The 71411-nt window shown below is 36.2% G+C and overlaps 7 protein-coding genes and 1 non-coding gene across 8 annotated transcripts in view; 5 read left to right on the top strand and 3 right to left on the bottom strand.

Moving 5' to 3' along the window:
* Positions 1 to 4999: 4999 nt before the first annotated feature.
* LOC116209181 (guanine nucleotide-binding protein subunit gamma 2-like) lies at positions 5000 to 7732 on the bottom strand. Its single transcript, XM_031542746.1, has 4 exons — positions 7306 to 7732; positions 5563 to 5615; positions 5426 to 5470; positions 5000 to 5328 (listed from the first exon to the last, which is right to left on the bottom strand). Exons 1-4 carry the CDS (start codon positions 7438 to 7440, stop codon positions 5229 to 5231), a joined length of 333 nt encoding a protein of 110 aa, XP_031398606.1. The 5' UTR covers positions 7441 to 7732; the 3' UTR covers positions 5000 to 5228.
* Positions 7733 to 14970: 7238 nt separating this feature from the next.
* On the top strand, positions 14971 to 16990 carry LOC116207462. The gene is made up of 6 exons (XM_031540414.1): positions 14971 to 15266; positions 15376 to 15584; positions 15711 to 15818; positions 15916 to 16289; positions 16423 to 16501; positions 16615 to 16990. The coding sequence occupies exons 1-6, from the start codon at positions 15158 to 15160 to the stop codon at positions 16768 to 16770; spliced, it is 1035 nt and encodes a 344-aa protein (XP_031396274.1). The 5' UTR covers positions 14971 to 15157; the 3' UTR covers positions 16771 to 16990.
* Positions 16991 to 18086: 1096 nt separating this feature from the next.
* On the top strand, positions 18087 to 18686 carry LOC116208998 (basic proline-rich protein-like). Its single transcript, XM_031542574.1, has one exon. The coding sequence runs from the start codon at positions 18087 to 18089 to the stop codon at positions 18684 to 18686; it is 600 nt and encodes a 199-aa protein (XP_031398434.1).
* Positions 18687 to 18824: 138 nt separating this feature from the next.
* On the top strand, positions 18825 to 18898 carry TRNAN-GUU. The gene has a single exon. It is a non-coding gene; the product is annotated as a tRNA-Asn (tRNA).
* A 3340-nt stretch (positions 18899 to 22238) lies between these two features.
* Positions 22239 to 26407, top strand: LOC116207461. Its single transcript, XM_031540413.1, has 4 exons — positions 22239 to 23021; positions 23795 to 24432; positions 24990 to 25180; positions 25857 to 26407. Exons 1-4 carry the CDS (start codon positions 22577 to 22579, stop codon positions 26242 to 26244), a joined length of 1662 nt encoding a protein of 553 aa, XP_031396273.1. The 5' UTR covers positions 22239 to 22576; the 3' UTR covers positions 26245 to 26407.
* A 17294-nt stretch (positions 26408 to 43701) lies between these two features.
* LOC116206967 (calmodulin-like protein 11) lies at positions 43702 to 45532 on the top strand. Its single transcript, XM_031539810.1, has 4 exons — positions 43702 to 43901; positions 44003 to 44160; positions 44316 to 44396; positions 45104 to 45532. Exons 1-4 carry the CDS (start codon positions 43826 to 43828, stop codon positions 45236 to 45238), a joined length of 450 nt encoding a protein of 149 aa, XP_031395670.1. The 5' UTR covers positions 43702 to 43825; the 3' UTR covers positions 45239 to 45532.
* A 12939-nt stretch (positions 45533 to 58471) lies between these two features.
* On the bottom strand, positions 58472 to 64964 carry LOC116209630 (probable phosphoribosylformylglycinamidine synthase, chloroplastic/mitochondrial). The gene is made up of 5 exons (XM_031543329.1): positions 64825 to 64964; positions 64119 to 64170; positions 59634 to 63841; positions 59444 to 59494; positions 58472 to 58820 (listed from the first exon to the last, which is right to left on the bottom strand). The coding sequence occupies exons 2-3, from the start codon at positions 64158 to 64160 to the stop codon at positions 59645 to 59647; spliced, it is 4239 nt and encodes a 1412-aa protein (XP_031399189.1). The 5' UTR covers positions 64161 to 64170; positions 64825 to 64964; the 3' UTR covers positions 58472 to 58820; positions 59444 to 59494; positions 59634 to 59644.
* Positions 64965 to 70859: 5895 nt separating this feature from the next.
* The window catches only part of LOC116207643, a 3737-nt gene continuing 3185 nt past the window's right edge, over positions 70860 to 71411 (bottom strand). Inside the window, exon 5 of the mRNA XM_031540682.1 lies at positions 70860 to 71318. The gene's annotated coding sequence lies outside the window, so the exon portion shown is untranslated. The remainder of the gene's footprint in view (positions 71319 to 71411) is intronic.

The following is a 71411-nucleotide window of genomic DNA, read 5'->3' as shown; positions in this document are numbered from 1 at the left end:
GATTTAGCGCTCCAATTGTTCCCAACTATCAATTGACCCAGGTTAGAGATCAGTATAGCAATCAAAAGCATTTCCCTGTAATGAACAAACAAACTGTTTTACCGGTAAATCCCCTTCAGTCCTAGCATTATTGTAAGTTTCGACAAAATAGGCCACATGTTGTTATGGGTTGTCGTTTCCGTCGAACTGTTGAAACTTCGATAGTTGGTAATTGAAAGGCATCCTTAAGACCTCAATCCTTTGTGTGTAGAGCTTCTCATACATCACCAGAGAAGAGCTACCTGCTTCCACTTAACCTCTAAGGGTTTCCTTAATGATTTCCTGCAATTGGTATGCAAGGATGGACCCGTCAATAGTGACTTGGATGGTCCTAGTTGGAGTTGTCACTCTTGGAGCAACAAGAACAGTTCCCTACTCCTGTCCTTCGCTAGAAGGCACTTGTAATGCTAGTGCTTCTATGTCAATTGCAACATCCTTCGACGGCTTCACTTGTCTTGGAGTGTTGTTGACCTGGCTTGATTCTTCCAAATTCTCAAGTTTGTTTACTAGGGGTATGCACGGATACTAAGTATATCCGGAACCAGTCAGAATCTATCCATTAGGGTAGGGTTCGGGTATTAAAATACGAAATTGATAAAGACCGATTCCGGTTCCTCTCTTGCATATAGGGTACCCAGAATCGGAATCAGAACTAATACCTGGACCTAGTTAATTATTTCCCCCCATCATATATATATATATATATATATATATATATAGTTATATTCAAATATTCCTATATTTAAAAAATGTAGTCGCTAATTTAAAAAAAAAAACTAAATCTATGTCGACATTCTGTTTAGTGTGATTACTAATTATGGATGAGATATTTTTAGTTTTATTTAACAAAACAAAACAATTTACAGGTTCCAACAGGGTACTCAGAACCTGTGGTATAATACAAGTTCTGGGTAAGTTTCGATTCCAGAACTCAACAGAGTAAGGTTCGATTCCAAAATCTTGAAATATGTCCCTTACAGGGTAGAGTCCGGGTATCGTAAAAAAAAAGGTACCTGGACCCGCACATCCCTATTGTTTACCATGTAAGCTATCTTGGCATCCCCGTCTTGTACAATTTTCATGGGCACTTTGAGAGTACTGGCCATATTTGGGACTTGTTCCTCTAGTGATGATGTGTTTTCCACCATAACAGCCACAGCTCCAAGACTAAAGTTATTACTCCCATCAGCATTAGGAGTTTCCTTAATGGATACCTTGGCTTGTTTAGCTATAGCATTGGCTTCATTACATGCGATAGCCCCTTTTGATTGCGCGGTGAGAGTTTTATTTGCAGTGTCTTGCTTTATTGCCATGGTAATATTTTTTTTTTGTCCTTTCGCAAAGAGAGATGAGAGATAGAGATTGTCCCATCGTGAAAGTCAAAAATTTGTACGCAACAAATTTCGAATCTAATGTAAGACAGGAAATTTATGCAATCAATTTTTTAAATTGATTTAATTTGTGAGTTACAATCTCCAATTGCACTCTTGTAAGCACAAAGAAAAATCCTCTGATTCGATTTAATGTCTTCGCGTAAACGGAACTCCGGGTTTTATGCTGGTTCGTAGACTTTCTTTTAAACACAACCAATTTTATGGTTTTGATTTAATGAGTCTCCAGGTTTGGTGCTTGTTCGAATACTTTCATTTAAATACGAACACCTTTAAAAAAAAACCGTCGGGGTGTGTGTGCTGGATCATATCGATTGTGAAGCTCGCCGAAGTCTTTGTGACTTTTCCATCGTTCTTCGTGTTCTTCGCGTATATGAAGTGTTGTTGAGGTCTCGAGGCCTCTTCATCTTCTCGTACTCCGTTTAATTTGCAGAGCGCTTGTTCTTCTCCTTATAGCTCTCTGAAGTTTTGGCTCCCCAAAAGTCCCCCCCCCCCCCCCCCCCCCCCCCCCTCCCTGAAGATTGACGACTCCTATTTATAGGTGTGGAGGAGGGAGCCATGAATCTTCATGCTTGTACCTGATTGGTCGGTTCAAGATAATAGTCTAATTTTCTCTTTTTAAAATAGGTTATTATTCATTTAAAAGATATTTTGTAACCTTTTGATTCTGTCGATTACTAATTATCTAAAATTAATTTATTTAATTAAGACAATAATATTTAAATTGGATAACACCATACATATTTTTATGGTGAAATATAGTGTTTGCCCTTGAATGCGCATCTGGTATAAGATCTCGAATATTAATACCATACTTAATTAGCTACTAAAATATTCGAAGTAATAGAGGGTAATTTGTAAAAAAAAAATTTGCATTCTATATATACATCATTTGGAGGGATAGGAATGTCCGTATCATCCAAGGAAAGGCAAAATCTACAGAGGTCTTAGCTTGCCAGATTGTAGAGATGGTTCGTGGTCGAGTGGCAACTTTGCCTAGAGTTGCTTTGAAGATTTTGTGTTGTTCCTTTGTTGATTCATTTCTTTAAGAGAGTTGTCGTAATTGGGTGTTTGAGCGAGGTGCTGTAATTGGGTGTTTGGGATAGTTGCTCTACTTGGATTGACAGTGTACATATTTTGGTTTTGAATAGAAGGGGGGTTTTTATCTAAAATATCTCATGATTTACGCGTTTTATTAAATCTATCCTATGTTTTTTTTATCAGTTATATTCCATGATTTACATTTTGCTTTAAATCTATCCCATCGTTATCTTTTTCATCGACATCTAACGGTCGTACTGACGTGGTGCTGACGTGGCAAGTGAGTCTCACTATCGCTCCACGTGCCACGTCAGCATGGCCGTTAAATGTTGACGGAAAAGATAATGCCCGGATAAATTTGATGCAAAAAGTAAACCATGGGATATATCTGACAAAAAAAACATAGGATAAATTTGACAAAACGGGTAAATCATCAGTCATTTGGGGTAAAAACTCCAATAGAAAGTGCATACATTGAAAAAAAATTGCGGCAATATATAATGAATATATAACACATTTTTTAGTTGTCATAAATATGAATTTTCTTTTAACATAAATTTTACAATTTTAATTATAAAAGGACTTAATTTTGTTCATTAACATAGAATTAGTCCTCCTGGTTATGAAACCTAACTCTTTGAAGTTCGAAAAGAAATAATGGAAGGATTTGTAATGCTTCCATTTCCCTCCCTGTTCAAGAATAAAATGTCAAAATAAGGTATATTATTATGGTCCTATTTACTTTCACACATGCAGTTTTTCGTAAATTTTTTAACAAAATCGTAAAATATATTGCTATCCAATCTAATACTATTATTTAGAGGAAAAGTTGAAATTGTAACCGACATTTCCCGTTTGATTTCGTAATATAATTTTAAAATTTTAACTCTAACTTTAACTCTACTCACTACACAACAAAAGTCGACAACATAATTATTACTCTTTCATTTTTCTTCAAATTTTTTAACCATTCAATAATAAATTCTCTCAACTATTCATTACTTTTTCTATAATTCAACAATACAATAATTATTTTTTTTATTTTTTACACACTTTTTCTCATAATTCAACATCGCAATTATTACAAACAAATTAAAATTAAAACTCAACCCAACTCAACTTAAAAACCAAACACACTAAAGTTTGTCTATTCTTCTATTCTATTATCTTCTTTTCTTATAAATGTAGCTAAGGAACAAAAAATAAAAATGCCCACGTTGCCACTAAATCCAACGAAAAGACTGCCCCTCATTTCCTCGATGTCCTCTTGAAAAGAGATTGCTGTTGGTCACTAATTTCTTCTTCTTCTTCTTTTAGTTTCAATTTCTGTCAATTTTAAGTCATTAAATTTTGCGTGTAAAATTATGATCTATAATTAATTATTAAGCGTAATAAAAATTAGGATTTATAAGTAATGACTAATGTAACAGAAAACCTTGACTCTATAGCAATTGTAAAGTACACATGCGTGCGGTGCAGTAATTATTGATTCGCGGACTATAATTTGGGTCGATATTTGAAATGATAAAATTATTAGCACTCAAACCAACAAAATTTGCACTATTAAATCAATATTCGAGTATGCAATCAAGCATCTCGTGCGTGAGAGCTAGTCTACTTAAGTTGAAGAACATTTCGAGAAATGAGTGAAGTGAGATTCTCCATTTCCTCACCTGCAGAAGGACCAACTTGGCGAGCAAATTGGGAAGAGTTCTTCCTAATGCAATTGAAATTATATATATTATTTCTATTCCATTTGAAAAAAATATATCATTTTTTTCTTTTCTTAATATAAATTATTTCCCTTGTTTTACTTTTATTTAGAAATAGATAATTTAACCCCGTTAAACTATCCATACTCCTCCTTTCAAAAACCCAAATACGAGTTAATATTATTAGGTGGATCAAGGTTTGTGTACTCTCTTTATTTGTGAAACGTTAGATATCAACTATAATCGCATTTTTTGTAGGAAGGGAATAATTCTAATAGTTTAAGTTAAATCGTTTTTAATAATAACCGGTCTTATCTTTCCACCGATTAAGTCTATCCCTTTCTTTGATTTAGGTTACTGTTTGATAAAAAATAAATTTAGAAAAGGAGTAGAAATTATAAGAAATTCTATAAATTCAAATTAGGAATTTGAGTTTAAACTATGACAGGAATCAAAGTACTTGCAATCAATGGTCTTCTGATTAGTGGATTCATAGGCACTTAATTCCTCAAATCGACTTCTCCTCTCTTCTTTGCGTACACAAAAGATGCGCAATGTTAGGATGTACCGTTTCCAAATCGACTTGACGTCTCTTCTGACCAAAGCAGAACGGAGAAAATCATGTTTTCTGGCCATGGGAAGATCTGGTGCTTCCAATACTCTAGAGGGGTGCCTATACCATCTCCCTCAGGGACCCATATTCGCCTTGTCCGGCCATCAGACCACCTTAGCAACATGACTCAGACATTAGGTTCATAGGAGGCCAGAATGGGTCCCTGAGGGGGGCAAATGAACTTTTCTAAGGTGATAAGCAAGTTGGGAGAAAACATAAGCACCAGTCCCATTTGCTTTGCCGAGAGGAAGAACCGTTAAATCTTCTGCACAAATGGAAAATTTTGTTGAATGATTCGGCCGATAGAAAAGAATGCTAAGAATGACATCCTCTGCACAACACGGCACAGTCACTTGCCAACGACAACCCTATATTCTATCAACACCTTAAACTCTATAATTCAAAGTCTCTGCAATGTTTAAGTCTTTGGAGTCAGCAACCTCTCCAACAGAATAGCCAGCACCTGCAGCCTCTTGACTCCTGTGGACCCTCGAACCACCGGTCCCATGCGGGATTTATTGGACCACTTGTCCTGTTCAGCAAAGATCACTGTGAGATCTTCAAAGAGAGCTGGGAAAGGGGGCGGGGGGTGAGGGAGAAGGAGAGAGAGAGAGAGAGAGGTGATTTACTCTGGTAGTAGAGGATCGGGCTGCTTTTCGACATTTTGACATGTTCTGCAATAAGAAGAAAGGTAGTTATAAATCTAAGCATTAAGAATAAAAATTGACAAGTCCATTAGAGGTCTTGGAGGTTTTGTAGTTCTAACTCTGTGCATGCCACTGAGGCCTCCTCGATCTTTTCAAGCTGTTCAAGTTCTTCCTGTTTCAATTAAAAGAGACAGTGGTCATATTGATGAAGAATTCAGGCCTTTTCTCAGCAGTAACAGAGAAGAAAAGGGAAAAAATAATTCGCTAATTTATGATCAAGTAGCTGAAAAGAGATACCCTCAACAAACTGAGACAGGATGGAAGCGCCTGAGTAGCAAAAATTTAAAAAGAAAAAAAATCCATCTACCAGTTACACGATTCCCGTAAGATCAGAAATGGTGGACCAAGGTGTAAATAGACCAGAAGCATTGAAACTCTCAAACGTTGCAATTTTTACTCAAGCCTGGATATTAAGGTAAGTGAATGGCTATGGAGCTTAACACACTCTGAATGCAATTTGTGGGTCACTAAGGTCATCTATGCACATCAAGCCAAATGTCTGTGAACGTACTGCCTCATGTAACCCACAATATATTTTTCAAACAGAAATGGGAGCATTCATCGAAACTAAACTGATGAATAAAATAATTAGACAGATATAAAAGATATCAACCCCAATTTACCAGAAACTGAAACTACCGAAACTTTGAACCACAAATTTGAACTGAACCAGCCAAAATGGAAACAAGGGACGATGCTATTCTCCACCAGATGATTATGAGACAAGTGAGTACTAAAATTCAAAACTCAGAAGAGTTTTGTATGTTGTGTGCTTCAGTAGTTCGCCAATCGTAGTTTCCGGATAAAAATTATTTGTTCGCAGAGGACAAGCTGTAGACAAATTAATATGTTGCTCTAAAATGATAAAGTTTATTCACTTATCAACTTAAGGGAAGCTGAAGTTTGATCTTCATGGAGAAAATGAGTCTAGTAGTAACAGCCTAACAGGCACATATCCTTCATAGACCTCTACAATTCCCTCTCAACTTCGACAAGGGAGACTGATATTTGAAAAGAAAATCACTCATTTTCACTTTTGAATTTCTATCAAATGGAACCTGGATATTGCATTATCACATTAGTCCAATGTAAGAATTAGATAATGTCAGATAAGAGGCACAAAAGGTACACTCGCACTTCACCCCAAATGGAAGATAATCAATAACTTCATTCAGAGTAAATTAGTGACCTCCAATATGGAAAACATCAATTAAAAAGAGGTAACTCAGTTCAGTCTATTACAATACTCGTAATAAGGAAAGAAAATTGCAAATGTCGCATTATCTTTTGAGCTTCACAATGCAATCAGGAATCCAGTTAATCATTCTTATTAGATTCTGTTCTTCACCCTGATCCCATAAATGGTCCGACATATGAACCGGATCGAGACATCAATCAGAAACCCCGAAACCCAGTCCTCGCCTTTATGCGAAAGCTGCCTCTTCCTAGTACAGAATCATGGTAGAGCGTGCTCTGAAGTCAAAAACCATAACTAACCCATCTAAAGGCCGTACCTTTTTACCTAGCAGTGACAGATGGTGAAGTACAAACAAAGAATGAAAGCAACGACAACCTCAACTATTAGTTAGTTACAATAAATGCTCAATTCCTTGTATAAAAGACAAAAGGCCCCCCAACTCAACCATTACAGAGGTTGCAGGGTGTACGGTCTCCACTGTCATTTCTTGACACGTGAGTGAAATGAAACAGACAGAGGTTCAAATCAATAAACGCGACTGCATTCAAACTGATTGTCAACAACTGGGAATTCAACGAGACTGATCGGAAAGGATCAGTTTTACCTCCAAGAATCGAGCTTCTTGCTCGAGGCGCTTGAGCTCGGCTTGTATCCGGTGCTTCCCTCTGGTGTCCGACAACGCTCGGATGGAGTGGACCGGGGTCCCGGCGTCGGCGGGTCGGGGGCTCCCAGCTCGCATTACGATCGAACGGAGTTTGCCCAGAGGCAAGGAAAAACAAAAAAGGGGGACCTTTGTTGCAGAATCTAGCAGACCAAGAAGAGACAAGTGGGGATCATCATGACCCGGGAACAGGATCGGTTTTGATGGACCCCATCGGCGGTGGGAATTGAAATTAGTCTCTTCTGCGAGAGGCGGATCTCATGGGCACCAGAGAGAGAGAGAGAGAGAGAGAGGGCCAGCCCTATAAAGGAACAAGGAAAAGGGCGACCTTTTTCCTCCTCCGGGTGCGTGTTGGGTTGGAGTTGGACTGTTGTCGTGTTTCATTTGTTTGTTTGTGTTTTTGTATTGGTCTTACCTATGAAAGGGGCGTTGCTTTTCTGCTAACACGCCCTTTCTTTCTGTATTCCTTTTTGAGTTTTCTTTTCCTTAGCTCGTACAGTGTCAACTCCCACTGTAGAAGAAGAGAAGCAACTTCCACGCGCGGCGTTGCGAGGGAGGAAAGGGGCGCTCTTTTCATTGAAACGCCTTTCTATTCCTGAGATTGATTCTTTTTTTTTTTCCTTTAAACATTTTATGCGTATTTTTTGGTTCTGATTATGACTTTTGACCAAAATAGTCTTATTTTTAAAATTAATTTCCAATATTGATTTTCCCAAAAACATTTTCCAATCTAAATTTTTAAGTGCTTCTGTGGTTAACAACTCACCTTAAATTCTCGTGTGTCCTCCACGTCAACTTTCTCATTTCTTTTGTGTTTATTACTCATTTAAAAGCAATTAATATTTCCACTAGAAAAAAAAAGGAAATTCATTTTTTTACCCTATCTTTTCCGGTGGCATATGCAACCTCCTACAATCGACTATAGGGGTTTCCATGCCTCTTGTAGTCGACGTCAACTCAGCTATCACGTCAGCAAAATCAGAGGCGATGATTTTCTAATTTTAAACAAAGGGAGTGTTATTGGTATACTAATAAATTAGAAGGGATGTTGGCAGTATTTACCATTTATTACCGACATAAAGATAAATTGTTATATCGCTTGGCATGTGTTTCCAAAATAGAATAGCTTGCAATATTTATTTCTTTTCACACATTCGAATACGTTATGCTATTTCTTCTATTTTTCATTTTTTGGATAGTTAACATATTCCTATTTGGTTAGCTAATTATTTAGTTCTTTTGCCTTTTATTTTTTGTTAATTTATGCCCATAAGTTCCTTTTATTTCTTTTTGGGTGTCAATGAATGACTATAACTTCATAAAACAAATCAACAAATAAACTCTTATGGTGAACTCAAATGAATTGGTATGATAAAGTGACTAAATTTTAATGGATAAAACTATTCTAAATTCAAGTTTAGTGTCAACAATTGAATAAAAATAATAATTAAATAATGATCGAGACGTTAATATATTTGAAAAGTTTTATAAATTTAAATGTGTATATGTAAGATAACATATTTTAATATTGTACATGTTGGGGACTGAATTTTGGACCTCGTACCAATAAGGCCCATGAGGTCCGATGGACCTAGTAAAGCCTCGTGAAGCCCAGTTCGTTCATACGCTACTCAATCCTAGGTCTCGTATGCGAAGCCCATCAGTTTTCGTAATTTAATTGCTTACTAATCAAGTAATCATGAGGCATATTTTCCATTATATTCCGATATGGATCCAGATAATATATTGAGTATCTCTCCAAAGCTTGTAACATAGTCTATCCTTAAACTCCCTATACGTACTTGCTATGTATCCATGTTTAGGGTTAGTCGAAATTCTGCACTCTTTCCCTTACACATAAGACTCAATCTAACTTGAGCATCGAAGAGGTAATCAGGACACCACCCCTGACTTTCCCTTGTGCAGGTGTTCGTGGTTTGTGGATTCTTCATCAACAAGTCACACGTGAATTGTTCATGACATTAACCCAATCTTCATGGTCCTAACATTATAAAATTATATATAATTTTACATCTTTGTATTGAAAATACAAAATAAAACAAAGATCTTCTAATTTGCAAAATCTTTGTAGGCTTCAAAATTTCATCCACTAGTATATAAGAAATAGTACTTCAAGACATTTCGATTATTTTCCGAGTCACGAAACTTTTAATTCGTGCCTCGATTTTGCTAGAATTATTGCAGATCTGATAACTATATATTTATGCTATCGGTTCATGTTATTACTATATATATTTACTAGATATTTACCCATGCTTTGCACAGGTTGATTAAATAAAATTTGTTTCGCATGGTCAAATTGATATTAAAAATTAATTCAAATTTTGCACATTTTATTTATGTGAATCGAGAAATGTGAGTATGGTACATTCTTTGAAATGTACTTAGCTATAAAATAGTTAGAAGGAGGTCATGCATGATCCAATGAGATTCATTATCACCACCAGCACGGTGGTCTAGTGGTTAAGTTCCAAGCGTTCAACTTGAATATCACGAGTTCGAACCTCACTGAGGATGTAGAACTCGCCACTATGTTGGTATATTATAGGTTGGCGGTGACCGACCTATAATGTTTGATCCAGTGGGCCTTGGACTTAATTCACTAGTGTGCTGGTGTGACTGTGGTGACCAAATTGGGCTAAGTCTTAGTGAGTTATGGCGAAAGGAACATTCCGTGACAGCCAAGTTCCGTTAGTTGGGGCAGCCACAGCGGGCTAATAACTCAACCTAGCCTTTTTATTCATAAAAAAAAAACGAGATTCATTATCAACTAATTTATAATATCATGTCAATTAATAAAATTAATACCCCATATTTAATAAATAAAAAAATTTAAAAAAGAAAGCTTGATGTAATAATTATAAATCGTGAAGTTTTAATATATATACATATATATTTGAACAATATATATGAAATTAAGTCTATGATTGTATAAATATTTTACTCATATTAAATGCATTAGAGTAAAACTTATATAAGTTGATAGACATATAAATATGATGAAATTTTTAAAACTAATAAGGTTGAATCTTTTTAATATTTACCCATGTTAACTGTATGGCATTATAACTTATATATGTTGATAGATATATAAATATGATGAATTTTTTTTAAAAAAAGTCGACTATATTTTATTTACTTCAACCCCAAAATTGAATTTTTTTATCTGTATATTGTTATATATTTTAAATTGAAATTACAGATTATATTAAAACAGTTTTTCATATATATAAACGCATTGGAGTAAAATAAATATGATGAAATTTTTAAAAATAATAAGGTTGAATCTTTTTTATATTTACCTCTATTAATTGCATAGCTGTAAAAGTTATATATGTTAATAAATATATAAATATGATCAAATTAAAAAATGATTATATTTTATTTACTGAAATCCTAAAATTGAATATTTTAAAATAAAATTGCAGATTATATTAAAATAGTGTTTCATATATTTATTTTCTTTCAATATTCTATTAAAGTTTGACATTTAATGCATTATTATCAAATATATAGAATTTATATTTCCTTAAAATAGTATTATTAAGGTATTAACTTTTTCTAACCCTATATTATTTAAACATTTACTTTTCTAACCTATTTGTTTTCTTGTTGTCAAGTTTATATATATAAATAGATTGACCTTTCTAACTTTAAATTATTTATACATTTACCTTTCTAACCGTATTTATTGTATTGTTGTCAAGTTTATATATATATATATATATATATATAGCATATATAAAAGTGTAAAGCTCAATATTGTGTTTCTCAATTTTTCATAATTTCCGTTTTACCCTTCAATGTATGAAGACAATTATTATGATTCCCATTTCATCCACGGGATACATCTAAACATTCAAAAAACCTATAAATTCTTCTAATGTATTTAGACATATTTTCTATTAATATTTTAATCATGATACACGACCCTTTGTAATAGTTTATAAGGACGAAAGTTATATCTTGTAATAATTTAGAAATATGATGAATATATATATATATATGTATGTTTATTGCGTTGTGATTTGCCAAGATACTTTATGCATCATCAACTAAAATGAGTCTATTACCATAATAAAATTACGGAGCTAGATAAAATGTTTTCCAATTTTTCTTAATTCCACTTTTACCATTTCAATTAATCTAGACGTATTTTATTTATATTATATTGATTAAAGGAATCTAGTCATTTTTTACGCATTCAATGTACGTAGACAAAATTTGATTCATTCATGTATCTTACGACATAGAGAAACGCTTTTTCATATCTAGAGTGACTAAATATGTACTCTCATACATAAAGACACGTCCCTTCATTTTATCTATGCATATTGACTAAAGGATGCTTGCATGTTTCTTCACTTCATCTAATATATTATTCTTTGGTATGATATAATTTTCTTCTTATGATGGGTTTTCACTCATTTAATTAAATAATTTGGAATGTTTTCTTATTCTTTTTTGGGCTAGTATGTCCACAATCATGAACCTTACTTAGTTTTTCAAATCTATCTTCTTATTCTTTTTTACAGAAATATACTAATAATCATTTTTGTTTTGAATCTAACGTTCAAATTTTACATGAGATAGAAATCAATTAGTAATATGGCACCAAAAAAATAAAAGTAAAATAATAAATTACATAAAAATAAAAAGGGAAAAACTCATAAAATTCTGAAAAAAAAAGATATAATGAATTAGAAATTAAATTAAAAATAAAAGTTATATAGTCCTAAATTAAATTAAAAAAGGGTGAGAAAAATAAAAAAAATAAATTTTAAATATAAAAGAAATTCAAAGTATGCAAAAAAAAAAACAATGAGAGAAAGAAATTCAACTTTACACCTATAATAGCTTAAATTGTTTTTGCATTTGGAGATGTCAATTGTACTTTTTATAAATTCCTATTTTTTATCTCTAATATATATATTTCTCTCTATCGCCTCTTCAAGGTTTCCACTTCCCGCCAATTCTCTGCTCTTTTCTCATTCTTGTTGAGGGTCAATTATGGTGACCGCTATCTATACATACATCCATTCCCACAATCATACCACCTAGCCTATATTCCCCCCTTGCTTCTCATGCACCCTCTTCCTCTCTCTTTGATCATTCTCTACTTTTCATCCCTAAACTGGATAGACTTCCTGGTTTGCACAAATTACTCAATGCATGGTGCATGACTATAACTCCAAACTGTGGTGAATCAGTCTCTGATCAATCAACAAATTACAGAAAATGGGAGACATTTCTTTTATGGATCAACGAGCCATTAAGAGAAAACACCAAGGAAGAATGAGAGAGAGCGGAACAAAGAGGCGATGAAGTTTGCGGGCCATGAATGGCAACTCGTTGTAAAGATGTTCATTTTACAAAAGTCTTATATGTTTAGACTCCTATGATCACAAGGAAGATGTAGGAATGTATAAAACTCAAATCGTTGAACAGTTCGAGAGTTATAGTGATCTGAATCTTCTACGGTTGCGATAAGTAACAAATTTTGACTTGTATTTTTATCTGATTCCTTCACCGTGTGAAATCTAGTTAATTTCTAAAACAAAAATTCATTTTGTAAGGTTTTCATTGACACCAAGATTCAATGGTTTGTACATAGAGAAGCAATCTGTTGAATTTAGCCAAGCGAAGACTTGGGGATCTCGCAGCTAGCACATACAATCACTTCGAGAGACACGTGGCATCTTGTAAATACCTTTTTCTGGCATTTTTTATCCTTCCGTTGCTAGAGACCGAAACATCTCTGATTAATGGATATTTTCACTCGATTTCATTGACCGTTAGTAAATATGTGATAATTAATGTTTTCTAGGCAAACTATCAAATTTTTTTTTTACAGACAGTATTTAAATAATTTAACTTGCATTAATAGTATCGATTTAGTATCAATCATAAAAATAAAAATTTCAAATTATGATGTAGCATGTCCCCTAATCTCTCCTTATTCAAAATTAGGTCATCTTATCTCTCTCTCTATATTAGAGTATTTCGAAGCTGTTGTTAATTAGAGTTGTATTTTTGGCTTTGTGGATAAACTATAATTATTTTGTTTTTTCTTACTTCTAAAATTTTTATAACTTTTTCAGTGTATAATTTCTTTTATATTTTTACTTTACTCTTTGATTTACATGTCTTTTTGCTGATTGATAGTATGTGCCACTATTTATTTCAAAATAAGTCAAAGATCAACTATATATATTATAGGGAAAATAGCCTCATATAGCACGATTTTTACTTTATTTTCACTCCATAACACGTTTTTAAAAGTTGTCACGATCTAGCACGAATCACCATTTTATTCCTGTATCTAGCACACCGTTAAACTCCTTCTTCCTCCTCCTCTTTCACGACTTAAACGCTGAAGCAGAGAGATCAAGAAGGAAGAAGATGCCGCCGAAGCTAAGAAAATAATGATGAAGATGGTCACGGAGATTGCTGGTTGCTTGAGGTGTGAAGGGAGCATGAGCAGTAGCCGTTGGAAGCTGTCGAGAGTTGTCGAGAAGATCAGGAAGCCATGGGAGGTCTGTCTGTGATGGTGAAGGTACTGAGGATGGGAGAGAGCAACCGAGAGATGGTGGTGAGGACAGGGAATAGGCGTCGTTGTCTGCTCCTGCTCGAGAAGAGAGAGAGAGAGAGAGAGAGGGGTTTATGGAGTGATCAGAACTGAAGAGCAAAGGATGGTTACGGTGACGTTGCAGTGCAGCCAGGAGTAGGCGGGTCAGCCTGCAGAGGAAAAGGAGAAGAGGAATAAGAGTAGGTTGGTTGTTGCAGGTCTGTTCAAGAAGTGGGAGTTCATTGCAGGTCCTGGACTTGCAGGGAGGAAGAAAAAGAAGAAAAGAAAAGATTATTGGTGATGGTGATTGACGCTTTATCAGATGGAGTTTGCAGGGAGGGCGTGTGAAGCAGAGTCGTGAAGGAGGAGGAGGAGGAGGAGAAAGAAGGAGTTTAACGGTGTTTAATAGTTTTTAGACGGAGTTTAACGATGTGTTAGATTCGAGAATAAAATTGTGATTCATGCTAAATATTGACAACTTTTAAAAACATGCTAGAAAGTGAAAATAAGGTAAAAATTGTGCTATATTAAGCTATTTTCCCTATATTATATGAGTACTGCATAGATTGTACGTGCCTCTTCTATTTCATATGAGCAACAATAAAGTGTCCAAATTATACATTGTTTACACTCCATTATTTTAGTGAGACATTAGATATTATTGGGTCAAAACTTTATTAGTGACACTATGTCGTTTTAGCTTGATAATTCTTTCGATATCTTACGCCGCGAACAACGCCCTTGCTTCTATACTAATATATATAAATGCACTTCTTAGTCATATTACATTTCTAATCGTATTTAATCATATATGTATATTACATTTCTAACCCAATTTATTACCTTTCTTTACTTATCAAAAATTTATTACCTTTCTAACCCTATATTATCGATATTGGGATAAATCTGTACTTTACGTATATTTCCAAAACATTGTAGCTTGCAATAAGGTAGGGAATATTGATTTTTTCAAACATTCGAATATGTCCTGCTACGTTTTCAATTTTACATTTTTTTGGTCGGTTAATTAATTCATCAGTGATATGAGATGTCTGTCTCCTTAGATAATGAGTTCTACTCTCAACTCTGCCGAACTCCCTTTTGTGCCCTAGGTCTCACGGTGGCTCCGCCGTGCCTTGCCGTCTCACGGCACCGTCAATCGACCACAATCCCCATCCGAGGCCCTAGCTTCATCAGACCCATTGTATGATGGCTCCCCCGGAAGGCGCAGACCTGCCCGAATCGAGCCTTCCATGGCTGTGGGTAATCGAGTACCTTGCAAGCTCCGAGCGGGCGAATGCGAAGCTCTTATACGGTATTGGTTAATAATTCATGTTAGGAATTCGGTTTTTGATTGTTTTCCTTATTGTCTTGATGGACTATGTCTGAGGATTGGGTGATTTGATTTGGTTGCTTTCGCTTAGGCATAATCGAATCGGCACCGCTGTCACGCGATGAGCTGGGAAAGAATGTGCGGGAGTTGGTTGCATTGGCGTGTTTGGAGCAGTTGTGCGGCCCGGAGAAAGAAAAGGAAACTATGTGTTGTGATCCTTCGAACTCAGACTCGGGCTCGGGCTCCATATTTGAGCTGTCCTGGAGCTGCGAAGATGTTCTAGAGGACATACTGGAGGAGGTACATTGTCGGGTTCGACTTTTGTTTCGCTGGGAGTGCGTTTAGAGGGTGTCCGCTTAATTTGAAGTAGTTGTTCTAGGTGGACATCTACTATGGTAGTGATTTTTTGTGGTTGTATTTGGTTAGGGATCTTTCTCCGATCTTAGAATGACTGGCAAAGAACAATTGAAGGCACAAGTTTGCCGATTCGTTATGCATAAGAGGAATTCCATGCCTAAACCTGCTCTAGAACAGGTAAACGGAAATCGCTCTGGATCCTCTACACTTCCTGAGTTCCTATATTGTCGATTTCTTCGTGTCAGTTTTCTTTTGTTGTCTTGTTTTCAAACAGCTAAGAGATACAATACTTGAAGGGATGCATCCGGACGCTGCTTCCTTGAAGCTAATGAGCGGATTGGCGTGTTCATCTGATAGTCATAGAGTTTTAGGTGGCAATGTTGAGCATGGTGATGGAAGAAGAGATAATGACTCGTGTATGGGACCAAATAATACCGGAAATTTGGATGGGAGAATCAATGATGTGGGAGATCAACGAGAAGTGTTGCCTAGTGATGCTAATGAACCGGTGCACTGTCCTGGTTGTTCTCTTCAAATTGATGGAGAGGACAGCCCCGAGGATGATTTTGAAGATGCGGATGGAACTGATGATGATGAGTCTAACATCTCTAATCATACGATTAGTCTAAGAAGGCGGACAATATGGCGGTGAGTTTATTTTAGGAATTTCTGGAGTCATTTTCTTCTTCCATTTACACTGAGACTCTGATGAGTGTGTAGCCTGAGTCGACCAGTTTCATTAATTTTTCTCGCTGCTGCTAATATCGACTTATCTGTGTAGGGTTGGTACAAGCCCTGTAGTCTCTTGCCGGAGGCAAAAGAAAGCACCATGGACGGAGGAAGAAGTAAAGATACTAAAGGTTCTTTGCACTTGTTAGATTGTCGCGCTGATTAAGTTTTGCTCATGCAGTAGCTATCCTTCAAAGTCTTTTCAGTTCTTTTGCATAAGTTCAGTCTTTGCGTGTCAATGCAGGAATGTGTGGAGAAATTTCGGAATGCTGATGATAAGACTATCACGTGGAAGCAAATACTGGAGTTCGGTGCTGGTGTGTTTATGCATGACCGAACTGCTCGGGATCTCAAGAACAAATGGACAAACATCTCCGGGAGGTACCGAAAATTCAAATGATCTGGTCTTGCTTTCGTTTGCTTTAGAGCAAAAGTGTATATGCTCGTACCCATTCATCATCTCATTTGGGCTTTCTGTGGTCTGAGATCAAAGGGGTCGGATAGCGTAGAATTTTGTATATGCTAGGCATGTTTGTTTTTGCTATGTCTGCCCTATAACAACTCTGTACATATCTACATGAAGGAGCAGCCTGTTATAAGAATTTTCATCCTCGAGCTTCTTTTTCGTGATAAGTAAGCAATACGAGTCAGGAACCAAAGAAGATTATCCGATTACTCGAAAACACCCATCAAATGACAAAGATTTAAACATCAGCTCATCTTTTACAAGCAGAACAACCAAACAAGCCTCGGTGCTGCTCACATTTACCTCAGTAATAAAACGCATGCCCAGGACAGATTTATCTCGGTAAGTTTCCTAAACTAATATCAATGTCTACTATTGACCTGAACTGAGATGGATTGCTCGAGATCAACATAAGATGTTTCATGATCATACAAAAATGAAAAAGATAATCGCAGTGATAACTCCCAACACACAGGCTAGAAATAAGAATTTCAGAGTGTCACCATAAACTCGCATTATGCATGACGTAGGTAGGTACCGTTGATCGTGTTCACTAAGAACAATCAACAAGGCCAGGTGCGTGCATTTTTTTTTTTAATGATGATTGATCGGGCGCTTGCATTGGCAATGACTAATTGCAATCCACTCCCAAAAGTTATATCAATAAGGCCTGGCTAAGTGCAACATGATAGAAATTATTGGAGGAAAATTGAAAAGGGAACGACAAAATGAGGAAAGAAATAAAATTGAAAGGGAAGAAAATACTACCTCTATCTAATCAATCTTACCACCAGCAAGCAATGGGAGAGAAAACAGAACAAAGAACATTTTGAAGACATTTTGTTGAAATTTTCACCAAAATGTTGGTTGGAACATTTCTCCTCCTATCTCCCACTATCCCCCCAACTTCGGTGGGTTTTGATATCCTCGTTAACTTTTGATTACCAAATCCAAAGAGTAAAACTTATTATTTACCCCAAAAAAAAAAGAATAGGAATTATTTAATCCCATTCCACCTCATATACCGGAGATACTAAGGAAGATGTCAGTCTACGTGTTGAGCCCCGACAGCAACACCTGCAGACCACCAAATTGATCTTGAGCATGTTATGTGACACGTGTCCTTTCACAAACATAAAACATTTGTTGACGTCTCCCCTCACCATCTCATCTCCCCTGTTTGACAACAAAAACATTTGACCATGATCCAAACTCACCCCCAAGATTTGGAAGAGAAGCAAGAAACAATCATGTCGAGCGTTGTTCCAGCAGTCCTTTCATCCACCCTCCTGAAGAAATCCATCATCCCCTTCTCCTCCTCCATCAACCCGATCCGACTGATAAGTCCTCCAACGCCGAATTATCCACGTTCATGTCCTCCGATTTCGCCGAGAAGGGCCGGCGAAGCATATGCTGATGGTGGGGGTCCGCCACTTTTGGCGATGCCAGTCCATGACCCGCCTGGCCCGTTCCCAGAGATCTTCCCGGGGGGCAAGGCCCCGATGGAGTTCCCTCCTCACGCCCCCGACTACAGCCCCTTGACTGCGCCGCCAGAGCTGCCGACCACTGTCCCACCTCCCAGCTTCGACCCGATTGGGCCAGTCCCCCAGGAGGTGCCCGCTGATCCTCCGCCAGGTGGTCCGGGTCCCAACCCGGGTCCGGATTTCCCAGGCCCGCCGATTCCTTCTCCCTCAAAGCCCGAGGTGCCGCCACCCCATATGCCGGATATCGTTCCTCCTAGGCCACCGGAGATTGATCCTCCGCCGACAGGCCCACCGGATATCATTCCCCCACCGTCAATGCCACCAGATATTCCACCGCCGCTGCAAGAAATTCCGGCCGTTTTCTGAAAATCTTGGAAGATAGATGATACATGCAGGCACGTGTAGCGACCACCTGACGTCCTCTTTCCTTGTCGGAATATATTTCACTAGGTTGTATCTTTTGAGTATAATATATAAAAGTAAGTTCCAATATAAGCCCAAGCAGCTGGAGTAGCTCAGTTGGTTAGAGCGTGTGGCTGTTAACCACAAGGTCGAAGGTTCAAGCCCTTCCTCTAGCGCTTTCATTTATTTATTCTTTTATCATTCTATTGCCCCCACAGATCAATACCAAACATCTCTTAGTCTCTCACCGTCCACTTATCAAACTCAATCCGATTTAGTTACACGCGGAAGGCCATTTCATGATTTGATCGGGCATCTCTATCATTCCGTTGGCATCCCTTCGCGTCTAATCTTCTAATTCTTTCTCTTTTTATCATTCTATTGCCCCCACAGATCAATACCAAACATCTCTTAGTCTCTCACCGTCCACTTATCAAACTCAATCCGATTTAGTTACACGCGGAAGGCCATTTCATGATTTGATCGGGCATCTCTATCATTCCGTTGGCATCCCTTCGCGTCTAATCTTCTAATTCTTTCTCAATAAGATTACGGATATTCTCAGTCTTAAAATTTAATCTTTTCATAATCTTGTCCTGTGATGTGACTACAAGTATCCTTAAAATTTAATATTTTCCTAATCTTGTCCTGTGATGAGACTATAATTATCCTTAGCATAATGATGAAGACAAATTCGATTTGTAGTTTTATCAAACCCGTAGAACTAAAATCGATTTTAGCACATTAAAAAATGATGGATTTGCTAAAACGATTGGCACTTTTTAGCAAATCTGTAGAACTAAAATCGAGCCGCCCGATACATTATATGTAAAGCATGAAGTGTTCTCAAAACTTGTTCTTCCACAAATGCCCTTCTTGTTGATCTCAAACTCGAACCTCCATTTCTTTTTCCCAATAAAATCGCATAAGTCCGAAAAGCTGGGGTCCGCATGACCATAAAGCCTTTCCAGCTATCAGTAATCTTCCTCGATAGTTTTACGCGAATCTGCTCCATCTCAAAATTCATGCGATCAGTAATATGATTGCCACGGAATGCTCAGAAAGAATTAACTAGCGATCAAGCATAAACGATGAGCAACAACCCTTCTACGAGTTTCTTTCCACTTAATAAATGTAATTAGAGATGTATCTGATTTTCAAGGATCCATCGTGACAGTGGAAAAGAAGAAAGCACACTATATATATTTGCTATATTATTCGAAATTCAAATACACCCATTTATATGCCCAATAATTCATTACAGCAATCATTCACTGAAATCAGCAATCAAATCCACTGAATCAATTTAAACCGTACAAATAGAAATACGCGGGGAATGCTTGGTTTCGTGACTGAATTTTCAATCACGATCTAAGTTAAAAATACTTACTGTTGTTGTACAAGAGTATATGTGAAATTTTTGAACCATTATTGATGCAATTAACACTTGAATTTACACTTCAATGGAAAAAAAAAATCTTACTGTTAGTCTATAATCCACAACAGAGAAATGCCAGTGTTGCATCTTACTGAAATACGAATATAACCACGCGAAACATGACAAAGATTATTTTAGGATTAAATACATAAAAAAAAGCACAACCTTTACATTTTTTTTTCCTAAATATAGCATGTCCTTTAGAAAATAGCGCAAAAAACACGACATTTACATTTTTTTTCTTAAATATAGCATGATCCTTGTATAGTAGCATATAAATGTACGATATTTGCACTTTTTTCTCAATATATCACGACATTTAAAAAATAGTACAAAAATACACGACTTTCAGGTTAAGCTATAATTATAGCACGGTGTCAATTATTTCTTCAAATGTAAAGATAACAGCTAGCGGGAGTTAACGATGCAATATAGCACAACATGATGGAACGAGTGTCACCTAGCACCGTTAGCTCCATGTTAGTTGTTATCATCCAATCACGTGAGGTATACTCATCCAATCATTCTTTGTCACGTGGCACCGTTAGTTACACGTTAGCTGTTATCGTTACAATTTAATCGAATAATTTATACTATGCTAAATGCACAACTAAATCTAAAGGTCGTAAGGAAAAAAAGTGCAAATGTCGTGCTTTTATATATTACTCCCCAAAAATCGTGCTAAATTTATGAAAAAATGCAAAGATCGTATTTTTTTAGGTAATTAAACCATTATTTTATGGCACACCCCAACAAATCACTTTATCAAACAAATCACAATGTTGCCCTAATCGATTACTCTACCGATTTACTGCCCATAATACCAAACTAATAACAGTGCTGCCTAACAATATCGGAGTTCAATTTCTTGACAGGAACCAACAAAATCAAACAATGGAAAGAGAAGTGCAACAAAATGGAATGCTAGAAAACAAAAATTGGATGCATTCCTTAGATTCGTAATTACAATTAGAAAATTTATACCTTGCTTTCTTAACTCCCATGATGCTAGAAAACAAGAATTGCATGCATTCCTTAGATTCGTATTACAAATAGAAAATTTATACCTTGCTTTCTTAACTCCCATGAAAATCTTTTGCTTGATAAACATGTACCTTTTACTTTCTTGAAGAAGAGAATTTAGAGAAGGAAAAATGAAAACTAAAGGAGGAAAGAAAAATTAATCTTCTGAAAGTACGAAGTTTGAAAATTGACCGATGCCTTGATTGCTTTTACTCAATGCAATCAAAATCAAGTTTCTAAGTAGACACAATGGAGGATTAACAAAATCGAAACCTAGACTAGTGAGTTTTTATAAATAATGAATATAGTGTTTCGGAATAGTTTTCTACATATTTTTATAAATTATAACCTTATATAAGATAAAAATTGAAAATTACTTTACATTCCTACTAATATCCTACGAGACAGACCAAACATTTCGTTCTTATTATAATTTTGTTTTCGATGACTCTTTTTTTTTTAGTGAAGTTCATATTATAATTTTTAAAAGTTGATTTTGCACAAAAAAAAAGTGTTGTGTTGAGGAATTATGAATTAGTTCTCCATTTTTTTTCGAACCATAAGAGCAATCAATCCCCTTAAATTGGAATGAAAATGATAATAAATTAATCCAACATTTGACTTGGTATAAACGAGTTCCAACACGAGTCGTACCAAATTTAAGTTTCCATGACAAATTGATTCCCCGTGAAAAATGAAAAGTAAGGCTCCTTTGGTTTTAGAGTTGTAATCCAATTCCACTCCACTCCATGTTAGGGACAAAAAATATAATAATAGATAGAGAAATTTATTATTAAAAAAATAATTTTAATAATCATTAAAGAAAAGTAAATGTGAAAATTTATTATAGGTAATGTAAAATTGTGAGTTTTTAAGAGGATCGAGTTTTGGATAACATTGCTTTTACTGAACACGAATCAGATGATCCCAGCAAATAACAAAGAGCGTCGTCGTGCCGAGAGGGCAATGGCCATTCATTGCAAAACGTGTCAATAACCCAGACGCCAGCCTTTTCCTTTTCACGATAAATAAATAAATAAAACAGCCCATTTTCATGTGTTGCTTGCCGTTGCCGCTGCTGTCGCTTCACTTCACCTGAACCAAATTGGTGAAGCCGCTACCCCTTCTGCCTTTTTCATCTCGCTGTCTCTTGAGTCTCAGCTTCAGCTGTTCTTTGACAATCAAAAGCATCCGAACCCTTCCTTCAAATGCACGAAAATGGGGGGATTCCCCCGAAAAGATATGCAGAATAAACAAGTCCCCAAGTTGCGGCAAAGCCATCCGTGGCTGCTGAATTGAAGCTCAAGACAGCAACCCCCATAATAAAGAAGTAACTCTCCCCTCTCCTCCCTTCTCCTCTCCTCTTCACTTGAGCTCATAAGCTTGGCTTGCAATGGCGTCCCATCTCATCCCATGCCAAACCCACAAACACCCGTCCCTGTTACCGACATTGCTGGCTCCACGCAGGGGTTGGAACAGGGCAAGGGCTGGTTTTAGGATTAGGGTTTCCGATGGCGCGGACTCCTACCTCGACATGTGGAAGAAGGCGGTGAACCGGGAGAGGAAGTCCATCGAGTTCCAGAACATCGCGGACAACAAGGTCCCGAGCGGTGGAGACCAGAGAGTGGTGGACTTGGAGGCGAAGAGCGTGGAGTTCCAGAAGCTTCTCGAAGTCCCCCGGGAGGAGCGGGACCGGGTCCAGCGGATGCAGGTCATCGACCGGGCAGCTGCTGCGATTGCAGCGGCTCGCTCTGTGATTCAGGAGAAGGGGAGTCTTGAGAGCGGACGGGACGAAGCGGCGAGACTTGCAAAGTGGGATTTGGATGATCATGAAAATGGTAATTTGAAAAATAAGAATAATTTAATTTTTTGGAGAAGTATTTTTTTTAAATGAATCTGTGTTTAATGTTTTGATGGTTTTGTCTTTGGCTTGTGTTTCGATTGAGATGACTACTGGCTGATATGAAATGATGGTGCGAAACCGATAGTGCGAAACCGAACGATGATAAACTTGTTGAGTTAAGTAGTAATGCAGCTAATTTGGGTTTGTTGATGCATTATGTGTCTGTCTTTGAGGAGAGGTACTATCTTTGATTTCGAAATGCCATGGTCTGATAAACATCTGCAGATTGTTGTGGTGATTTTCTGGAAGAAAGATTTGCAATGCAACATTGCTGTGACATTTTCACGGGCATACTAGTACGCTGCAGTTCTTGAGATGTTTCTTGGTACCTATACCACTATAAGTAAAATATAGTATCATGCTCTACTGCTTATTTGACGTTCAACTTTCTCGATTATTTTATCATAGGCACCTCCGTTTAAAGGATCCATTTCATTTTGTTTTACAATTTTGTTGAATGAAATGTTTCCTTTCAATGTTTGTTATGTTCGAGAAAAAAATAAAAAATCAAAAGTTTGAAAGCGACCGAATTCTGAAAATAATGTTGAAGTCCAGTTACTCCAGTTGCTTTCTACTGTCTCGCTTTCTTGCGCGTTAACTTATGTAAATTCTTTTAATATTATAATGAATCCCAAGTAGTAGGGTTTGTCACGTGCTTTTAGTCATGTATTTTAGAAAACTAAACCCATAATAGTTGATTTTTCGCAGAGGAGCAGAGTGGAATCGTATTCTTACCTGCATCAGAAGCCAATTCTAATGGTGTACCGGGCCCAGATTTCTGGTCTTGGACGCCTCCCTCAGCTAATGATCAGACCTCACTTGATGCTGATCCCCAGGCAATCAGTAAACCTTCTGTGTATCCAACTCCTACCAATCCTGTTATTGAAAAGGAACGATCAGCAGATGTCCTCTCCATTCCTTTCGAGAGCAAGTTTCGTGAAAGTGTCATAAACCCTCTCCTTCTACCTCTTCAGTCCCTGACGGAGACTGAGAAGCTCAAGGGCTTGCCTTCTTTGAAAGAGGATGAAAAAATCAGTGCCATATCCTCTGCAAATGCTACAGAAGCAGCCGATGCCCTGGGCAAGGCAGAGGAGTTACCGTCTTCAGGAGTGAATCCTGATGGGTCAAGATGGTGGGGGCAGACAGGAATTGAAAAGAGGCCCGATGGTGTGATTTGTAGATGGACGTTGAGAAGGGGTGTTAGTGCTGATCAAGTCACTGAGTGGCAGGAGAAGTTTTGGGAGGCTTCTGATGAGTTCGGGTACAAAGAACTGGGTTCTGAGAAATCAGGACGGGACTCCCATGGGAATGTGTGGCGTGAATTTTGGAGGGAGTCGATGCGGCAGGTTAGTAGTTTCAGTTTTAGTCAGAACTGTTCATCTTATTTGACTTAAGTTAGAAAGAAATTCATATGATGCCCTAAATCATGAAGTTCCAGCAGGTAGCTGATAAAGCTCCCTTGTTTTCATTTAACTCGATGACTTGGTTGAGCGGTTGAAAGAGTGGTCTGAGGCATTGCAATGTCTCTCAGTTTCAAACCACTACACGCTCCAATCATGCAACGTTGCCTCTCAAATTGGATTTCAAAGAGACCTAGACTGACTGGATTCCATAGCTGCAGGTTATCATATACTAGTTTAGGTCCCAAAGAGTCCCTTGTCTATAACATGATAATTACTATGACCATAATCACAATAAGATTCTGATTTTGCTCAATACTTTTGTCTTCTGTTTAATTTGCAACCCTTTTAAAGTCCATTCAAAAGCAAGTTCTAACATTAATTTTGCTGCTTTATAGTCAATCTTAGGCACTAATCAAATGCATAGGAAGCAATAATATTATCCACATTAGCCGTTTTTTATTTGCATCAAGTGCTCAGTTTTTCACTAAACTTCTAAGCAGGAAGCGGGACTTGTGCATCTTGAGAAAACAGCCGATAAGTGGGGCAAGAATGGGAAAGGCGAAGAGTGGCAAGAGAAGTGGTGGGAGCATTACGATGCTTCTGGGCAGGCCGACAAGTGGGCCCACAAGTGGTGCAGCATTGACCCGAAGACACCCCTTGAGGCTGGTCATGCTCATGTTTGGCACGAAAGGTATAACTAAACTTCTCATAACTGGGAATTCTAATTCATGCCTTGATTTTAAAAAGTTTAACGGCCATCCAGCTATTAGAAGAAGAATACATAGTATGCAACGATTGTCTGATGATTCATGGAAGAAATTAGTGCTTCTGTTTGACTTTGTATAGAAGCTAGGCCGTTTATGTTAAGATATTACGACCATAGCCTTCCATATCGCAGTGGAGTAATCACGATGCAGAGCCTAGCTAAACTTGTTCCTCCATCAGTCATAATTATTTCTGCTCTGCCGGAATAGTCACGACGCGGACCCTAGAGTAAATTCGATTTCCATTACAGCCCCCTTAGTAATATCTGGAATGCATGGATCAGTGGCCATTCCACAGGTGCCACCTAACAATTTCTTGAGATGGTTTTCAGCAAAAGACCCTGAATTCTTGTAGTGATTGAGCTGTGTCCTATTATGGTGCCTCGTTTCAGCTATACCTATCACTTATGGTAGACACTCATTAGATTATATAGTCTTAACAAATTTTTAACTCAAGAAGTTTCATCAAATTATTGCAAATGGCATATCGTCACACAAGAACCGTTATGTGGCCAAAAGCAGAACTCTAGGAAGGAGGTAGCAATTCAGTTTCACTTTAAGTGTTAGGTGCTCCATGAATAATTCAAGTTTGGTTGATGCTAGGTGGGGAGAGAAGTATGATGGGTGTGGTGGAAGCACCAAGTACACGGACAAGTGGGCCGAGCGGTGTGAGGACGGAGGTGGGTGGTGGTCGAAGTGGGGAGACAAGTGGGACGAGAACTTTGATCCAAACGGGCATGGGGTCAAGCAAGGGGAGAAGTGGTGGCAGGGAGGGGACGGGTCCCGCTGGAACCGCACTTGGGGAGAGCACCACAATGGGTCAGGATGGGTCCACAAGTACGGCAAGAGCAGCTGCGGAGAGCACTGGGACACGCACGCTCAGCAGGAGACTTGGTATGAGAGGTTTCCTCACTTTGGGTTCTACCACTGCTTCGATAACTCGGTCCAACTCCGAGAAGTTCCCAGGCCTTCTGAGATTTTGGGAGATTAGTTATGTTGCTGGAAACGGTATATAAGAACTTCATTTGGAGGACTAACATAGTAGAAGTTGCTTTTTGTATGTTATATGTGTGTGTGTGGCGTACATACATGCAATATAAATCACCACCTCAGGCTTCTGCATGAGTTAAAAGGCCCTTTAGCTGATTTGGTTAGTGATCCTTTTACTTATCCACATTAGCAGGTATTGATATTAGTTTGAGTCCAAGTCCGTTAATCATGTACGCCTTGTAGTGTTTGGAGTCCGGTTGGGGTGAGCTAAGCATGAATTGGTCTCAGGTGGGTGATCAGATGATTAATTTATGCCAGTCGAGTCCAAATCGGTTAATCCTGATTCCCCATATAGTTGGAGTCTAGGCCTTCATGGTCTTGTGGGATCTTAGGAATTTTCCATTGCATTTGATGAAGAAGTTAAATTTGATTTAGTTTGATTTGATGAGATAAAAGACAAAAATAGTTAGGAAAAAAGTAATGATTGTGTTAAATTGAGAAAAAATATCGAATAGATAAGAAAATTTGTGTCTGGTTTTAAAGTTAAGTAGAGTTGAGTTTTGTTTTTAATTGGTTTGTAATGATTGTATTGTTGAGAAAAAATATGAAAAAGTAATGAATAGTTAAGAGAAAATAATGATTGTATTGTTGAATTGTGAAAAAAGTAATGAATAGTTGAGAAAATTTAGTATTAAAAATTGAATTGAATTGTTAAAAAAATTGAAGAAAAATGGAAAAGTAATAATTTTGTTGTTGAATTGAAGATAAGTGGAGTTAAGTAGAATAGAGTTAAAAAAAATTAAAAACCATACGGGCTCAAATGATTGTATTGTTGAATTGAAAAAAAATTGTTAAATAATTGAGAGAATTTAATATTAAAAAAATTATTTTAATAATAAGTATGAAAAAGAATTCGAAAAAAAGATAAAAAATATTAATTATGTTGTTGAATTGTGGGAAAAATAAAGTAAGTTAAGTTCTATTGGATAAACAAACTAGTCTCAGGTTTAATTTGAATAGGGATTTTTATCCCAAATGGCTCATGGTTTACCCTTTTTGTCAAATCTATCATATTCTTTTTTTTTGTCAGATCTATTACATGGTTTACTTTTTGCATTAAATCTATCACGACGTTATATTTTTCGTCAATATCTAACGGTCGTGCTGACGTGATACATGTAAGGATAGTGGGTCGCACTTGCCACGTGGGCGTCACATCAGCACGGCCGTTAGATGTCGACAGAAAAGATAACGCCGTGATAGATTTGATGTAAAAAGTAAACCATGAGATAATTTGACAAAAAAAAGCATATGATAGATTTGACAAAACGGGTAAATCATGAGCCATTTTAGGTAAATTTCCCATTTGAATAAAAGATTGTCACGTGACCTAATAAAAATTGAAAAAAAATCAAAAAACGAAAAAAAGGGAATAAAATTGAGTAGACTGAGGAATGGGTCTAAAACTGGATCTAGAATTTTCTAAATTAGGGTCTTAGGTCCACTTTTGGTTTTCGGGCCCCGGGCTCATTTCCGATCTTGGGTCCACTCAGCCTGCTCTATTGGGCCAAAATAGGTCCACTTGGCGCAATTTCTTTAATTTCAAGTTATCTTGTTGGTATAAATGAATATATATGCAGGCCTTTGACCCATTAAGGTATACAATTGGATATCAAAACTTAAGTTTGGCGAGCTAGAAGTAAATTAGGTGGATTGGGTACCGATTCGGGCCATATGCCTTGCGAGCTATAGAATTGTAATAGGGCTCTCGAATTTGGATTTCTAGTTTAAGAACGACTATTAAAATCCATAGGAGATTAGTGTCATGACCCCGTAGTAGACCTGATAGGTGACTTACTGGCCCATGTTTGCGGTACTGTTGCAACTCATTTCAAGTCCCAAGCATCACACACTAATCTAACATTTTCCCAAGTTGGGTTTGACCCCCTACATATATGATGAGATTTTCTTTTTTTTTTTTTGTAAACACCGGCATCCGAAAGTCCAGTTAGTCCTGACTAATCTAGTCCAGCCAGGTCGGCTCACTAAGGAGTAAAACTCTCACAGCGTGGATTTTCTATATTCACAAGGACTCCAATTCTGAAACCTTGCTTAAGCAGAATAAATGTCGAACCACTTAAATCAATCAAAGGTGGTATATGATGAGAGTCTTTTACATAAGTGTTTTGGACAAATCCTCATTTCGTGGTTGATCATCTCTTCGAGTCTTTCCATTAATATATACATAAAAAAATTTCAGATTGTCATAATATATTTATTTATTGGATATTTTCAAGTAGATTATTTATTTCGTTATCCATATCTTTTCCAATTATTATAAAATTTATATACACAACAATATCAATGTCTTAATGAAAAATAATATCAACATAATATAAAAACAACAGTAAGTGCTCATGCAACGCACCGGTTACATAACTAGTGTATATACATAGGGGTGAAGGTTTTCCAGAGTTAAAAAGGAGCACCGCTTTTGTATAGATTGAGTACGATAAATTATGAGCTAAAACTTACTGGAAAATTCATAAACTGAATGATTGTCTTCATCAATCTCTTGTTATTTCGTGATATAATGGGTTTTCATATCTTGCTATTGTATTGATTGATTTTTTTTTTTATATTGAATGTAATTGGACTTCGGCTCCTAGTTAAGGAAAAAAAACAAAAAAACAAAAGAAAACTGCTCGGATTGGTGCCATTGTTCAGGGACAATTAGAATTGGTCCACAAAATTCATGAGGACCAGGCACGTCCTCTTTTTTCTTGGGACTTTATGTTGATTTGTCGAAGGAAGTTGTCAACACGGATTGCAACAATTGAAAAAACGTGATTAAGAAGGCATAACTGCCGCAGTTAACCATTCAACTCTGCCCCGGTAATTTTCTAATCTCGTGTTTATCCCGTAGTAAAATATCATCGAATGAGGGCGAGCCACCGCACTCGTTACTTGATTGAAATAACGATCATATGATCTTACAATTTTTCTAGTTATCAGTAAACGTCCCGCGTGCCCCTCTTTTTCTAAATCAGCGAACACGGTACTTTGACCTTCCATCTTCAGTAAGGAAAGACTCCTCGTCGGTCTATTATACAACATCGACTCGGGTGTTGGGAAGACCTTCAACAAATCATGGTCAAAACGTTAGAAGAAGAGGGATGCACGTGAGAATGCGGAGACTGGACACGAAATCGGTCGCTGGAGTACATGGTAGTCCCGAGGATGGACCACGGCACTGGGGCACGTGCGCATCTAGTCTACAGATTGGACTTGCCCATACACACACACATAAATATATACATATACAAATATATATATATATATATATATATATATATATATGCGTCCCTGGGCATCACATCAAATTCTCAATTTAATTAATAATTTCAGAAATCAACAAAATATTAATGGATAAGCTTGCATTTGGTTTTCGAGTTAGATCATAATCCAACTCAACTTGATTTTATATAGTGATCGTAAGTGTTGACAAATATATAGATGAATGATGATGTATATATATATGTATACATAAATATGAAAGTAGATGAATAATTTATTATTAAAAAATTGATTATAAAAATGGTTAGAAAAAATATATGAGTGAGAAATTATTATTAAATGAAAAAAGATAAAATAGTAATGATTGTATTGTTAAATTTATGAAAGAATATAATTGAGTTGGATAGAGTAATCTTTTCCATTGTTATAGGAACCGGACCGGACCGGCCGGTTCGACCGGTCGGATCGGGAACCGGAATAATGTCCGGTCCGATTTGCCTGAAAACCCAAAATGCACATTTGAACCGCTGGACCCATAGAACCGGCCTGTTCTATGGGTTTACTATTTATTGTAAAAATTGTTTAGTTGTGTAAGGATTTGAACTCATGACCTTTTACTTCTCATACTAGTATACTACCAACCAAACAACCACTATTTTCTTGTTCTTTTAACTCAACTTTTAAGTACTTATTAAAATTCAATATTTATTTTGAAGTAAGAAATATTAAATATATTTATATTTTCTTACACTATTCTCATATATCTTTGAAATCATCATACTTCTATCTTAATTATCATAATTTTTTTAATAATATGAATATTTATTTTGTTTTAATTAAACGTACGGTCCGACCCATCGAACTCTCGGTTGGACCCATAAACCCATGAACCCATATCCCTTCCGGTTCATCATCCGGTCCGATTCTAATAACACTGATATTTTCTATTCAAAAACCAAATACAGATTGCAATTTCATCTAGGTAAGGAGATATATATAAATTTGAATCCCAAAACACATATTTATCGAGAGGTAAAAGAACTTTTAATAGTCGACTTTTTGAAACAGAAATGATTATTCCTCCGAAATTAGATGTGCCAAATTAATGCCACTGTCTTACCTCAGTACACTGCCCTAAAAGTTGTATAAGATTACCACAGTGTCACAGTGAGTAGAGTCGGCGGATACATTCGTCCGAATTCGGCAATTTTAGCAATGCTCTTTTTGAAATTGCAAGAATAATATTTCTCGCGGTTTTTCTTTTCGAAGAAAAGACTAATTTTCAGATGGTGGGAGTCGAATTCTTGTTCTTGGATTTAATTTAAAGGAACAACGGAATACGGCAAGCACGAAATCATATGCGAGCATTAGAAAGAATCACAGCTCACAATAACTCACCGAAAATAAATTAAGGGTAAAATACAATCCTCTCTCCCCATGTTTTGCTAAAAGACAAGTCAATTGATTTTTACAAAAAATACTTCATCCAACTGATCATATTGAATCAATAAGATAAAATATCTTTTCATTCCTAACTTTTAAAGGTTTTCAATCTTTCTTTCAGTTGAACCTTGTTTTCATATTTACACGATTTGGGCCTGTTTGGTTTCGCGATTCTATTTTAGAATCACAATTTTAATTTAATTCTACCCACTACAAAATAAAATAACTCATACAAAGTCAAAGAGTGGGTCCCATTTATATCACTTTTTCCCACAACAAAATAACATAACTCATACAAAGTCAAATGGTGGGCCCCATTTATACCACTCAAAATCAAAATCAAAATCTGATTTTAAAATCCTAATATGAAACCAAACGCAACCTCATTCATCTAGAACTTGTTTTTTGAATTTTTGATAAATTTATTAATATGAAATATTTTTAAGAAAAAAACGCATTGATTGACAATGAGACTCTTGATGATATCTCAAATTGCTAACTCTAATATCTTGATATTGAGAGAAGTATACAACCACGCAGTACTTCTTGGAATAAAGTATTTTAAAATAAAAAAGAATATTTATTAAATCAAAAAGTTTTTCATTTTTTAATACAATTATTTTGAACGATTATTAAATTAAATTCTCCAAATAGTTAAAAAGATAAATCGACTATGATTTGCAAAAAATAATATCATGGCAATTCCTAGCATATCACTCTGCGAATTTTATATATTATAATTGTCTGACTTTTAAAACTCCTGTTTTATTTATGAAAAATTCCATCTTAGCAAATTTATATATAGCAAACTTGTGGCTCAATACCAATATCTACCATCCCCCTGATGAAGTTGCAACCGGCCATTTTGGTGACTAATAACCTCAGGTGATGGTGTTGCTGCAAACGAGGCCCCATTTCTGAGACATAAATAGAGGTCCTAATTTGTAATATTGATGTTAAGGAATTGGTCCTAGCCAAAGCTCTGCCTTAAATAATTGAAAGCTGTAACCTTGGAAAAAGTAACCATAGTCGTAATCGTTTTTTAATTTCAAATTTTCTAAATTTTTAAAAATTATTTTCATCGTAAATAATTTATTTGTCAATAGATTGAATGCAAATTCAAATGGCATGATCGAAGGGAACTTACTGTGACACATTGAGAACAATATTGAAAGAAAAAAACATTATGACAAGACCGAAAAAGTAACTTAAGATTAAGAACCAAAACGACCTTCTTTTATTAGGTAAACATGATCAACGGGATGGCATGCCAATTTTTAATGAAAAATGGTGGAGTGTTATTTCTTTTTAAGAGTGGAGTGCTATTTAGTAATATCTTCGGAGAGGGAATTCTAGATTACCCAATAGATAAATATAAAGATAAATAATTGAAATGGTAGATTGCCCATCTATCTATCTCCATATTTAAACGTCACCGAGGCATACTGACATATGTTTGTTTACAAAATCAAATTTAACTTAACTTAACTTAATTTTAATTTACTTTTCTCTCAATTCAACAACACAATTATTATTTTTCTATCTTTTTCTTCAAATTATTTGTCATACTTTTTTCTTATCTACTATTATAATTAATTTTTAATACTAAATCATCTTAATTATTCAACATTTTTTTTCAATTCAACACATAATTACTACTTTTTATATTTTTTTCTTCAAATTCTCTCGTACACTTTTCCCAACTATTTTTGTTTTCATCTTTTCAAATCAAACTATATCAAATTAAATCAAATTTAACTTTTTTACCAAATGCAATGTTAATTTTTATTTGAATTCTAGATTTTATTTACTATATGATGCCATAAGAAATTGGAGGCACGAAAAGCAGAATTTGGACAGAGCCAGTCACTAAATTCCAAAATTAGCAGCCTTTTTTTTTTTCCTTGGCGAAAGAAATATGGAAGCATGGAAACGAAAAAGAGGGGCATGGCTAGCTATGTTTTCGGTGGAAAATGTACTTAATTATATTTTTATTTTTATCTGTTATTCTATAATAGAGGTTTGTGATCTTAATAATGTAAGAAGATAAGGAGAAAGAATAGAGACGCCTGGAAGTTTGACAGACGAGAAGAAGATCTAAAACTTATCAAATACTAGACGAATGGCACGCGCATGTGGGGCTAGAATTATTACAATGATTAACAAAATTATTATTATTAAGTTCTTTTACTATGATCTTCATGAAAATAATCTTCTTTATTATCTTACATTTTCCTATCATTTTATAAATGCAATCTCTTCTTGATTAGTTGAATGATGTCAGTACTCAACTCACTATAAGAATATATCAATTCTTTCTAATTCAGAAAATTCTCGAATGAATATATTTTATTTCCTACATCCCATAAAAAATATATACCATATATGGCATGATTGTATCCTCTCAAATATTCCATTAGTTGCTTACATAAAATTTTATTATATACTTCATATAAAATTATCTGCCTCTAATCTATATACAATATAATTTATTTACCTCAAAATGATGATGATGATTCCAGGTTTCAATAGTTGATGAAGAATTTTTTTTCTCAAATTTTCCTCCATGTGAAAGATCATAAAGCAATGGGTTCTTTATGTAGAATATGATATTCTTTTAAGTCCACAATAATCAAATTCTATTAATTTAAATAGCATAAATATATTATTTATTTTTCATAAGTTTAAAATTTCCGGCTTCTAAAGTCGAGGTGGCAGCATAATATTATGACAATTGTCACGTTTTTATTGATTGTGACACAAAAGGTCTCGTAACCAGAATTATGCTTCGTTTTAGGTGACATGTTCGTCGCTCTGAATTTTATTATTTTTATATAGATTCTCAGTAAAAAATGAGTACTAATCAATTAATTTATAATATATAAAGGCCAAAGAGCAATATGACGAAGCATCAAGGACACTATTTTCTTTGAAAACCTTAACTTATGGTCGATTGTCATTTCACTACTAAGAGAATTTAATATCATGAATGAAATTATTGTAATTCTTCATTATTGTATTAAAAATAATAAAAGGAAAATTTTCTCAATTATGAATAAATATTTAATATTTCTTAAAAATAAATAATTTACTAATTCATGAATAAATATAAAAAACAATATTGAGAAAAAAGTTCTTGATAAAATTAATAATTTCTATACAAGTGTCTGATAGATTAAATATTATTATTTTTTTCAAGCACTTGCGCAGCACAACGTGCTGCAACTAATCATCCTTACGTTTAAGAAAGCATTAAAATCTATTTTTCACATTTTTTTTCTTTCTTTCTTTTCTTTTCTGTTGTTGTCTTCTGCTCACTGTTTTTCTTTTTGCTTTTCTGAGTAAATATGTTCGAACATATTAATAATTCGTTTCAAAAAATACATGTCAGTATAATTCTGCTCTGGCAAATAAAAAGAAGAATTGTACAGACCTCGCTCAAATTCTGCTTTGGACCCACAAATTATAATTTGACCCAATTTTTTTTCCTTCTTTACAGTTTTTCATTTTTCTTGTTTTTCAAGAAAAAAATGTATATATTGCACTTTGGAACGCATTTCGTTTTCGGTCCAAAAAGAAAAAAACACAAAAAAGAAGATATTTTAATTATCAAATTCGCGATGAGATCGGTGACCCGAGAGGTTCATAATTTTTATTTTAAATTTAAAATGGAAAAAAATAGAGATTTAACATAAAAATGTTGCTATATTCTTTAACTAATCAACTTAAAAATCTTCCTAATTCAAAATCTCATTTTCAATGGTATTAGTTGTAATTAATATTTAAGATCTATTCAATAAATGTGAGTGTGATTTCTTTGTAGGACTGATGCATATGTGTCTGAATAGAAGAGAGGAGAAACCGCGTCCACAACAATAAGACTTTGTTTTGGAACATTTAATGCCCAAAATGAAGAAGAAAAGGTTTGCACACCTACCCATGTATATTCGATGAATCAGGACACGGTCTAAAATGAGAAAACCACAACACAGATATATATATATATATATATATATATATATATGCGCTAGTTTATGATTCTAATCTTTCTGGGTTAGAAGTCTTTCTGACATGTTAATTCATGGATGGAGAAGGGCCAAAGTAGGAAATATTATTTTGTTGTGGAAAATTAATTTATTACTTCTTGATTAAAGCGCGTTTGATCTGATGTAATGTTGGAAAACCCTCTTGCAAGTAACGCAGCGTGCTGCTTGGTGCAGGTTGAAATCTGTGGAAAATTCACTGCCAAATAATAAAAATAAAAGGAAAAGAAAAAATAAAAATTGACGGAAAAAAAAGAAAGAATAAGACTCATCTTTCAGCAAAATAATTATACAAATGTACACGAGTCCCCAAAGCTCTTCTCCCAAATAATGTTTTTACCCTATGCACTGTCAATGCCCTTTGTCTCCCATTCTGCGTACCGCCACAGCTGTACCTCATTAATTTATCATGTAGCCATTTAACTTTGAGTAAATGGGCAAATTTGTTCCTGAATTTCGCAAATTGCATCAATTTCGTCCCCGACGTTGTACATTTGCATCAATTTCGTCCATGACTTATTTTTTACATCAATTTCATCTCCGACTTTGCACATTTGCATCAAATTAGTCCCTGACTTTGCATGATTATATCAATTTAGTCCCTGACATTTGCAGCACAAGTCCTTGAGTTTTGGCGTTACATCAGATCGACCCCCGATTACATCAATCTAGTCCGAGTGGCTGAGGGATAGACGGCGTCACCGTTTCGTTAATTTCTTGAGGGACTGAATTGATGTAACGCGTGGGCAAATTGATGTAACATAGAAATTAAATGATGTTCGTTACATTACTTACATCCTTAATGTTGATTACATCATCATTCATCCTCCCTTTTCCCGCCCGTATGAAGACGTTTCATCTTCTTCATCTGCTTTGTCTCTCTCTCTCTCTCTCTCTCTCTCTCTATCTGTCTCTCTCTCTCTGTGCATTGTCTTTCTTGAAGTGCGAAGCGCATCATCTCCAAGTTCAAGTGAGGTGATCATCAAGAGAAGGCTCAAACGAGCACTATGGAATACGATAACCACAAGTTTGTCTATATACCAAGTAACTTTCGCTGTCCGTGTTTTTCGGTGAAATGTGGGTTTTAAAATGAGTAGATTTTTAAGGGGTTTTGATCATCAGCGCACATGCTTCCTAAAGTGTTGTTGGTCTGTCAAGATTTAGGTTCACGTTTTGACATTGCTGGGTATGTGCATTTCATAAAGATGATATTTTGGTGGGTCGATCATGATGTAATGTAGTGAAATTTGCATGTCCTGGTGTATGTGGTGTTTGTACATGTTAAAAATGATTTCTTTTCACAATGGCTTTCTAAAAACACAAGAAAATCTTTGTTTTTTTTTTTACAGTTTGCACCTATGGAAAACAGTCGATATTTATTTGCATCATTGGAGGGAAGTTTGTTGGGGAACCCAAGGTGGGTTATGAGTGTAGTGATGCAAACATCATAAGAAATGTAGATGTAGATACAATCACAGCAGTTGGGGTATGTATTTCCTGCCTGATGTCTATAGAACTGCACCCACTAGCTGCCATTATAAGGATCCTACATTAAGACATTTGATTTGGTCATAAATAATTTCGAGTCTGACCTTGATGCTAGATACTTGATCAGTGTCTTGCAAGATTAGACTGAACTCCACTTGTACTATGAGCATAGCCAAGTGGATGGTCCTTTAGAACTCAATGAAGAGGAGATTAGGGAGTTGGAGAGGGTTGAGGCTGAGAGAAGGGAGCAAGAAGCTGAGCTGAAGAGAAAGCAAGAAGAGATTGAAATGATGGAACAAGAAGCTGCAGAGAAGAGGAAACAAGAAGAGATTGAAATGATGGAACAATAAGCTACAGAGAAGAGAAGACAGGAAGATGAGATGGAAATGATGGGGCCTGAAGTAAGGGACTAAGATGAGGAAGATGATGATATGGAGTTTAAGCAGTCCACTCAGCCTGGTCTTGAGGAGATACAATGTGCCAACGCTACTGTAGAAGCAAGCTAAGTAAGAACTAGGAAGAAGTTTGTTGCTATGAAGAAGAGAAAGCAGAAGGAGAAGGGTAAAGAGAAAGTCCAAGAGGTCTCAAAACACAAGAGGCCAAGTTATAAAAGCAAAGACATGTTTAAGATGACAATACAAACAGATGTTGTAGTTGATCATGATGATACAATACCTGCATCTCCTGCAAGTCCACCAGCAAATCTAGCTGATGATGTTGAGGAGACACCAGCAATGGATGACAGGCTGTCTGATGGCTATAAAAGTGAAGAACTTGAGTCATTGGTTGAGGATTCAGATGAGAAAAATGATAAGTTTCCAATGTACAATGCTGAAGACAGTCTAACTGAGGAGATTACTATTGGAATGGATTTTGAAAATCTTGATGTTTTCAAGATGGCTGTGAGAAACACCAACATTGCAGTGGGGAGGGAAGTGAATTTTATGAAAAATGATAAGGCAAGAGTAAAGGGATACTGTGTTGAGAAGAGGGGGACCATGGCTGCCAATGGAAAATATATTGTATTTTGAATAAAAAGACAAACACCTATCAAGTGATGACATATGATCTTGAGCACACTTGTGGAAGAAGGATCGAGAACAAGCTGGCAACAAGGGAGTGGGTTGCAAAGAAGTTCATTCCCAGGTTGAGGACCCAGCCAAACATGTCTGCACAGCAGGTATTTGAGTTCTTTATTCACACTTACCAGGTGAAGTTGCATGATGCAATGGTTTTCAAGGCCACCAAGCTGGCCAAGCAAAAGTGTGAAGGTGAAGAAAGGGAGCAGTATGCAATGTTGAGAGATTATGTCCATGAGATTTTAAGATCCAACCCTGGTTCGACTATATTATTGCAAGTCCAACTGGAAACATGAGTTTGAGAGGCTATACATTTGCTTAGAAGCATGTAAGAGGGGCTTCCAAGAAGGCTGTAGACCCATCATTGGGTTAGATGGATGCTTCCTAAAGGGTTATTATGATGGCCAACTTCTTTCAGCAGTAAGCCATGATGGAAACAATTTATTCTTTGTCATTGCACATGCTGTAGTTAAAATGAAGTGCACAAAAAGCTGGAAATGGTTTCTTCATAACCTCATTTCTGATGTGGGAGATCCAATAGATAAGAAATATACTTTCATCTCTGACATGCAAAAGGTGAGTTCAATGATTGTGTATTGCATTGTTGCATCAGTTACATCCTTTAAAATTGTGTATTGATTGTCTTTTTGAACATTGTAGGGGTTGGATGTTGCAATCAAAGAAGTATGTGATAGTGCACCAACAGATTTTCCAGCAGGCATATCTGGGCAAACATGACCAAGCATGCTAAGTGCAAAGGTAGTGAACTGCGAAGTGCATTATGAAATTGTGCCAAAGCAACAACTCCACAAAGGTTCACGCAGTGCATGAATGCTCTTCGAAGGATCAACCAAACAACTGCAGAGTATCTAGGGACAATTGATCCAAGCAGATGGTCAATGTCAGCTTTTGATACTGTTTGTAAGAATGATGCATTAACCAGCATTATATGTGAGTAATTCAACAAAGAACTGTTAAAAGTGAGGGATAAACCTAAACTAACTTTAGTTGAAGGGGTGAGAAAGTACATCACAAGGAAGAAGATAAGATGCCAGACTTTATTGGACAGATACAATGGATTTCTCTGCCCCAAAGTTCAGGTAAGATTAGAGGAACACAGGAAGAACTCTAATGGCTGGGTTCCATTGTGGGCAGGGGATCCTCACATGTCACAGTTTGAGGTAACATGCCCACCATTATCTAAGTATGTTGTTGATATGAGGGCGCATAGTTGTTCTTGTAGAGTATGGGACTTGACTGGCATACCATGCAAGCATGCCATTACTGCCATGCTGGACAATAGTTAGAGGCCAGAGGAGTTTGTCAATTCTCTCTTAAGGAAATAGGTCATACAAAAAACTTATGAACCTTTCATACATCCTATCAGTGGCCAAGATTATTGGGAGAAGACTCCTGATGACCCTGTCTTTCCTCCAAAGATGAAGAGACAACCAGGAAGACCCGAGAAGCAGTGGAAGAAGGCTCCAGAGGATAAGGCTAACCCTCATAAGTTAAAGAGACAGTTGAATGATCCAAGGTGTGGCAGGTGTGGAGAAATGGGGTACACCAAGAGAAAATGCACTGGACAACCAGTTGCTAAGGGTAAAAAGGACAGGCATGGTGCTTCTACTTCAGGTGGTGCTCCGAGTAGTTCTGGGCTAGCTGAAGCAGAGAATATGAAGGCTTGTTTGCTTTTAAAGTGTGATTTTAAAATCACACTTTAACTTAATTCACCCACAACAAAACAAAATAATTCATACAAAGTCAAAAGATGGGCCCCATTTATACTACTCTTTTTTCCACAACAAAACAAAATAACTCATACAAAGTCAAACGGTGGGCCTTATACATAACCATTTATACCACTCTTTTTCAAAATCAAAATCTAATTTTAAAATTCTACTTTGAAACCAAACGATGCATGAATGTTCAAGTGGAAATGAATGAAAATATGGAAGCTACAACAGAATAAATGAATATATCACAAGAATTTGCTCTACCCCAACCATCACAGCCATCTCAGTTTGGTATATCTGATGCACAACCATCACAGGTACTTTTGCTTTTATTTGTACATTTGAATTTTTGTAAATGCTACAAATTAATTCACTCTCCTTAATATCATGTATAGGTTCCTCAGATGCTCACATTTGCTGAGGCCTCTTTTTTCCAACCAATGACAGCCCCTCCAATGAGGCCTCATCCAGTGAGGCCCCCTCAAGTTAGGCCTCATCACACTCCCATCACAGCACACACCATGGAAGCAGCAAGTTCTGGAACTGCTGCTAGGTTTGCAACATATTTCCAACCAAGGGGACCTCCACCTAACTGAACTGCAGATTGCAGAAGCTCATCAGTTTGAGTTGTTCCAAATTGCAGCTATATCTTTTGCAGAAGCTCATCATCATGGGTTGGATACATGTTACATTACCAAAGATATTGCATTTGTTTGTACCTTTTGTGTAGGCATTTATGGCAAACAAGCCATTTTTGTATAACAAATAGGTTATTGCTTTGCCCTTGTGTATACCTTTTGTGTAGTCATTTTTTTCTATAATAATAATATAGTCATTTTTCTAATTTCATTTCATTTTGGCAAGTTTTTTCCTTCATTCCATTTGCAATCCATTTGCTTTGAACCATCCAGTAGGCCAAGATGGCTTTGTTTCGTTGGGGGAAGGAGGAAGGAAGGCGGGAGTTCAGTTCACTGTGTTAAAAAATAGTGCAGGAACTAAATTGATGTAGCAAATGGGCGAGAGTTTAGTTAGATATGTTAAAAAAGGGTCCAGGGACTAATTTGATGTAGCATGAGGACCAAATTGATATAAAATTTTCCACCGTTTAACACCGTAACTATTAAAACTTAACGACATGACCAAATTGATGTGGTAGGGGACCAAATTGATGTCGTATTGAGATTAGATCGATGCATCCACCCCAAAAAAGGACCAAATTGATGCAATTGTACCACTAACTGATGTAACTGCGTAAAGTCAGAGACTAAATTAATGTAACCGTGCAAAGTGGAGGACCAATTTGATGTAACCTTCAAGTTATGAACTAAATTGATGCAAATGTGCAAAGTCAGGAACGAAATTGATGCAAATGTGTAAAGTCGGGGACGGAAATGATGTAAAAAATAAGCCAGGGATGAAATTGATGCAACGTGCTAAAGTAATGGACGAAATTATCTATTTACTCTTTCACTTTATATCATGGACATCATATTTACTCAATTTTATTTCGAATTAAATGTCGTTTAGCAGTACAGTGTAATTTATCCACGATAGCCACGACCACTGAGAGATCTTATCCAATCATTCAAGCAAAACTTGGATTTTATAATAATCTTCACATTTGTAGGTTAGTTGAAAAGTCAAAATATAATTTTTTATTTCAAAATAAAATAGAAAATTTGAAAAGTAATATTTTTCATTTGATATATATTATTCTCCTCTCCCTCTCAATCTGTCCTTATTTAATTTGCTCTCTCATATCTCAAACTCTTTTAATTTAATTAGTAAGAAGGGCACTTGCGTTGCACGTGGTGTATATCTCTATTTCATTAAGAATTCTGGAATTATGCAAGCTAAAGGACAACGTAACAAAAAAATATGTATCCTATTTAACTGCTAATAATTATGAAATTTGCTACTCCCGACATAAACTGAGGTTTGAAAGTGATCAAAGGGAAGATTTCTTAGGTATATACATTTGCTAGCTTATGTTTTTTTATTATTGAACAATAAAGCCTCATAAGTTTAAGAGATTACTAAATTAGCTATTCTTTGAATATAAGTAATTAAGCGAACGTTTCATCTTTGAGTTGAATTTTTGCAGCCCAATCTAGTGTATAACTATATATCCGAAGTAAGATATGGGGGCAAAACATGTAGGAAAATAAGATATATGCATCCAAGGCTTATTAAATTTTCTGGTAACTCCTCAATGTAAAGCACAGCAAATTTGTCAAATATACATATAGCCAATAGATAGTAAAATATCAGCAAAAAATATAGAAAATAATACAAATAGTGACCAAATAAAATAGATCAATGAGAATGACACGATCGAGTGCTATTATAATATAATCATATATACGAATATAAGATTGAAAGCAGAATCTTTTGTCAAGAGAAAATGAAACAACGTATTTACAATATAGAGTGTTTGACTCTTCATAAATCATAGCCATGTACAATAGTAGGTCTTCGAGACCACTAACACTGACATCCTCAAATTTATACGGAGCCAACACTTAAGTGCCCTAAAAATATTTTCCATCAATTTAATCCATGAAGTTTCAAAAATCATAACAAAAATGTCTTCTTGGCTTTTTCTTTTTCTTTTTTTTTTGGCCAACAATTTGGTCCCTCTCCCTTCGCGCGTGTAATGTGGGTACCATCTAATGTATTTGAAGGGATCAGTTGGCTTTGCATTGATAAAAAAAAAACTCGATCAAGACTTTAGGAGTATGGTGTGAGATCTCATAATAAGCACTTTTTTAAAAGCAAAAGAAGTGTTTGTGAGAAATTTTCGGATAATGTTCTAGAATAAAAATTTCGCAATTAGCTTACCCAAAAAAATGACAATTACACACGTGATTCTCCATCGAAAAGTTAATAGGTGATCATGAAAATTATTGTTTATTATGTATTTAAATATTAATCACCTCTATTTTACTTTTAACTGTTTTAAAAGAATATCTCCGGAAAAAAAGAAATTTATTTATATATAAATTAGATAATCTTTGAATTAGTAATATTTTATTAACAATTTTGTTTCAACACTTTTCGATTAGCAGTAACACGTTTAAGATTTACATTCTGTGATAAGACAAGATCAATAGATCTTATTAGATTCACACTGAAAAAGATAGATCTTATTAGATGCGAAAAGTGATATCAAATGTGCGGTTTTCTGAACTAAAGAGACCAAACAGAATTTGAATCACAGCCAAATTCAAATTAGATCTTATCAACACTAAAATAAAGGAAAGTTGCTCGAATGGATCTCCCCATAAGGTAATTTTAATGTGACCGATTTTCCCTCTTTCGCTATCAATTTTGTTACTCATTCAATGACTTTAGCACTAGACAAAATCTCAATGAAGACTTTGAGAATGTGGTGGGAGATCTCATAATAAGCAGTTTTTTTAAAGCGAAGGAAGCGTTTGTAAGAAATTTTTGGATAATGTTATGGAATAAAAATTTGATAATTACATATGTGATTCTCCATTGACAAGTTAATGGGTGATTATGAAAATTATTTTTTATTATGAATTTTAAATATTAATTATCTCTATTTTACTTTTAACAGTTTTAAAGGATATTTCAGACAAAAAGTTATGCGCATATATATATATATTATGAATTAATATTTTTGGGTAGGCAAGTAATTATTTTTTTAATAATTTTATTTCAACACTTTTGGATCTGCACTAACACGTTTGAAATTTACACTCACTGATAAAACATGATCAATAGATCTTATTAGATGCGAACCGCGATATGAAATGTGCGGTTTTTTGAACTAGAGAGACCAAACAGAATTTGAATCACAATAAAATTCAGCTCCCTATGTTCCTAACACAGGACGATCGAATGATGACAGGTCAATTAATCTAGAGGGATTTTAATTGTTTTTTTTTTCTTTCCCGGTAATAAACAGAGGGATTTGAATTTTAATGGATGCTTTTGTGGAGCTCTCATACCGTTCGCGCACCTTCGCCCGCCGACCCTTACTAGTCATAAGCTCATTATTATTTTCACCTTCCTTCTCGACTTTAAACGAGAGATTGAAACTGCCTAGTAGCTAATAGGGGAAAATGAAATAGACGGAAAATTCTATTGACGAGCACTGAATTAAAAATCTCTTAATTCAAAATCGAGCTGAGTGTTACCGTGCTCTTAATGCATTACTCTCGATATCCAGGAAGATAAAATATTAAAATTTATTCTCCTTCTTAACAAATACGTTGTTAAAAGTTCGAATTTATGTCCTCCTCGTTTTAGGGTTATATCGGTTTACCATTTCTCATTAAATTTGACTTTCTATTAAAAATTATTCTCTCCCACTGCGAGGAGTTCTCTACATAAACCCCAGCAGAGGAATCAGAGACGGACACACCCTAAGGAACCAATTCTCTCTCTCTCTCTCTCTCTCTTTCTCTCCCTCTCAGTGAGATTATTTAGAAGGAGAAGGAGAAGAAGAAGAAGAAGAAGAAGAAGGCATGGCTCGTGAGCTGACAGAAGAACAGATCGTTGAGTTCAGAGAAGCCTTCGGTCTCTTCGACAAGGACGGAGATGGTTCGTTTTCCATAGCTTTGATCATGTTCAAATTTCCATATATAGCCTCTCTTGTATATGTCGACACACAGCTTTGATAAATGATTTGTAACATCATATAGGTTGCATTACCATGGAAGAATTGGCAACGGTGATAAAATCGTTGGATCAGAACCCGACCGAGAAGGAGTTGCAGGACATGATCAGCGAAGTCGATGCCGATGGTAACGGCACCATCGAGTTCGCTGAGTTCTTGACCTTGATGGCCAACAAAGTCAAGGTACGGAAAATGAGTCCATTTCCGCCATGATTTATTCCATCTTTTTTTTTGGTACACCGTTATATTCAATTTTAACTATTTATGCTTATAAAAAAAAATTATTTATTTATGTTTATCAGTTGGCTTAATTATTGTTTTATATGGTTAATTACCAGGAGACTGATGCAGAGGAAGAACTGAGAGAGGCTTTCAAAGTGTTTGACAAGGACCAGAACGGCTACATATCTGCAAATGAGGTAATATTAATTCCTATTTTCTTCTTCTTCTTCTTCTTTTTCAAAATTTCCAACTCTTTTTTTTTCTAAACAAAAAATTTCCACCATTTATGGAAAAATAATTGTACCATAGCTTTTCATGGCCCTATATATGTGGAATATACATAAATCTAGAGGGGGATTGACACCACCTTTTTGTCATTATTAAGCATTTGGCAGTGTTCACTTTTTCTTTTTTTCCCCCTTTCTCTTGTAGCCTAGGGCATTTGACAGTTGAACTGCGATAAAAATGAGTCGTCGTCATCGACTTGAAGTCGTGGTTGACCCTAATCGATATAATTCTTTGTCATTTCATCTCTCCCGCCATGCATCCCTCTTATCCGTCCCTTCGTCAATTTAAGAAATTAAGTGCTTAATTTTCGTTAGTAAAACTTCATATATTTCTTATATTTTCTATTCTTTATCAGACTATTAGGTCTCTTATATATATATATATATATATATATAAAAGGTCCTACTTCCAATGATCAAATAATATTATAGCTAGTATTCGAACGGGGGACCACTTTCGGTTCGATGAATCTGGTATCTCCAGAATGAGACTCGGAGATATAAATCGATTGCCCCCAAAAAATAAAAAACTGAGTAATTTTCCGATAAAGACAGCACTTTAGACATCCTTAAAATTATTATTATAAACTGAACTTTTCATTTTTTTTATTGCGCAGCTAAGGCACGTCATGATCAACCTCGGGGAAAAGCTAACCGATGAAGAGGTGGAACAGATGATTAGAGAGGCCGATTTAGATGGCGATGGTCAGGTTAACTATGAAGAGTTCGTGAAGATGATGATAACAGCTTGAAGAATTAGTACATATTAAAGCATTAAAAACCGAAAGAAAAAAAAAACATTATTAAGGAAAAATACTGCAAGGGCTCATTTGAAATTCGTTTGTTCTCTGTATTATTCATTTCGTGGTGTTGTTCCTCCATACACCAACATCTAGAATCTACAATTAATGTGACTGTAGGATCATCTCCTGTTCCACCTGTGTATTCTTTCATATTTCTTGGAAAAAGAAAAACATGTGTGTCACCACATGATATATCGATCATATGTTATAAGGAAAAATAAAGATAAATTGTTAATTTATGAATATCTTTCGTTCATTTTTTAATTTCTTTTTTCCTTTTTGTACTATCAAAATGAATGTGGCATGAATGAAATATAAGGTGAGTGCGTCTGATATTCATGATTCGTGTGATTTCTTGCAGATATTTCCATTTCGTTAAACTAAAATAACAAAAGATTCATGACGTGTGTTGATTCAAGTGATTTGATATATATTCTACTTAAAGTCTTAGATTTGAGTTCTGTGAATTAAGAAAATTCATGATTACAAGAGTTTTATCCCTTAATGGACAGACTCGACTCGAGTTTGAATTAGTCGGGATATAAGGTGCTTTCATATTTCAAGTGGTACACATGGAAAAAATAATATTAAATCCAAAATTAAAATTTTTAGACTCCAAAAATTAAAACATTCATATTATTTCATAAAATAAAAAGAATTTTACCCCCAACCTTAGGGTAGATAACATTTACTTCTACCCTTTAAAAATTTGCGTTGTGCCTCTTGACCTCTGTGAAAATAGCCAGTTTATCTCTCTGGTCAATTTTCTAGCCAGAATGAGTCATAAGCAAGGCATGTGACATACGTCATTTTACTTTATTAAAATAATAAAGAGTCTTAACACCATATATTCAATGATTTTACGTTTTTCTCAAATCTATTTTATGGTTTAGAATTATCTAAAAAGACCTATGATTTGTATGTTATTCCAAACCTATCTCAATGTGGCCTTTTTCGTCAATTATTGACGAAGTGGTTGATATGGCTAGGTTTTATGTGCAACGGTGCTTATGTGGAAATATGTGGGCCATCCTTGCCATTGTGATCATGGGATAGTTTTGAAAAAAAATGTAAAATTATGGAATAGATTTGAGAAAATACTTAAAACTATGGGATAGAGTTGAGAAAAACTTAAAATCGTGGGATATATTGGAGAAAGTGGTTTTGTTCGTTAATTCAAGTGGGCCCAGGGGTACATGTGTCGTCATTTTGTTGGTTAATTCACAAATGACATGGCATCGTTGTTCCCTTAACCAGTCACGTCAACTTTTCTGTCGAATTTTTTTTTACGGAAATAATAATAGCGGATAGATTTGGAACAACATACAAACCATGGGTCTTTTTACTTAATTTTTAAACTATGAAATAAATTTACAAGAAGTTTAAAATCATGGGATATACGGTGTTAAAATTTAAAATAATTATAAATAATAAAACAAAAAATGAAGAGAAGCAATACAACAACAAGAACAAACGGAGAAGGGGTGGGGGCACCCCAACCGGCCACCCCACCCCAATCCAAATCGTGCTCGATTTTTGTTTTAAAGAACAACAACGAGGTGTTTGGAGAAAGGGTGGGGGCATCCCCGTCAGCCATCCCACCCCTCGACTGAGGTCACCAACATGCTCGGACCTCAAGGACGACCTCGATTGGGGGTGGCGTACGTGCACTAGCGGCGACCCCACCCCCGATTCCAGAGATCTCAATCGAGATTCGAGGTCTTCGGCGCCACGCGACACACTCTACCACCGATCGAGGTCATTGACACTAGGCAAGTTCTAAGCTCGCCAGGAATCTCAGTTGGAAGGTGAGATGACTGGAGGGGGCGCCTCCGCCCCTTTTCCGATTTATTCGGTTCCTATACAACTTTTTGCTAATCATTATTATTTTTTTAATCAGATAAAATATTATTTTTGTCCCTTAAAAATGTCACGTGATACACATGTGACTCATTTTATCTAATAAATTGACCAGAAGGGACAAAGCGTCTATTTTTCATACAAGTCATAGGGCATTTGCAAATTTTTAAGTATCAGCGGGCAAATATTTACCACTCTCATAGGTTTGAGGCAAATTGCTTTTCACTCTATTTCATATACAATCCAAGGTGACCTTTTGTCAATATAATACAGTTGTCTGCTCATCTTTACAATCGCATGTTTTTCCACTCTTTTATTAGTAAAAGTGTAAAACTAAGAACATCCCTGTTTCTAATGGGTAAAACTTGAATCCCATTTGCCACATGGCACAAAATGGGACATCCCATTTTTTTCAACTCCATCGAAGTTGTTCTGCAAAATGGGACTAGTGCTTCTAAGTTGGGAACGGTTCCATTTTAGTTTTGGCCAACGGGGGCCCAACACGTACCTGTTTCGGGCCCACACTCTGCCAAGTATCGGTTTGACCTTTTCTTTTCTTTTCTTTTTTTTCAAACACGCGTTGCCCGACGGCTGAATTCTTTTTTAAAAAAAAAATAAATTTTAACATCTCCTACAATTTATAAAATGAACAGTGACACTCTTCTTTTTAAAAACTAACCACTCACCCCTTATTTGGATGACGTGACATCAAAAGAACATTCACTTTGTCACTTGGATTTCATATTACGGAACTGCACAAATCGACATGTTATTTGATTTCTTTATCCGAACAAAATCTTACTCGATTTAAAAAAAAAGCATAAATCAACAAAATGAGAGATTGTGTGTGGCTAATTTTGAAAGGATGAGATGTTGCTGATCACTTTACAATTTATAGAGAGTGTCGTCGAAATTTATCCTTTTTAAAATAGCTGTTGGCATAGCCAACGATAAATTTATTTTTTTATTAGTCTTTTTTGCTTATATTTCACCAATAAATACAAACCCTTTCCAAATTTTTCCACACAAGATCTACCTCTTCCCCATTCAAAAGTATCGACAATTACGGATGGATTTGGTGGAACATATCTGGTAATTTCACATGCCTGCTAAATGATTGCTTATAGTTATGTAATGTTTCAATTATGCAATTTTGTTGGCCATTTAATATATTTTATAATGTAATTTCAAGATTATGACATTTTGTTGTTAATCAATTAATATTATATTTTTATGGAATCCAAAATAATGTCCGCAATTTTATTTCTAAAATTTTAATTATAGAAAAATAAATTTGAAAAGTTTAAATATTTATTTTTATGGAAACTGAAATAATATCCTCTATTTTATTTTTGGAGTTTTAATTTTCTAAAAGAATAATTCGAAAATTTTAAATAATATATTTTTATCAAATCCAAAATAATATTTGCCATTTTATTTTTAAAAATTTAATTCTCAAAAGTTCAAAAAATTTAAATATATTATATTTTATCAAACTCGAAATAGTATTCACAATTTTATTTTCAAAATTCTAATTTTCAATAGAAATAATTCAAAAACGATAAATATTGTATTTTTGTCGAACCCGAAACAATGCTCGCAATTTTATTTTTTCAAATTTACTTTTCTGTAAAAATTATATGAAAAAAATTAAATATCATATGTTTATCGAATCCGAAAATAAAATTGCATAATAAAATATATTTAATACTATTTTTTTAGTAAAATATTCATTTCTTTTTTTAGCATGAAAAAAATCACGTGGGACCGACTATTGGAGGAGTGAGTCTCATTTTTTTAAGGTCCCAATTTCATCTAACATGGCGCATACGTGACATCAAAATGGAATTTGGAACCAACCATTGTAAATGCTCTAATAATCATAAATATGTAATACATATATATCCAACTCATTATTTGTCCTTTTACCCTAGCCTTGAAGAAATAGGCATGGTCCAACAAGTTTTTTAATATCGTTAATAGTTAAAAAAATGTTTAAAATCCACTCCAACATGTCATGCATATATATTGCACAAGAAAGGAATTTATCCATGATTCCAACAAAAATTTAGTTCGATAATTCGACTTGGTCTGATAATTAATAAGTTGGCTAGATGTGGAACTGCGTTATGCACGGTAAAGTTAATTCAGAATTAGATGACTAAAATATAAAATTGGTCAAATTCATTATCATTTTATTTTCACTTGAAAAGAAGAAACTTGAAAGTTGAAGGAGAGAGAGAAGAGGAGAGTGGGTGAGAGAATTGAATAAAAATGGATAGTTATTCAAATGAAATTATAAGTATACCCTTAATTATGTGGATTTTTATTTTCCTAAGGTTTTTTTATAAAATAAAAAATATAATTAATTGATTTGTTTTGAATTTTCTTCTTTAGTTTATTTAATATTATTTCTTGAAATTAGGGAAGTGAGTAATCTTTTTCTCTTTCGAATTTTCAGCATTATCTATTATGTCAAGTAAGCGAGATCATTTTCTCTTCTTTTGAAATAACATTATTATTGCATAAATAGGAATTTCTCCTTGAATCCAACACTCATTTTAGTTCAGAAACTCGACTTTGACCAAGAAGTAATATCAAGAGATTTGAAGAGGGAAAGCACATATCATTCCAAGATCTTTGTCCCCCGAGGATTCGAGGAAATGGTCTACTCATTCCCTTTTCAAATCGAAGAAATTATATCTGTCTCTTTTGTAATATACGTATATATATATAATCTTATTATTATATTATTAGATAACCAAAAACGTAATATTATGACCGCTGTTTAAATTATTTTAAATAAATTTTATTATTTTTTTGAAAAAATTAAAAATGTTCCACAATCCCCAACCTTTCCATAAATCTCGCCAACTTTTCCCCGCAAAACTTCAAAAAATTTCTCCAAACTGAATGCAATTTCTTTCTTATTTGCTAGCTACTTTCTTCCCTAAAATTACTATTATGTTAATATTTTTTCGGTAGATACTATTATGATAATATTTGTTCAGTTATTTTTTCTCATCTCAAATCATCTCTTCTCTTAGAACCATGGTTCCAACCAATACCAAGTTCGTACCGGAAGCATTGCTGGAGGAGTTATACATACATATGTATGTATGGACCTTTCGTATATCTAACCTGGCGGAGACCAATCTATATCTATATATTATGTAATACAAAGTACTCCCATGAGAGTTGATGAGGAGCTTTCGTTTGCGTCACGAAGAGCTTCCGCGTAAGTGTATTGGAGCGACGATGAGTTTCCATGTAAACTTCCTTTGAAATCTTTCGTTAAATGTACGTAGACTTTTCCAAATTTTCATGCATATTTCGCTTCCTCTGAAGTCTTTCATTAAATATATGTAGACTTTTCTAATTTTTTTTCAAATTTTCATGCATATTTCGTATACAGATCCAGTTATTTTCCCTCTCTATAGATCAAAATAACTTGATTGTTTCCATTCTCTACTGATCAAAATAAAATTCTGAATTTTTCCATTTTCTTCGATTTTGCCAGAAACTTTTTTTAACAAATAAAATCATGAATTATTATTGAATTGCCACATTCGTTGATAATTTTATCTAATTTGCTGATATGACAGGCAAACGGTGATGACCAAATCAAAATGATACAAATTTATCATACTTGCAATCGAGTTCGTTCCTTATGTCCATCTTCGTTTTATGTACGTTTTTGTTTACTGACCGATATATGTGATTGTACAATATTAATTTTTTTACTTTTGAATTTTTTATACCTAAAAATATTTATAAGTTTTATTATAAAAATTAACCATTCAATGTGCAAGCTATATGATTAGTTAACATTTATTTTCTTCCGCGTCCTGTTTTTTTCCATGAAAGGAACAAGAAAACTTTATTACTGCGAAGGGTCTATTCAACTCACAGACCAACAATGATCAGACTCACCTACTCGTCCGGTGGTGTGGCGAAAAGTCTAACATGACCCGGTATCATATACCATTAATATCATGATTGTCCATCACGCTTAGTGTGGCGAAAAGTCTAACATAATCCAGTGTCATGTACCTTTGATATCATGATTGTCCATCACGCCTAAGCCCCAAGTGAACCCCGCAAATGAAGTGACGGACGACCGTGGTAATGTTAGACTTTCCGGGTGGCTCGTAAATTTCCAGTAGGGTCAGACAGACATCCTGACGAGGAATCAAATCAATGCCAAAGACAAACCCACCAAGACAGCAAGAAACGCGTTAGAGGATACAGTCGCCTTCTTCGTCGAGAGTGACATCAACCACTCTTTTTTTTTTTTTTTTTTCTCTTCTTCTCTTGTGATATCAATTAAGCAATCTTATTTAATTAGCAGACACGAGTCACTGTCAGTATTTTTATGGAAAAATTGAGGTTTAAATGAGCCAATTAGTCTTGGTCGATCGGGCTCGTGCTTGCGTGTGGAGCCTGGTTACATTATTAGGTTGTGTCAATTTATCCGAAATTATATATCCACCACTGCTGAATTCGACTAGGAAATGGTCGTGGTCGTACAGAAGCAAGCTTGCCGTGGTTTGGGAAGTTCGACTTAATTTCTCCCTAGAACAAAATCGGTATTTCGCGCTTATAATGGCTTAGAGACACTAATGCAAATTTGGCTGTATTATTGGTTCCCTTCTTATAAGGGCATGAATCAGATAGCAAGTTGTATTCGATGTCCAATTGTATCCAATGCGCCTTCACATTGAGGTAATCTTAAACGTTTAAGGATACAAGCACGCGATGAATTTCATTAATTCAATCAAAACACGAACGCACATAAGGCCAAGCTGATGAGCCGGAACACATATTATCCAAAGAACAACCGGTACGGTCGCCTTTTCACCATTATGTGTTAACACCAATTTTCCCAAGAATGCTCTCTAACATTTCCACTTGTGGTTTCGTTTTTTAATTTTTCCGTATGGGATAATATATCTTAATACTTGCCCTTACGTGGCAACGTGTGGTCCAACACTTGCCATGTGCCCTTAAACACTCGTCCTCAATAATTGACCACGTGCCGGGCAACCTCTTATGTGCTTGAACGAGAGGGGACAAACACCAAACTAGCATCGAGTTCCACACTCGGGCCTAACTAGAGGTGCACCTTTAGCTGCCCCTTGGAATTGGATCGGACTACTCTCGAGCCTGACTAACGTGAGGTGCACTCTTGACTGTCTCGAAACCGAATCTGACGCAGTGTGAGCACCCACGTGCGCACAAAAGCGTAACTCACTCTGATACCATATAAAATTTATACTTAGGCCTACACGGCATTGAGCCCATCTGCAATCCAAAAACTTAAAATGATAGGTTGCTGGACCCAAATCTCATATAAATTTGTAATTTCTTTATCAATTTTTTCGTGTGTAACAATATATCTTAACGTGCTCACCCATAGTAAAATTAAGAGATCATGGTATCTTATCTTGGCCGCTCCGGGCATCTACGAGCTGCAACATAATGCCGAGCCAGCACCTCGATCATATACAGTAGAGGAGCTGATTATAACAATGTAACTAATCACCGACACTTATTCTAGTAAGTGGACTTGACTTAATTAGTCCGTGTGACGACTCATGAAACAGTGATACATTATATGTAGACTAGTATATGCTTGAGTGATTTGTATGCGGAGGCTCATGCCTTAAGCGTAATATATATGTTTGTCATTGATAAGTTTTGGCTTGACAAATTGGGTAAGTAGATGTTGTTAATTTACTTAAAGGAATTTCCGATTGATGATTATCAGCAGAAAAAACTGCACCGATATTTTCGATAGAGTACCGTGCAATGTTGCACTTGGAAACCCAAAAAGACGTACCGGCTGAACTGGATACAATTTCTTTTTATTTTACAGATCTAGTGTGAACTAAGAAATAAAAAATAAATAAAAGTACACGAAATATCACCGAAGAAACTTTTTAATTTCAAGTCGAGAATGGATGTCATTCACTAAATTATCCCTTGTACTTTTATTGCATGGAGACAATTGTAACTTGTCCAATAAAAATCAGGACAACGACACAATCAAGTAGGTTTTGTTCTTTTTTGTCTTTTGTGCGAAACTTGATATTTGAAAGTCCAATTCGCTTCTGGCTAATTCAGTCGAGCTGGGTTAGTCCACCAAGAGGTAAAACTCTCGTAACGTAAATTTTTTACATTAACAATAACTTGAACTGAGACCTTATTTAAGTTGAATAAGTATCGAACCGCTTGAACAAATCAGATTCGTTGTTCATTTTCTTTTTTGAATTAAGGGTCTAAGCCCCGCATAAATGTTGAAATTACCCTTTCAAATTTGAACAAATTTTCTTTGTGTTTGTCCCACACAATAAACTTCCCAAGTGAGTACGGAGGAGAAAACGCATTACTCTATCTACTTGATTGAATCGTGAAAGACATATATACGTATATATATATATTGCTTTTCTTTTTCTAATAACTAAGCTTGCATTTGATTTACCACCAAGGTGGTAACACAGTGGAAGAGACTTTATCTTTCAAAGGAGAGATCAAGGGGTTAAAACTCTATTTAAATACGAAAGCGTTTGTATTAGTAGATTCTTGTCCTCAACCCTATAGGAGCTGTTCTGATCCACTATGCGCTTTGGTGGGGTCATGGTGATTTAAGTGAGCTAATGTCTCACCGTGCCTTTTATCCCTTCGGGAGAATGGAACATTCCATGGCGACTGAGGAGTCCATCTAGTCTCGAGGGAAGTTGTTACGTTGGTCTCCCCTTCCTAACCTTTTATTCAACCCAAAAAAAAAAAAAAACTTGCGTTTGGTTTTCAAGTTGGATAATGATCCAACTAAACTTGATTTCGTACAATGATTGCAAATGTTAATAAATATATTAATGTGTGAATATATATATATATATGTATGTATGTATATATAGATATGAAAGTTGATGAGAAATTTATGATTAAAAAATTGATATGTATATATAGATGGAGAATTTATTATTAAAAAATTAATTATAAAAATGATTAGAAAAAAAGTACGTGAGAGAATTTATTATTAAATTAGAGAAAAAGATAAAAAAAATGATTATATTGTCGTATTGAGGAAAAATATAATAGTTAAGTAAAATTGTGATTAGGAAAACAAATAAAGCCTAACTAACCCGGTCCTTTGACCACCTCCCATCTATCGCTGTAAAATTTCCACTGAATCTCTACATGTGATCGAAACTCATCTTTGATCCAGAAGTTCAAACTCATGATAGGTGACGGTACCGAATCTCATATAAACTTAAGGATTTCTTTATATCTCTCCAATGTAGGACAACTACTCTCACCAGCTGTATTAAACATTAAAAAAAAAAAACCTTTGGTAGGTCGCCTTTAGCATCAACTGGGATATGGTATGACATTTAAAAAATCCAGAGTCAGAAGGTTTGAAGAGATTGCATGCGAGAATGCGGAACCGGGACTAGAAATCAGTCGCTGAAGGATGATAAACTCCTACGAATGTGCATCCAGTCTCGACTTGCTCATATATATATAAATATACACACACACGCGAATATGCGTTTGTGGACATCAAATTTTTATTAGCCAAAATGTATTTTTCGGATGTTAGGAATCTCATCATATTAAAAAAAAAAAAAACCAATTTCAGCAAGATCAGGTTTCCTGTAAATATTATCTGCAAATGATTTTCAATTTTTTCCCCCTAAAATGGGAAAAATAAGCGAAGCCGGTCGCTATTGCATTTGATCAGAGAATGAATATGGAAGTGCAGTTTGCATATGATCAAGAGAGAAGGCGAGGCCATCTATGCCAAGACTTTGACATACATGTGCAATTCGTTCTCAACTATTTTCCAACTCTTTTTATATGTGCACATCATTAGATTTAGGGTTAATTAGTTAAGATCAAAAGGGAGGAGAAGCCCAATCCACACCATCAATTAACCGTTGCCCATTCCGTTTCATTGCAGCACTGAACAAGCCATTGTTGTTAAAGCGGTCGATTCTCAACACCAAGGTGGTCTCTTCCCTTGCAAGGTTCTCGCTTCTCACAAAGATTGTCGATTCTTGTGCATATCGAAACACATGCCTTATATATTGCCGGGGGAATGCTTCCTAGACATACGCCACGGTAATACTCCAATTGCTTCGTATTCTCCAGTAAGACCTGTCAACTACTAGATGAAAAGAATGCAAGCTATACCACAGGATAAACTAAGGTGTTATTTACTGCTCTCGATGGGTTCATATGAACAAATTATATTTGCAAAAAGAGAACGTTTTCTTGTTCAGATCAATCTGCCATAACGGACACGAGCTACAATGTAAAATTAAAATTTCAAGATGACAAAACTGAGTCATTAACACGATTATCCAATTCTGTGGAAGAGTTTCTTAAGACATGACGCATTATTATCCTTAGTTGTCACAACCATAGCACAACTTGAAAAGAGCTATGAAGCTTTAGGAGTTCACTTCATGGCAACTACTAAGATTAAGAATTTCCAGCTGCTCAACCTCCTATTATAGAAAATAAAGTTAAATACAACACTTGATGACAGGACAAATAGAAATTATTTGTCTTAATACGATACCTTAACTGAGTCCCATCCATTCCAATTCTCGCTGACAGTGCTTCTTGATAGACAAAGAAACGCCTAAGTTCTCCTGATTCAGGCCACATGGGATAATCAGTCGTGGCCATGATGACTTAGCCATCTCATATCTGTCATATGCCCATGAAAATTTCCAGGGAGATTCGCATCGCCTAATCCAAGAAAACAAACATTTTGATGGTTATTCCAAGTTTTGACGGCTGAACCAATATATCTCTCACTGAATCCCATGATCCAAATAGATGGCTTTAACATTCTCGGTTCCCTGTTCAATTAAGAACTAAATTAGTTTACAAAAAAGAAAGGCGGAGATATCAACTCCGATTGAACAGAAAAGATAATCCATAAAAATTCATGTACTACCTTTTCGTTGTGGAGAACCCGTATGGCATCTTCACTGCACCGCAACCTACTGCTTTCCTAAATCACCGTTTGCTTGCTTGTCAGATTATTTCCCTTTCGAGTACTCTAAATAAATCGTGCACCACCAGCTCATTATTGTCTCCGATTCTTATCAACGACCTTAGGACCAAGTCTTCAATCGTAGTGTCCAGAGAAATCATTCCCACGTGCTGTCCACACATGAACTGAAATCCTACTATCAACTCCAATGAAAACACAGATAATATCCGAAAAGATCTCTTGTTGTTCAGGATCAGGACTAGAAGCTTCATAGCCGATTTTCAATTTGTCTATGATATCTGTCCTTGTCTTCGAACTTCTCGATGCCTCTTCCTGCACACCCTTTTTCTTTTGGAAGCTTGGATAAGAACCTGTGGCCACAATAGCTAAAGGAAGCCTTCCAGTAGCCTCTACAATCTCACAGGAGAGACTGACAGAAAGTGGCGACAGTTGGATGATGGTCAACTAAAATATGTTCCCAAAAGGCACAAATGGTGTCTGTACATATGAAAACAAATATATGAGCTTCACCTTTTTATATATATAGGGTATAGATTTTTGTTTTAAGCAGTGAAAATCGAATTTACTTCACCTTTTCACAATTATTTAACCACATTGTATCCTCTAAATTATATGATTTTTAAGCAGGGCCATACAGTACCGCTCTACCGGGACTTGGAGTGCCCAACAATTAGTCCTCCATGTTGCATAAAAACATACAGCTCTTCCTTCATCCAGTCAATTGATTGTGATGTGATAAGGGGAAGGGCAAAAATGATGATGATGATGATGATGATAAAACAAAATACATAGTGTACAATTTTGCAGTAGTATAGAGCCATATTTCGCAAAATCATGACAACTGAAGTGCACTTATGAAAACTGCACCAGACAAGCCTTTCGACCAGGAAAAGGCCATGTCTTTGGCCTGCTCCTCAATTAAGACCCAGTGCACAAGAATTGAACCAATACGAAGCATATTGAAATGGTTAAACCGTTGAACAGGACCAGAATCGCCCTGCTTATGAAAGTGAAAACTATTTGCACAAACAGGATTTTTAAGACCAGAATAAGCGACAGAAACGTCTATCCAGTCGCAACTAAACTCCGCAGATAGTTCCTAGGCAATCAACAGATTCAAAACCTCTTGAACAAACTTATGAACTGGTCAAAAAAAAAGGAAAGAAAAAAAAATATTGTGAATAATTAAAACTTGAGTCAAGAAGAAAAACCTTAAGAGTCGCTTTCTCCATCTTAGGTAGAATCCCCACCAGACATGACCTCTGGCACTATCTTCAATATAATAAAATCTGTCCAGTTATAAAATATAAACATATAAACACAAATGATAACGTATAAGGAAAAATTAACTAATTAATTGAACACAAGAAAATATTAATAGAAAATCTCAAACAACTAGAGTGAAGACAGTCTAACCAAGCAGGGGAGTGCTATAGGTATCCGGCATACATGTGACTAGATCCCGCATCGTTATTGTTGCATGTGCAAGGGCCAAGTTGCAGCATTAATGCAGGCACATCGAGTTCCTGCAAAATAGTTCAACAACTGAGAAACAAAGAGCTGCATCTGTAAATTAAGCCATTCATAGAATGCATCCACAAGAGGAGATAAGAGACTAAGCTATAAATGTCAGCTATTACAGTGTCATCCTCCATCTAGAAGAAAAAAAAATATGTATACACACACACACACACACACAAAGTATTTTATTTCACGCTTTTGTCTAAAGGGGATTTGATTTGAAAAACAGAATATTCCATAATAATGGATTGGGATGCATAACCATGGGGTTCCGAAGCAAAATTCTAGGCTCTGACAGGTCACCCCTCTAATCATTGATGAGACTAAGATGAGCCTGAGGTCGAGCCCATCTTGGCCTATTCAAGGCCAAGCTTAGCCTTGACAGGCAGCATGAAGGCCAATCAAGGCTATCTTGGCCTTGACAGGCTACACCGGGCTGAGAGAGGCTGATCCATTTTCCTTTACATATCTTCGAAAGGTAAAAACATCAGCCTGTGCCTATCCATAAGAGATCCTTCCATGGAACAAATTTGGAACTTAGAAAGGAACATTTATGGTCATTATTGACCTCTCCTTAATGTCCCCGTAATAGTGGATTCACCTCCACCTGCTTGAAGAACTTGAACATATATCAATCTGCAAAAAACACAAACTGTTTCAGAAATAAACTATTTTGTGCGTACTAATACTACCGAACCTGGGAACGAGGCATGGGATGGTCAGTATACATGCTTCATGTTGCACAAATAATAAATTGAACTATCAAGAGAACGATAACAAAATTCATAAATAATAAAATACAACTAATCATAGGAGCATCATTCAGCTCATTATCATACTTCGTTTAAGTATCTATTAACCTCCCGAACTACAATAAATTTCATCCTCAAGAACAAATAAACAGGGCACGATCCCTCAGTACTGTTCGTTAACCAACAAATACATGAGAACAGTGAAAGATAGAAATGATAACTTTTTCCATCTATTGCTCTTCGGGCTATTCTTGGTCCGCCTACTTTGCCGGCATTGTCCTCTTGGTCATCCATCTCCTCTTCTTCATCCTCTTTAGGGGGTAATGTATGAGGTCTACATCCAGGCTTCAGCCTTTATCCATTCCTACACAACACCGAGTGGGAAGAATGCAATAAAATCAATCCACTAGTCGTGGAAGAAACTTTGCAGCATTTAAAGGCTGAAGAAAAAGGATATTGCATTCATTAAGACACGACTCAGATTGAGACAAACCACTTCAACAATACTAATTGAGTTTCGGATAGGAAAAGAAAGATATCCCCTAGATCATCCATGCTTGCAGTAAAATACCACCGTCCCACGATGCCTACATGCGTGTCATGCAAGTCAAAACATGCAAATGAGAACCAACCACTTTCCCCGTCCCCAATTCCAATTCCGTCCTAAACAGCAGCTTCAGTTACAAGTTCGACACATAAATACTTCCTCAATCATCCATCGATCTAGTCATACATTCAAGCAGGAGTTCAAATGTTCTACCCAAATCCCCAACAATAAATGGCAGTCTCTGCTCTCTACTAAAAGTCCCATGTACCAAAGGACCAAGGGAATATCATCGAGCGAACATCAACCTAATTCATGATATATTCAGCTGAGAAACTTCACTCCCTCGAGGAAAATAATACTGCTAGTAAGAGAACAAGTAATTGTAGAAACATATGCGCTCAAGAAACTACAACTAGTATGAGCAACAAGAGTAGTTTTACCTTGGAAAATTATTTTATCCTGTCTTATCCAAAATTGTTGAAACTCCAAATCTGCAAAAACAAATGATCCTTTTTAAAAACTCAGCACATTACAAGGACATCATAAAACTAGATAACAGATGTGGGCAGAAAAAATCGAATGACCATAATAATACTAGAACACAGCAAAAGGGAAGAAAACAGAACGGACCTAACTCAATGTCAAGAGCACCACTCTCTGGCATTCTGGAACATCTTGAGCCACGGGCTTGGACTGCTCTTGTCCATCTCCAGGTCCCACTGCTTCGGGTACCAGGGGAACTGCCACATCATGAAGCACCTCTCTGGGTGGGGCATCATGGCGAGGTGCCTACCATCAGCTGAACATAATGCCGCAATTCCCAAGGGAGACCCATTCAGATTAAAAGGATAGGCCTCGGTAGGGCTCCCATCATCATCGCAGTATCTCAATGGGGCCAACCCTGAGTGGACCACACGGTCGAGGACACCATCATCAGGGAAGTAGGCCCTTCCTTCTCCATGGGCAGCCCACACCCCAAGGGTACTCCCTTCCATTCCCTTTAACATAATAGCGGGTGAACCATTTATCGTCACACTTGTGAAGCGGCACTCGAACCGGCCCGACTCATTGTGTATGAACCGTGGTTGTGCCTGGTCCCCACCAGCACCGTCCACGCCCCCAACCTGAGGCCCCGGCACCCATCCAAGCAGCGCCATGAGTTGGCAACCATTGCAAACCCCGAGGCTGAAAGTGTCAGGCCGCCTATAAAACTCTTGGAACTGGTTCAGGAGTGGTTCATTGAACCGAATTGAGGCAGACCACCCTTTTGCAGAGTCGAGCACGTCAGCATAACTGAACCCCCCAACAAAAGCGATCCCTCGAAAATCTTGCAAGGAAACTGACCCGCTTAGAAGATCTGACATAGCAATATCCCAAGGCTCAAACCCAGCGGCATAGAATGCAGCAGACATTTCCCGATCTCCATTACTGCCTTCTTCTCGAATTACAGCAACTTTGGGCTTTGAAGCTGCAAGCATGTACTTATCATCAGTGAAAGAGGGTGTAAAGGACAACTTCCAACTGGGTTCATGCCTATACTTCAAGCCTTCCTGCTCCTGGTCCACGCACGAAGCCAACCTTTGAAGCTTCTCGAGTTTAAAGCTCATCTCCTCCCACATATCTCTCAGTGCAGCAGTCTCTTCTTTCAAATGAGACACCCCATCAACCTTCACATCAATCACAGGCTCAGAGGTCGCTTGGCCTATCATCTCAGCCGAAACACCAGCAGAACTAAGTTTCTCCAGTACAACACTTAAGTTTTGCCTGCTAACCTCCACAATTAGACCGAGTTCCTCCGCAAAGAGTGTCTGGAAGAGGGAATTATTACCATGAGAGCCCAAATCCAGGTTGATCCCACAATTTCCAGCAAAAGCCATCTCGAGAAGGCACCCCAAAAGGCCTCCATCACTGATGTCATGCCCAGCAGATATCATCTTGTCCGTGATGAGTTCCTGAATAGCTTCGAACACTCTCTTCAGGTAAGGTACATCCTCAAGATCGGGACAATCATTTCCAATCTGATCAAACACCTGAGCCAGAGCAGACCCACCCAATCGCCGCTTCCCCTTCGCCAGATCAATGTGCAGCAGGACCCCATCGTTACCGAGCTTCAGATCAGGTGTAACAGTCTTCGTGATATCATCACAGGTCACATAGACGCTGATCACGAGATTCCCCGGGGCTTTAACCACCTCATCTCCAGCATGGGCTGCCATTGACAAACTATCCTTCCCACCATCAATAGCAATCCCAAGCTCGATCATTGCTTCTGCTAGAGTGACGGCAGCATCATACATAGCTGCCCCCTCCCCATCAAGTTTGGCGGCATACATCCAATTTCCACTTGCCTTAACATCGGAGAGGGAAGTGACCTTCGCCCAAACGAGGTTCGTCAGGGCCTCTCCTACTGCCAGCCTTGCCATTGCCTTCGGATCCAGGAGCCCTTTAATGGGTTGCTCTCCAATTGCGCATGCTCCCCCTGTGAGGTCAGTGTAAGTCTGAGCAATTACTGCCACATCAGCAAGTGTGATCTGCAGGGGACCCACAGTCTGCTGCTGGGCCACAAGGCCTGTGACACAGCGGTCCACTTTCGTGGTCAAGAACCGCTTGGAGCAGACAGACGGGAGCCTCAGCACCCTCTTCAGAGCATCCAGCACAGTGATCCCGGGAGCAATGTCAAGTGGGTCCCGAGCATCGACCACCCGGTTGAACTCAAAGCTCTTCTGAGGCATGTCCCCAAGGACCTTCTCGAGCTCCAGGTCCACAGCAGGAGGAGGGGGAGGCAGCCCACTTTCACTGTTCTTCTGAATAGTTGTGCTATCAACCAACACCACCCGCCCATCTCCACTTATAGTCCCAATTACAGCCATTGAAAGCCTCTCCCTTCCACAGATTGACTCCAACAGGTGATGGCTCTCAGGCTTGATTAAGATAGCATCCTGCTCTTGGTACTCAGCACCCCATATTTCCAAGACTGACATTGTGTGGTCCCCAACAACAATAGCCCTGATATCAATCTCAGCACCCTTGGGATAAATTATTTCCTTGACAACATTACAGTTCCCTCCTGCTCCCTGATCATGAATGCTGATGATTGGATTATCTTCCCCCATCTCAATGCAAGCACGAACCACGCGGTATAGTTTTTGGGCCATCTCTGCGTCTCCTCGTTGAACTGCATTAAAATCGAGATCAGCGTCATTCTGCCCACTAACCATGCTTGATGCAGCCCCTCCTCCCATGCCAATACGGTATGCAGGCCCGCCAATCTTCACCACCAGCATCCCAATCTCTGGCTCTCCTTTCAAGATATGGATGTGGTCAATTTGCCCGATTCCCCCACTGAACATGATTGGCTTGAGCCACTCTCGTCTCTCCCCACTAGGGAGCCTCATGCCGAAAGTACGAGTATAGCCCTGGATCAAAGGTTCCCCAAACTTGTTCCCATAATCCGAAGCACCATTGCTAGCATCAATTAGGATCTGAAGTGGTGAGGCAAGATTCGAGGGGTAGGTGAATGACGGGTCCTCCCATGGAGCATAGGCCCCTTCCATGTTCAAGTTACCAACACAATATCCAGCTGTGGCTGCAACTACGAAAGAGCCCCTGCCCGTCGCATGGGTGTCTCTGATACGACCCCCGGCACCTGTCTCTGCACCAGGGTATGGCGCAACCGCACATGGGAAATTATGAGTCTCAGCAGTAAACAAGATATCAAGATCCCGATATGTTTCACTCAATGGGCATGTCAACCCAGGCTGAACTGGACGGAGCTGTTTCACGAGGAACCCCCTGATAGCACTGGAGTTGTCCTTGAAACCGATGACAGAATTATTAGGATTCGCCTGCAAAGTGCTCTTCACTATCTGCATGAGGGTCCTGCTCATGGGCTTCCCATCAATGATCATCTTCCCTGTGAAGAACCAGTGCCTGCTGTGCTCACTATTAGACTGTGCAATATCAAACAGCTCTACAGTCGTTGGGTCTCGTTTGATCCCCTCCACGAACAACCTCGTGTAATACTGCAAATCCTGCTCGTCAAAGGCTAAGCCCATCTTCTCATTAATCTCCTCCAATGCCTTCCGACCCTTCTCCATTACAGGAACAAATAGAACTTCCTCCGGAACCATGCTAGTCTCAAAGGAAGTCAACCTCTGAGGGTATACGCACTCAGTCATACGGTCATGGACCATCTGAGCAAATTCATCAATCTGATGATCAGTCAGTGGGACCTGGCTGTACAACAAGTACCTCCTTGACCTTTCCATTCGGGTCACCTCATCCAAACCGCAAGCCTGACAGATCGAGACTGCATTAGTTGACCAAGCAGTTGTGAATGACAACCTGGCTCCAACCTCGACAATCAATGAGCTCAGACCCTCCTGCTTCTTCTTCTTCTCGAGGAAGCTCTCCAATCCCAGATTCTCGGGCTCGTACGTTTCTTGGAGGATCCACCTGAGCACTCTGAGCTTCTCAGCTGAAAGGTCTTGGTCGAGCCCTATATTGAAACACATCTCAGTCTTCAATCCAACAATCTGGTTTGAGATTCTGGTCTGAACTGATCTGAGAAGCTCAGCTGTTGCATTTTCTTGAATATATGGTGTACGGAAGAAATGTATGACTTCCTTGGCAGGCTTTTCACTTAATCCCGATTGCTTATCAGCCGTACTCTTGTAGTTGGAGACAACAGCGTTGGGGTTTGCCTGAGCATTGCATCTCATAGAAAACCGCCTTCTGCCACTCATTATTTGCTTTTGACTCTGAAGCGTGCCCCATAGCAGTTGGCTTCTACGGTTATTTGAAATTTTCTGCAGAAACAAGGTTTGACGACTACTGCCCTGCATTGAACATGCACAATCCACCCGGACACATCAACATAATATATCAAAGGTCACATCTGATGACAAAGAGAGTGCCAAAATGAAATAATAATAATAATAATAATAAAATAAATAAATAAATAAAAATTATACTAAAGCACAAGCTTGTGGTTCACTTGATTGAAATAAACGCCCGAAATTTATGTTCTATCATCAAACAGCTCAAAATTACGATAAATAATCAGGGTTCACCAATAAAAACAGAAAAGGAGCAGCTTTTGAAATTTTTAAATACCTTTAAGAACTCAGCGGGCGTGACTTCACAAGCTGCAGCCATTTACGGAAACCTGCACCGTCAAAATATGTCAACTGCACTAGAAAACAACCCTAAATGACCGGAATCACAAAAGAGAGAGTACTGGAGAAATGAAACTTTTCAGTTGAATCAGAAATAGCTGCTCGAGCACATTCAACTCTTTTCCCATTTCATCAATATGAAACCCTTGTTAAAATCCCATGTGGTCCAATTCATCACCGAAGCTTTAACTGAAGCATCTTTAGTTATTAACATAGTAAAATCCCAAGTTGATTACTAAAACATTTTCATACCTTAACACTGCTGATCTCCACTATACATAAGCACATATATACAAACATGTATGTGTATTTATATTTTACTGACTCAAAACTCATCAGAAAGAATATTCAATCCAATCTAAGACTATTATTTAGGTACCAATTATCTCAGATCGTTCTTCTCGACTTCAGCAGTCACTGCTTATGATGTCCATTCAAAAACACTCAATAGCATTGACTGACCAAATCTTCCTCTAAAAGAATGTGTTTGGTTGATTGAGTAAAAAACAGACAATGAAAAATCAAACCTTTCCTCTTCACCTCATACGTTCTGATGAGACAATCCCCAAATTTCATTCAAAATTTAACAAAGAAATCCCAGAAGGCCAAGCAAAAGTAGAGACTGAGAGGAGTAAGAAAAGCACCCAAATGGAGCAAAGTTATCGAGATTGGGGGGGCAATTTCCCGATTCTCTCTGGAACAGGAGCAGAAGCAGGTCACGGTAGAGTTGGAGGCTGGACCAGCAGCCGGAGCTGGTCGCGGTGGAAGCGGAGGCGCTGGAGCTGGTCAAGGTGGAACGTGAGGGTCGAGCTGCAGCTGGTCGGTTTGGAGCAGGAGGCTGGAACAGCAGCCGGTCGCGGTGGGCCTGGAGCAGTAGCTGGTGGCGCTCGAGCAGGAAGGAGCAGGTGGTCGGCAGTCGCTGTGGAGAGGGACGCAGCCCGTCGCGGTGGAATAGGAGCAGCAACGACAGCCGCGCCAGTCAGGGAAGGAGAGGGGAGGGTTTAAGGGTTCCTGATTTTTAATAAAATAATAATAATATACTATTACATACATACAATATAGAGAATATAGGGTTTTTTTTTCTTTTTTGACCACGAGAATACAGAGAATTTAAATAATAGAAATCTATTTATATCTACATATCTATTTATAATTATCTATCTATATATGAAAACAACCAATGCCAAATAATAAATGCTACTAATAATCTTAAAATAAGTACTATAGTTAATACAATAAATAGATTCTCATTTATTATAATATAATATATCTATATCTATATATAGGAGCTGGACTTAGCCAGATAGCATATGAATGGAATTTTCTCAATTTTTAAATTTTTTAAATATTTTTTATTAAAAAATTAGTAACAAAATATTTCAAAATTATTTTTAGTTATAATATTTCATATAAAGCAGACTAAAAATATCATAAAATTTATTAGATACTATAGTGATCTCCAATTAAAGACACTATGAATTTTCTAAAAAGAATTTTCTAAATTTTTATTTTATAATTTTCGAAATTATTTTTAATAAAAATAATTTTTAAAGATATCTCATCATAAAATTCGATTTCTTGATTTCTTTAATTTTTATAAATTATATAACATAATGTATTCCAATCAGCTGGCCTTAGAGTACTCATTTCTGAATGTAATTTTCTCGTTTTTTTCTCGTTTTTTAAATTTCAAATTATCTTTTATTATAAAATTAGCAACAAAATCTTCTGAAATTATTTTCGGCTATAATATTCCATTTAAAAAAGATAGAAAATATCATATAACATTTTAGATATTATAGTGATCCCCAACTAAAGGCAATACGAATTTTCTTAACAGAATTTCCTTGGTTTTTATTTTTTGTTTTCGGAATTATTTTTAATAAAAAATATTTTTTAACGATATTTCATCATAAAATCCAATTTCTTGCTTTCTTTAGTTTTTGTAATTTATATAACATAATGTATTTGAAATAAATAGGAAGATTTTATTATATGTATAGATTATTTGATAAACGAATTTTTTAAATAAAAATTAATATTTTTTCCATAATTATTAACGTCAAAATAAGTATATATTCATACATAATATAAAATATATTAATAGATAATCTCACAATGCTCGGTTTCTAAATGAAATTTAATAAGCATATATTATTATATATTTTCTGAAAACAAATTTTCTAGGTTTTTATTTATTTATTTTTATTTTCAGAATTATTTTAACAAAAGTTGTTTTTTAAAGATATCTCATCATAAAATTTGATTTTTTGATTTCTTTAATTTTTATAATTTATATATAAACATAATGTACTTGAAATAAATGAGAAGATTTTATTATATGTATGGAGATTATTTAATAATCTTCCATTTTTTAAATAAAAATTAATATTCATCAAATCAATATTAACATCAAAATAAGTATATATAAGCATATATTTCCTGAAAGGAGTTTTATAGGTTTTGATTTATTTATATTTTGGAATTATTTTAACAAAAAATATCCTTTAAAGATATCTCATCATAAAATTTGATCTCTTGATTTCTTTAATTTTTATAATTTATTTAACATAATGTATTTGAAATATATGAGAAGATTTTATTTTATGTATATATATATATTATTTAATAATATTGAATTTTTAAAAATTAAAATTAAAATTTCATCACATCAATATTAACATGAAAATAAGTATATATTAGTATATATATCTATACATAATATAAATATATTAACAAATGGTTACTTAGACAACTTTCAGTATATATAAGAAAAAAAGTATATATAAGTTATATGTGTTTATAGATATCCATTTTTTAAAAATAGACTAGACAATATTTTATATATATATAAATTATATTTTTTTCAAAAAATAAATCAGATTTGTTCAGCAAAACAAATCTGATTATATTTTATGTAAATTCTATATGATAATTATAAACATGAATTATCATACACATATACATGGCATATTCAGCTATCAAACAATACGTTTACAACTAGAATCAAGCTCTTGACATGTATGCAAGTGAGTTTATTAAATTTATATTTTGATTTTTCTCTCATTTTTATCATAATTTTCTCTAACTTTTATTTTTTATCATATCCTTTCTTAAGATTGATGATGTGAGTTTCATCCCTCAAAAGGTTACCCATATATGCAAGCTCTCAGAAAGTAACTTCGTCTACCACTAAACGTGAAAATTGTTTATTTATTTTATTATTTTTGTTGCACTTTTGATTGTCGAAGGAATTTTTCTTTTTAATTTTAAATTATAATTTTTTTTAGATTAGTGTACTATCACGTGCAACGCATGGGCTTGACGACTAGTATCTAGTGTATATATATATATATATATATATAATAATAATAATAATTTCCACATACATAATTAAAATATAAAAAATTTCTATCAATAAAAATAAGTATTATAATTAATAAAAATACACTAAAACAAACTATGCCAAATAATAAATGTCTATAATACATGTTACTAAACATCTAAACGTAAATACTATAGTTAATAAAATAAATAAATTATCATATGTTATATAATATATATATATATAACAAATTCACATATATAATTAAAATATAAAAAATTCTATCAATAAAAATAAGGTAAATTGCGTCAAAAATAATGAATTATACTCAAAATCTCAAATCTACCACGAGCTTTTAACAAGTCTCACAAAAAATCATCTAACTTAAATTTCACATTTATCATAGGTTAGTTTTTCCGTCCACATTTTTGACGTGGCATGCCTACTTGGATGATGGCTTAATACGTGTAAAAAGATAGTCGTTTGCTCTCCGTTTTCTCATGAAATGTCAAAAAAGCCCCCCACTTTTCTCCCCTTTCTCTCTAATGGGGTTGAGCAATTTCGTCTATTCATCCTTATGCCCCATTCCCCCCTCCTTTGCCTAATGTGAGTATGTCTACTAGATGGAATGAGATGACTACATCATGCTTGTGGGATGGCCGAGCTTGGGGTTACTCATGGATGCGTTAATGCTTTTGTAGAAGCCAGAAAAGTTGAACAAACTTTGGGGTTTGATTATGCAGGAATGGAGTAGTATAATTCTGATGGAGATAATGGCTATTTTCCTTCAGAAAATGAAAGCGATTCTGAAGGATTGGATGATGATGATATTGGAATTGATGCAGATGATGAAGAGCTCATGGCAGCTTTGAGAAGAATGAGATCATACAAAGAAGAAAAAAGAAGAAGAAGAAGAAGAAGACAAACTGTTGATCAGAAGCAAGAGGGTCAGGAACATGATCAAGAAGAAGAGGGTCAGCGGTTATGGGATGAGCATGGGGAGTATGATGGTGAGGAGCATGATGGCCATGAGCATGAAGAGCATGATGGGCAAGAGCATGAGGAGCATGATGGCCAGGAGCATAGTCATGAAGTGAGCCACTACATGAATAACAGCAATGAAATTGGTACTCCCCATAGTGGTGATGATGAAGGATATATAAGCAAGAGAAGAGAAAAGAAAAGGAGAAGGCATATAAAAAGGGCATGAAAGGTGACCTATTCAGCCTCTACATTAGGTATGAATCACCACAGCAACTCAAAAGAGCTGTGCAAGATTATGCCGTGACTCAAGCAAAGCCATATGGTGGAAAATGACTGGACAGGAAAGTATAGAAGCTAGATGTTACGGTAAGTGCCTTTGGCGACTACATGCTGCTTGGACACAGAAGATGGATGTTTTTAGGGTGATTACTTACGTGAATGTCCATAAATGCTCTAGATCTGGGTAAATACCTCTTTTGTTGATAGTTATTGAAGTACTTAATAGTGATGGAAGTATAGATTCGGATGGGTATACGCAGTCATCTTATGGTGCAATTTTGTTGTTTTTGGTAAGGTGGAAGACACTGGATGTTCTAAAATGTTCAGATGAATGATTTCGATGACAATTGCAGGTGCTTTTGGTATTAAAGTGTGCCATATTTGAAACTGACAAAAAAGTTTATGACATTTTTAAGTCACATTCCATTGAATCAATAATACTTAATAAATTTCCCAAATCTATCATTCCATTGAAGAAAAAGTACATAATATATTTAGGGCTGTAATGTTGGCACATTGTTATTTCTCCCACTACCAAACAACAAAGCTACTAACAGCGTAACTGTGATGAACAAGAAGCAATTTTCCTTGGTCTTGGCCACATTGTTCAATACTTTCTCCTTCTTTCTCTAGCTGCAATCAGTAGTACTAAATAAAATTCTTAAATCTATCATTCCATTGAAGAAAAAGTACATAATATGTTTAGGGTTGTATCCTGTAATATTGGCCCACTGTCATTTCTCTCATTACCAAACAACAAAACTATTAACATGATAAATATGATGAACAACAAGCAATTTCCCTTGGTCTTGGCCACATTGTTCTATACTTTCTCCTTTTTTTTTTCTTTTTTTTTTCTAGCTGCAATCTTAACTATTTTGTCTTTATGCATTGTCTCAACTTACATGTTATGTTTGTTTAAAGCAACTTAAATGGTTTTGTTTTGTGCGTATTGTGTAGCTCCTCTTCTGTGTCACTTTGCGCCAAATTTCCTTTTAATTCCGAAGATCAACACCTATTCGAAACTAATAAGAAAAAACAATATTCAAGTGGAAAAGGAAATACCTAATTCAAGCAAAAATAGGGACACTTCTCACAAGAACCAAAACAAGAAGAAGAATGACATTTCTCAAAAAAAGAAAAGAGAAGATTATGAAGCATGAAGATTGCAATGACTTGAGGGGTTTATTCATATCTAAATCAAGAGAAGAGAATCATATGGACTCTGCGAATTGGGAACTAGTGAGACGTGCATAAGGTAATGAAGTAGCCAAGGCAATTAAAAAACGTGGTCAGCATAATAACATCGCATCAAGGATCCAGGTAATGAAATTTATTTTTTTTATGGGAATTACTTCTCCAAAATGTTTAATGCTTATATTAAACTTATAATTATTTGTAGGATTTCCTCATGAGTTTGGATACTTTGCATGGTGGCATGGACCGTGAGTGGTTACGAAAGTGTCCAACCTATTATGTAAAACTAAGCAAGGTCCATAAAGTCAACATACTCCATTTCTGAGATGTATTATTTTTAATCTCTTTTTCTATTTACAGGGAGTAGTGAATGGGTTGGGATTGAAAAGTGTAAGAAGGGGAGGCGATGATGGCATTTCGATGACGTCGCCAGTTTTGTCCTCAACATTACTCGTTTCAAGATTTCTCAGATGATATATATGTCTATTCAGGGAAGGAAAATTGCCGATCCCCTCTCTGATGTCACCGGCTACCTCGGAGTTCAAGAATTCTGGCGTCCTCCAAGGGCGTGGTGGTCCTGCCCAATTCTTCCTGTGTCTGCGATCCAAGTGTTTTCTTTTTTTTTTTTTTTTTTCTTTTTTTGAATATAATTTTTTTAAATAAAAATTCACAGGCTGACCCGGGTGCCCGGGTATTGTCCTATTAACCCCTTAGGCTCCGAAAATTCCGTCGGTATACGGAGCGGATAATCATGTCAAAGGCGCTCCAGTAATCCCAAACAGTTTCAAAAGCGAGATCAAATGGATACATGAGCTCTTCTTTAAAACATTAGGCCAAACTCGTTCGGGTTATAAAAATTCACGATCAGATAAGTTTTCACAGAAAGTTAAATGGTAGGACAATTGATTAAGAAAATGAACTGAATGAAAGTTCTTCCAATCAAACCAGTTCGTCTAACCGGTACGGTGGGATTTTTAGAACATCGTTTTGACCAGAGAATGATGCAAGCTGGTCGAGCTAGAATGACGCGAAGCTATACTTCGGCACATGGACATGATAGCTGCAATCATCTGCAAATCATCAGTTTGGATAAAGGCAAAGATAAAGGAACCGGTTTACCCTACTTGAGCATTGAACTCCTCGTATCCACTGAAGGTATCGAGGAGTGGTCTGCTCCTGAAGAGGCCGAAAGCAGGTACACTAGTCTACTCCATCAACAGGGTGGCTCGAATGGAACACCGACGCAATGGATTTGCAATGGGGAAGCCCAGAACTAGAATATTTGGTTTCCTGCAAGACTCTCAGTGGGTCATGTACCCTGCTTGGTCTCTTCACCCATTGCGTACTTTAATCCTACGAAATAGAGGTGAAAACGATTAGAAGAGCTCTGGAAACTTTGGTTGCTGCCCCGGATACGAGTAACACTATAGTGATTCTGGAAATGGA

The sequence above is a fragment of the Punica granatum genome, chromosome 5, assembly GCF_007655135.1.
Source record: "Punica granatum isolate Tunisia-2019 chromosome 5, ASM765513v2, whole genome shotgun sequence".
Taxonomy (NCBI): Eukaryota; Viridiplantae; Streptophyta; class Magnoliopsida; order Myrtales; family Lythraceae; genus Punica; species Punica granatum.
This window is presented reverse-complemented; position numbering and strand designations above follow the sequence as displayed.

What these genes read in the sequence shown, in the direction of transcription:
- LOC116207461 (XM_031540413.1), top strand. Translation starts at nt 22,577, where the DNA reads ATGGCGTCCCATCTCATCCCATGCCAAACCCACAAACACCCGTCCCTG. An exon ending in TTTGGATGATCATGAAAATG is followed by an intron (nt 23,022 to 23,794) that starts GTAATTTGAAAA and finishes GATTTTTCGCAG; the next exon opens with AGGAGCAGAGTGGAATCGTA. An exon ending in GCTCATGTTTGGCACGAAAG is followed by an intron (nt 25,181 to 25,856) that starts GTATAACTAAAC and finishes GGTTGATGCTAG; the next exon opens with GTGGGGAGAGAAGTATGATG.
- LOC116207462 (XM_031540414.1), top strand. Translation starts at nt 15,158, where the DNA reads ATGATGGCTCCCCCGGAAGGCGCAGACCTGCCCGAATCGAGCCTTCCA. An exon ending in GAATGCGAAGCTCTTATACG is followed by an intron (nt 15,267 to 15,375) that starts GTATTGGTTAAT and finishes GCTTTCGCTTAG; the next exon opens with GCATAATCGAATCGGCACCG. An exon ending in AAGAAGTAAAGATACTAAAG is followed by an intron (nt 16,502 to 16,614) that starts GTTCTTTGCACT and finishes GTGTCAATGCAG; the next exon opens with GAATGTGTGGAGAAATTTCG.
- LOC116209181 (XM_031542746.1), bottom strand. Translation starts at nt 7,440, where the DNA reads ATGCGAGCTGGGAGCCCCCGACCCGCCGACGCCGGGACCCCGGTCCAC. An exon ending in AAGAAGCTCGATTCTTGGAG is followed by an intron (nt 5,616 to 7,305) that starts GTAAAACTGATC and finishes TAATTGAAACAG; the next exon opens with GAAGAACTTGAACAGCTTGA. An exon ending in CCCGATCCTCTACTACCAGA is followed by an intron (nt 5,329 to 5,425) that starts GTAAATCACCTC and finishes TTTGCTGAACAG; the next exon opens with GACAAGTGGTCCAATAAATC.
- LOC116206967 (XM_031539810.1), top strand. Translation starts at nt 43,826, where the DNA reads ATGGCTCGTGAGCTGACAGAAGAACAGATCGTTGAGTTCAGAGAAGCC. An exon ending in CTTCGACAAGGACGGAGATG is followed by an intron (nt 43,902 to 44,002) that starts GTTCGTTTTCCA and finishes AACATCATATAG; the next exon opens with GTTGCATTACCATGGAAGAA. An exon ending in TGATGGCCAACAAAGTCAAG is followed by an intron (nt 44,161 to 44,315) that starts GTACGGAAAATG and finishes GTTAATTACCAG; the next exon opens with GAGACTGATGCAGAGGAAGA.
- LOC116208998 (XM_031542574.1), top strand. Translation starts at nt 18,087, where the DNA reads ATGTCGAGCGTTGTTCCAGCAGTCCTTTCATCCACCCTCCTGAAGAAA.
- LOC116209630 (XM_031543329.1), bottom strand. Translation starts at nt 64,160, where the DNA reads ATGGCTGCAGCTTGTGAAGTCACGCCCGCTGAGTTCTTAAAG. An exon ending in CGCCCGCTGAGTTCTTAAAG is followed by an intron (nt 63,842 to 64,118) that starts GTATTTAAAAAT and finishes TGTTCAATGCAG; the next exon opens with GGCAGTAGTCGTCAAACCTT.